The following is a 72,089-nucleotide window of genomic DNA, read 5'->3' on the forward strand; positions in this document are numbered from 1 at the left end:
TTGATTCAGAGAAGACAAACAGCTTTTCTTGGAAGTGAAACTAATAGATTGATCCCAACAGTACTCAAGCAGTTATCTAGAAAAGTGTTAATTATGGTAATTGATTGACTTAGAGGTTAGCTTGATGCATTTTAAGTCTTTCAGAGTTATTTTTAATGACATTAATGTCCATTCTCTTTGGTTCCTTAAGAGCTTTCAGTGCCACAAGAAAGCTACCTACTCCTAGTCATTAGTAGTAGATCTTGGGATAGTAGAGATATCACTCTGGCTGATTTGTTGGTGACAGTGTGGTGCTGTTTCAGAGAGTTAAGTGATTTTGCTGCAATTGAAGCAAGAGTTCAAGAGCACAAATTCAAGCTTGTTGGCTTGAAAAGCCAATACAGAACTGCTGCAGGGTAAAAGCTGGGGAGAGCTGGTGAGAAGGAAAAAGATGTCTTGCAGGATCAGCTCCCCAAAGACAATGGGAAAGGTGGAAGAGTGAAGATTTACATAAATTCAATTTCTTGATACTTTGATGTTTCAAAAAAAGCATGCAAATATGTAGCAAACAGTTAATGAGTGGAAGTGACAGAAATAATTTCTATGTAGCAATTAGGAGAATGCAAGTACCTCAGATGTCTGTCTTATAGGGTGAAGATGATTGCTGGGCAGTTATCAGCATGGACCAGTTTTAATAAACTGTGTGGAGGAAGAATAGAAAGTAGCACGCAATGTTTTTATTATAATTAACTCAGATTCTATATGTAAATAAGAAATATTGCCTATTGGGACAAAATATTTCCATGTATCACTTGATTAGAGAAAGGAAATAGTTTCTTTCCTTGTATTTCCTTCGCTTAGGATGTTGTTAACATCCTAAGGTGGTGTTAGGTAAATACAAGGTAAAACCTGTTTTTTTAGAATCCTATGTGGAAAACTACAAACTGTGCACAGATCAAACTCATAGTCTTATTAGTTCTATATTTAAGCAGGTGATTCTGTTTTGTGCAAAACATACAAATCCCATACATATACAAATTATTTTGTCTTTATTTCCTTTATTTCTACACACCAAAGGGAGATAGGAGTAAATGTAAAAGAGGAAAGGGAAAAGATAGCTGTGTTTCACACTTGCAGAGAGAATACCTAGAAATTAGACTATCCTGGCATTTTATTTGGATGTTATTGGAGCTTCCAAAAAACAAAAAGGTATTTATGGGACATGGTCTATTAGTGTCAATAGAACTGCTATCTGAAAGGAAAAACAAAAAAAGCCACTCAGCACTCTCTGTTCTTCATATTCACATGAGACTCTACAGAATGGAAAAAAGAAGATTTTTTCCAGCTGCATGTGACATCAACTAGAGGCACTTTGAATAAGCTTTTGTGTACAGGTATGAGGTCCCTTCATAGTGACCATATTCCCTTCCTCTGGCTGCCTTTCTAAATCTCTCCCAAATGGCAGAAGTAGGTAAGGCAAAAGATGAACAGTAAACCTTATCTAGCCCTCAGACTGATGGCTTCCCTTCAGTTTGGCATTTAAAAAACGTGGTCCCACTACCCCAGTTTTCCCCAGGGAATAGAATTTTTCTTTCTTTTCAGATCTCTTGTTTTCTCCTTCAAACTTTAAACTGTTTTTTGAGTGCAAGCAAGTGTAAATCAGTATCAAGCTTCTGCTGCCTATTTCAAAGCATGTTGGACCTAGGACACACATGAAAATAGTTCATATATTTTACCTTAGTAACAACTGCTTTCTCCACAGGTTACCATGCAGGCAAATGAAATAATGGATGAGGGTTAGAATGTGGATTAATAACTTTATGTTAGTTTTATCAAGACATAAATTAGTTGAAATTATTACTTTATTTTAAATTATACTAGTCTATATTATACATCAGTTTCTATACCAGAATTTATAATAGGAAATTTTTTAGTCTGAGGGGATTTATCAGTGTATACCACAAAATACATCTATGCTTTGCATTTTGGGAAGCAAAGTGGACACATAAATAGAAGTATATTACTGTATTTCTGGGAAGCACGTTTTATAGTAACTGAGTTGAGTTGGCTCTGGTATTTCATTAATTTCATTAATAGACTGAAATACCATTTATAATAGTGATCTATGGTAAATGGTCGAGAAATCATGTCACATTTTAATTAAGCATTTTGACATTAATTGCTTCATCAGAATCAATTTATACTGATATCACAGTGCACTTATTTTCACTGGCTGTTTTCAAGTGAAGGAGAGTAATAGGAGAAGCAGCAATCCACTACGAAAGACAGAATTTGCAAATTTAACATTTGCATGTGAAAAACTATATGAAAGAAGGTGTCTAAACCACCTTTATCTTTTCTCTGGCTTAATTAAGCCTTTCTGTTTCTTGTGGTGACAGATGTATTGATAAAGCTAAATATTTTTGTCTGAACCTAGTCCTCTAATGCTGATGAAGACCTGAAAATAGTTTGAGATGGTGTAGCATTTTATCAGGGACTGCCAACGTTTGGGTAAGCTGGACTGTATTTTCAGCAGTTCATACCTGCATTTAGCCATGTAAGCATTAAGTCTTAGAACAATCATACATCTGTATGCATATGTGTAGATACCCATACACAATAAGTTAGAATGCATTTTGTATTTGCATACAGTACTTTTGAATTTAAAATATTAGATTCCTGCACTAGGCTGTGAATAGGATTAAAAGTAATGTATCATATTACACTAACATTAAGAAACTACTGAAATTAAACCATTCCAACAAGTACATACTTAACATTTTAATAGAAACCCATTTAGGAAAGAGCCCAAGAAGATTAAAAAGTCCCCCTTCTTCCCCTTCATATACTTCATCCTTTTAGAATGGGCTGTGATGAGCTAATGTCGTAGTTTTTATACAAAACACAAAATCAGTATTAAAAGTCACTAGTACAGAAAAAACCCATGTAATATATCAAAGCAACCCTGTTACTTTTTATTTACCAGGAACAATTGATGCTAATTATCGTTAGACATTTTAAATAACTATTACTTTTTAAGAGAGGAAGATGCAGTATTGTGTGTCTATGCTGGGGTGTACACAGGCATATATTTATAATTAATTGCTTGAATAATTGCCAAAACAATTTCCTAAAAAGAAAACTTAGAAGTTGTATTTAATCCTTATTTGAATTACATAGCAGAGAACTTTTGGCTTACATTCAGTTTATTCATTAGAAAGCAGCATGATACAAAATCACCCTTTATGCATAAGCCATAAACCTTATTCCAGTGCTGTCTGGAATAGACAAGGCAGGAAAACTCCCAAGAGTTTAAATAGACAACATATACCTCCTGTTTGAAATGTGGTGAGATTACTGAGAAGAGATGACTATGCATTGAGGTCAAAATGCACATTGGAAAATATGCTGTAAAACCATAAAGCCAATAATGTTTGGCCTGAAATTAATAATTTAGACCAATTTTTAATAAAGCATTTGCAGTTTGCAGACTTATGCATTGTAGCACCTCTACTATGTTTCCCCATGGTCTAATATAAAGCAAGTAAAATGATAAACCTATTCATTAACAAAACCACAGCATTTAAAAAAAATACTGCTCTCAATTGGTAATGATGTTCTCAATTATTAATATTATCCTCACCACACTTTAAATATTTATTCAGTTTCTCGAACTCTGAGATTGGAATGCCCCTCTGGTTTGCATTATTATACAGTGTCTTCCTTTCAAACTTTAAGATCTAATTCATTAAAAAATAACTAATTAATAGATTATTGTTTTGATCCAATCCACAAACATGGTGACTCGAGCATACACTCCTGGTCTTTGGGGAAATGCACACTTATAGCCAAATGATGTCACACCAACCAAGAACCACTTGTCACCATCTTCAGAGGTCAGAGGGCCACCTGAATCTCCCTGCAATATGAAATTCAAAAGTTAAAAATGAAAATGAAGTGTTAATTCAAAACCAGAGCCTGCTTATGATGTTTTATTTGTGTTAATCCTCGTGGAAAAAGTCCTTTTTTTTTTTTTTTACTGTTTTTGGGGGGGCTTTTGTTTCTTTATTTTTTGTTTTTGTTTTGTTTTGTAAAGAGTGTGATCTTAAGCTCTTCTCACGTCTTTCAATGTAAGACTGAGTGTCAAATGATTTTTTTTCCTTATTTTTATGTTCAACCCTTCATTCTTCACAAAACCTGTGTAAACGTGTAGGAGCCTAGGATTATTTTTTGGTTGAATCGATTAAGTCAAAATGCAGTTCTGTTTTTGTTCACCCTAGGGTTTCTGCAATTTCAAATTTAGAGAAAAAGATGGCAATATTGCCAGAAGAGGAGATGTCCTTTTATCATATCTCCTGCTCCCTAGTTTAGGAGATGTAGCATTGCAGCAGATTGTGGGAGATCGAATTTAATTCATACCACAGCCTGTGTGGGGCATTAAGTCAGCTATGAGTTCTGATGAGAAAGAAAACAGAGAATGAAAAATAGTCACTATTGAGTTAGTTGAATTGGTTTTATTTAACTCTTGTCATGGCCCTGTGATTAGAACTTTACAGGAGAGTTCTGCAAGGACTTATCCATTAAAATATTTCTGCCCATAGCTCTTGGGCATCCACAAAAGTTCAAAGGCTGTGTCAGCAGCCTCAAGGCTGAAGCACTATCAAGGCTCACTTGTTCTTTGCTTATGGTTGAATGGTCATTGATCACAACACTGGTCACTGGTGCTCTCTATCAGCCTACAGTGCTACACTGCTTTTTTTCAGTATGAGGTTTAGAAGGCAAAGAGGAAAGAGGAAAGCCACAGAGGCTGAAGGAATGGTAAGTGAAATTAGTCTTGCACAAGCTCCTCCTAAACCATCCAGAGTCACTGAACCTGATGAAGGCTTATGCTCTGAAGGCAAAGCAAAAGCAAGGATGTGAGACAGCTGCTGATCAGATTTGAGAAGAACCAGCCAGTCTCTATGCCTCATATTCTGTATTGCTGGAAGAAAAAAATTACATGATGGCCAATTCTGATTATGTCCTCAAAGAGAAGCAGTGTGTTATAAGCAAAGCTGGAACTGATAAAATGAGATCCCCAGGAAGCATCATATTAGATTAGTGCAGAAAGGCAAAATGCTGTGGCCAAACACTGACAAAAAGTCATGAAGCACTTCTGAGATTCAATCTATATTGTATTTATTTTTCAGTACTCTGCTTTTCCCTAAGCATGTCCCTTTTGGAATTCCTTATCATGAATTATTCAAAGCTTAGTGCAGAATATTTCCAGTCTTCATATTTATCCCCCCCCCATAGTGCTTTATGTCAAAATTATATGAATTACTTTTTTATTTTTTCAACTTGTATCCTGCTAAAGCATTAATGGGCAAAATAGTGTGAGTAGAAATCACAATCATGGACAGTGATTATCCTGGTTTTAATGACAGGACAATTTTATTAGATGTGGTGTAAACTAGCAGGGGAAATGACTAGCTTGTGTTTACCTGACAGGAGTCTATTCCTCCTGTATCATACCCTGCACAGATCATATTCTCAGTAATTCTATATTCTGGCATCCATCGTTGACATTTTTCATTTGAAATGAGAGGGACCTCTGCTTCTTGCAATATATCAGAAGTGGGACCTGATGAAAATACAAAGTACATTTATCCACTGTAATAAATAGGTACATCCTGCTTGGCATGCTACTGAGCAGCAGGAAGCTCTGTTTCACCACTGTATTATTCAGGCTTGTATCTCTGTAACACAATCACTGATTAAATGGTGCTCATTAGCTGAATCTTGTCTTTCATTTGTGTAATGGGACAAAATTTGGTTATAATTAAATCAAGATTGCTAAAATCAATGACTATGAACTCACTGTGGGGAGATCTGAAGGATAATTAGAGGCTCAGGAGCTTGGATAGTCCAATATTTCCTCACTATTCATTGTATAATTTTGATTGAGTATTTCAGATTTTTGTAAAAATCTCTGTTACTGATTCCTACCCAAAATTTCAAGTCCAACTTTTATTCTGAAAATGTAGAAGCAAGTGTGTACAAGCTACTGTGGAAGTCGAATGATATGCTTAATATTTTGCTGAGAATCCAAATCTGGAGCATGGGATATACAAACACAACATATATTTCACACTACAGTCAGTATTCTTGACTTCTGGGGAAAATAATTTTCACATTCCCCAAAAGACTAATCTTTCTCCTCCCCTGTCCAATATCTGGAAATAAAATGGACATATTTCACACTGAGAGCAATAGTCATCCTAATTTCTAAGGGAATGAAATAAGGTGTTTTTTTCATCATTTAATGATATACAATCTTCAATATGCACATTTTTCTAATAAATATGTTATAACTCTTTTATTTTAGAGAAGAAATAGTGGAGGTGGGTAGTTCCCAAATTTTCATATGGAGGGGTACCTCTCTAAACTACGTGACCATAGCAATGCCTGTGGAATCAGGAGGAAGCTTTCCCTCTGTTTTATGCTTGTTATAATTTTCCAGAGAGAGGACCCACCTTCATTCATGATACTACCCCAGCCAGCAATGGAGCAGTTAATTCCTGGTAAAAACTGCTGATTTTTTTCTGGTAAGCAGATAGGTTGTATATAATCTGTGAATGAGAAAGAAGCAATCAATTTCAGCCTCTTTTCTGTATTCAGGTTTTTATAAAGTCACATCATGTTCATTAATTTAAAACCACTTTTTAGGCAAGATATCGAGTAAGTACTGGACTGACTCCAGAATGATTAAGTTGTAAAAAATGTCACACTACCACTCTCAGATGCTTAGCACAGTTATAGTTTTGCATAACAGTGTAAAAATGGTTTGTGGGAAAATAACTCACCTGTGTATTGCACTTTGTACTGCAGGTGCATCAGAGCAATATCACTGTCTTTTGTATGCTTCATGTAATGAGGATTTGTAACTATTTTATCAATTTTTTGAAATACTGTTGGAAGCTGTGTCATATCTGATTGGTCATACAACCCAAGAACTGCTTTCCATTGAGATGGTTTTAATTGCCTCCTAGAAGATGCAAGGAATGTTCACAATTAGGAATGATTAATGAAAGGTTTGTAAAATGTGTTTGGAAAAATGCTTATCTTTAACCTCATGGTAATACATAGCATTTGCATGTTTTTTGTCAAAAAACCAACCAAACAAACAAAAAAACCAACGAAAAAAAAACCCTGCTGTGAATGTGCTTACTATTTTTGTGATAGTAATATTATCTTAAACAGCCACTCTGAAGAATTATGTGGTTGACTTTTCATGTTGAGCTTATAATAAATTATCAATAAAGAATTAATCAGACTCTAGTGCAGAGGAGGAAAATACATTAACTAAATTACTGTGGCTTTTTAAACACTGTGAGGAATACTGCTGACTGCTCACCAGGCAATTAATATTAGGCCAAGTTAGAAAATTGTTATGGAATGTCTAAAGAATAAGAGGTCTAAAATATCTCTGGGAATACTGCAGCTCATGGATTCAGAAAATTAGTCGTCTTCTAATTTTTAAATCTAAATTAAAAAAAAATATGCAAAGGCAAAATATTATGTAATCTTGTGTTTGCTTTTTTGGTTTTGTTGGGTTTTTTTTCTGAGCTGTGTATGCTGATTTGAGGCTGTAGTTAAGTTAGAGACTAGATCAACAAATTTATAGTTTCAAAAATATGTTTTCAGTCTGATTGTTTTATTGAATTGATTTCTGCTGATATTTTGGCTTGGCATCAAGACATTATCTTGTTCTAAACTAGGAGAATTTAAGGTAAGAGTTGATAATTAAGGTGCAAAACTGCAAAGTCCAACTTAGGAAAATTCCAGCAAAGTCAGGATGCTAACATGAGATTTAAGTGAAAACACAAAGGTGATTTAAATGAGAAAGGAGGACCATGTGTATATATATTGTGTTAGAACGGAGAGAGCTTGATCCTTCTTATTTCACTTTGTGTGGTATAGAGCTCCTGTCATGCAATGAGGCAGCATTAATATATTGGCATTGTCTCCACTGCCTATGTAGCTATTTATAATAAAAGCTCTACTGTGATTTTGGATATTAATGTTCCTTTTTTTTTCCATTCCAGTTTCTATGTGTCTTCTACAACACTTATTTTTGTTACAGTTGTTATATAAGAAAAACCTAGAAAATATTTAATTATGCATCAGTTCTTTGAATGGTACAAATAACACCATCTAGCAGATATCCAATATTGCCGCATCCGAACACATAAATCAAGACTCATTCCAGTGATACACAGTAAATCTTGATCAATCCATGATAATATACAAAAGGAACAGGCAACACTGAGATTACCTTTAGGAAGTATGATGTCATCTTTTATACCACTAGCAGTGATTCAACTAATTAATGGAGGCCCACATTAATTGTGGATTAAGTGCAAATGCTCAGTATTAATACCATGCCTCTGAACAATTCTTCATTGTTCAGAAAATGCTGCTTAATTTCCATGATTCTCTTTTACTAGAATGTAAAGTGATTCAGGACACAGTAATTAAACAGAGAGTTGGTAATTTTTTATATCAGTGTCGCAAATTATTCATAATCTGATGTCTCCTTAATGAACCTGCACGTAAAACAAGTGTTTCATCCGCATTAAAATAAAAAAGAAAATATATGACATGGATGTCTTATGGCCATCTCTGCTAGTTGGAAAGATGTCAGTCAGTGGAGAGAAAGAGGCACTTGTGAATTTATAATAATTTCATTCTAAATTAAACATCTAGAACTATCTAAAAAGTGCCTCTCCCCCACGATTTCAATAGGATCCTTTGAAAGTGTGTTTTGCTCTGTACAGGACTGATTAATGGCTCAGGTCCCACTTCAGCCAAGCTTTATTAATGACTGTCCACCATTTGGATGCTTGAATGTTGTGGGAGTCTCAGAAAGTGTTAGCTTCTGAGTACAGTGAACTTTACCCATATACACAGTGTGCTGCTGTCACCAGCCATTCATCACTGACAAGAGAAGCTCCACAAATAGGTCTGGAATTAAAATGGAGTGAAACTATCCAAGGCCAAGCCTCTCTTCTGGCATCACTTCCACCAACAATCCTTGGTCCATTGTTCTGAGTTACCAGGTGTTGCCCACAAGCTAAAAAAAAAAAAAAAAGTGAAGTGCTACTCAGAAATTCTGTCACCATGGAAAAATGTTTGATGTTTTATAGCTGAAATAAAAATACCACTTTATAGCTTGGATTTAATGTGTCCTTTCCTCACACCTACTTCAGTTTTTATGTTTGTGTTGTCAGTACAGACACATCTCTGGTGTATGGTTAACTGAAAACAAGGGAAGACTGCAGATTTTTCCGTGTTTACATCATTATGCATATAGCTTTTATAGTCTATTCTCTAATTTTTCAATTCAAACTGTAACCATTAGGCTTTATGGACTGAACAGTTTTATTTCTGTGTGAAATATTCCCAGGATATGTGTACTTACGTTTAATGTTACATTGCAGATGAACCACCAGCTTGTTTAAACAGTGTTCTCTAGAATGAAAGTGCAATTAAATCACAATTATCTGCAAACCAAGTTACACTAACAAATGTAAAATATACATACATACACATTCATATGTAAATGAGTATAAGCATATATAGAGACATTAGTTTATCAACATAAACTGTTAAAGATGATATTTTTCCTACATGATTTAATTATATTTTGATTATAAATACACAGCATTATTTTATATAATACTAAATGTACAGATTCCACTTCAATGGACACTTAATTTTTGTATGTTATGGAAATAAAACTAGACTCCCCTAGAGTTTTGGGAAATGAGCCATCTGTTCTGAACAAGATTGCAACTGCATATGATATTTTTTTCTACCTTATGAGATGTTTCAATAACTTACCACTAGAGATCAGTGTGACCAAAGATTTTGAGTTTATTTTGATCTTACTATATCTCTTTACTAAGATGATAATGCACTGTAAAATATATATAGCTGCATATACAGGGTTAGAAATTATCTAGCAGAGATATAAAGCCAGAATGTGAAGAGTGCAAGACCACAGATCAAAACTACCCAAGCATTTCTGATGTCAGAGTTTTTTAGATTATTGTCATAGCTTGTAAAGAATCTGAACACTTGGGACATTGTGTGTGCTAGTAATTTAAATTTGATACACACAGAAATATCAGGGGAAGAAAAAAAAAAAAAAAAGTCTGTTAACAACTAGTTTGCAGTGTGCATTCCACAGATTTTTAAAAAGAAAAAAGGCAAGGATTCTCTAAGCATGAGATGGTATTATGTACCTTCACTATTTTTTCTCTGAAATTTGATATATTTTGTGAAGGAAATAACACAACATGACCCAGCTTTTTTTGCAGCGGCACAGTGGTGCAACAAGGGCAAGTGGGAGCTGTGACTCTCCTCCACCTCCCCAGTTAAATCTTCATTACAGAGGGACTAGGAATGAGAAATGTCTCCAGTTACGAGTAGTCCCACATGGTGATTTTTTTACTTCAAGACAGATCTGTAATTTTAAAGCTGCAATTTAAAAAATGGAAAACAAATTTTGTAATTTGTAGTCAAATCTCTATTGACTTTGTAAGTGAGACAAACATAAATGACAATCAGAAATGCATAAACTCCCTCCATTGTCTTTAAAAGAGTGATCAGTGGTACTGTACAGATAAATTAGCCAAGCTAGCACCCAAAATGTCAGATTTGTTGCTGTTTTTTAACACTGAAGAAAGGAGTTGTGTGTAATTAGGTTTTGTTCCAGCACCAGTACCTATTGATTCTTTAGTAGAATCAGTATCACGTCTCTTTTTTTGGTTTTTTTTTTTTTTTTTTTTTTTTTTTTTTTTTTGTTGTTTTTTTTTTTTTTGGTTTTTTTTTTTTTTTGTTTTGTTTTGTTTTTTAAAATTTCTGAAGCTATCTTTAAAGCTATGAAAAATACTCCCTTGCCTGCACTTCAATTCACCAGTCCTCAGCTGCCTCATGGTCAGCACAGGAGCATCCATCCAGCACATGCTGAATACCCATCCTTGTGTGCCTCTCAGTGTCATCAATGTATCTAAAAATATCGTTTTTATAACATATATATTTTTACTATGAATAAAATGCAGCAGAACAAATTAAGAATTCTATTCTGCTTTTTGACTCCGTGGTATATTTATAATGGAAACCTACAAAAAAAAAAAAATCCTCAACATGTGTTCAGCATTTTAGCAATTAGTCAGTAGTTTTCTGCCTCCGTGCTTTTGGTAGGATTCTAGGAAAATGTGTATAATAAGCCCTCTTGTAAGTGGGAAGACAGTAAATTAAGTAATTTTATACATGTATATACATATATATATATGATAGCAAGCCTTTCTCCTTTTGGAAGCATACTATAAATCCCAGAATATATGAAGAACATAATCCTAATGTTACATTTTCATTTAGTCTGCAAGAAACTCTACCAGTTTGCCAGACCCTTCAGTAACACTTCAGCTGTTATTTGGACTGTGAAAGATTAGAAAATAATCAAATGTATTGCAAGAATAATCTCACCTAATGATTCACTTTTAGACGTGGAGCCAAATCAAGAAGTAATTTTTAAGTGGGACTAATTTGTCTAAATATAGACAAATATAGACCCATCCATGGGCTGTTTACCTTACCAATCCCCTCTTAGTCTTAAATTTGTGTCAATAAAGACAATGGATTGCAAAGTGACTCAACATATTTCCACAGATGCCTTGATGGATCTCAGTTGGGAGTGCTTATTTTTCTCTACTGATTACAGAGAGAACCTGGTGTGATAACTGCTATACAACCATGGGTGTATGCCACTCCCTTTGAGATCTTCTACTGTGTTATCTACTATTAATTTAGAGATTTCTAGATCATAAATGTTTTGTAAAAATAATCGTATTTGCCTCTTCCACAGTAAATGTATAAGGACTCCATTTAAATTTGTACTTAATTATAGCTAAGAAAGTACTGAGCATAATTCTCCTTTTAAATCTACAATAGATGGACAAGGCTGGAAGGGGGAAGACTGAGTTGTCAAATGTTACACATAATTCTACAGTAAACAGAGATTAAAACTTAGATATGGTTATAGCCCAGATGACATATAGAACCATGTTACCTTCTCAGATAAGCTTGAGCTAGAAATTAGGGTATAAATGATCACCACCATCCTTTAAGTTATACTTTGTATGAGGAAAAACCTTACTCTACTCACCTTTTTGTAAATATTAGGCTGTGATTAGATGATTTGGTGATGCTGACAAATGGGCCATCTCCAGTGAATGATACAGTTGATGACATATTTACACCCCTGGAACCAAAAGAGAAACATGCAAATTTTTACATATTTAACCTGTTCCACCACAAGAGCAATTCTTGATAAATGATTGTGCTGGGAGAACAAGCTGCAAAATGTTTTTCCTGGAATAATTACTATTTTCAGGAGATTTTTTAAGCTTAAAACTCACATGGATTAAAATGTGGCTCACCTACTTTCACTCTTACATCTTATTCTAAGATTTCTAATGCTACAATAATACTGAAGGAGAGAGAAATTAATTATTCTAATAGAAGTAAATTATCAGCTTCTCCTTTTCTGTGCCATAATGAAAGGTTTGCAGTACCAGTTCTTAATTGTATGGAGCTAAAACCTACTATGCAAAATGGAACAGTAATAGCTGAACCTTGAAATGTCACAGTTTTTCTTTTTTGAGGTGGTGTAATTACATTGCTACTATGTTTCTGTGCCTAGAGAAGAAATGAATCTACATTTTATATCATGAAGAATCTAATGGAATGAAAGCTGCATCCCTTAGAGTTGTGTCACCTCATAGATGTGTCAAAATCAATATAACTGTAGAGTATGCCAAGAGTGTTATGTTTGCTACTGAAGAGGATAGTTCCTCTGAGGTGAGGATTACTTCTCAACTTGATTTTTTTCTTGCAACAAAAGACGTTTGAACAGCAAGTATTCTGTGTACTACTGGTGAGATAAATCAATTTGATGTTTACATCCCATATTCACATTTACTTTATGGCCCATTCTGCATCGTATACTTTGTGATACTGCATACAGCCAGCTTGAAACATCCACCCAAGAAACTTTTGTTTTCTCTTGAGAAGAGCATGGGGAGAAAAGATTGCTGTGGCCAGACTAAGAAATTCTGGGGAGGTTGGATGCCTACTTGCATCTGACCCTTTATCTTTACATAGTTCAGGGGAAAGAAGAAAACCATTTGTGCAGGTTAATACACAGGGCTCACACATGTATCGAGAAAGTACCATCTCTTCTCATCAAGTGGAATAAACCTCATTCTCCTGGGAAGCATGATGTCTAGAACCTTTCTCCAAATCTGCTTTGTATGGAGCAAAAATAGGCTTAGGAGAATGAAAGTCTTCAATAGCCCTGCTGTTCCACCAGGAGAGCTGTATGACCCATCCTACTGAAAAAGTAACCTCTGCAGCATTTTTTAATCTGAAAATGACAAAGCCCCCTTAAGTCTGTCTCTAGATATATGTACAGCCTAGCTCATACATCTTTTTCTATATAACCAACTGGTATACTAATATGTATTTCAGAGATTCCCCCAGAACCCTGACTTGCCCTTGTAGATGTTATAGAAAAATAGTAAAGTGCCAAGTAGGTAGAGTCAAATTCTGTGATGAGGAACTTCACTGAGATCAGTCTAATCACAGAATTACAATGAGCGCAAATATATGTAAAAGGTACTAAGCTGCTTCTTGGGAAAGTTAGTGAGCAGGAGCTTTTACCAATTTAAAACATGAACATGCTACCAGGAAAAACATAGAGTATGTACATTTATGAACGTTGTTGGCTTGTATTTTCCATGGCACATTACACCAGGAAACTTTGTATGCGTGTTTTACTAGATTATGTAGCAGGCCCCATAATAGGGTAAAAGTTACAAAGCTTCCAAGTCAAAGCTTCTTGAACCTCATAATACTTGTGAAAATCTCTCACCTCACTTCAGCGTGTTTCTTGGTCTTTTACAGCAAACACTGAGCAACCTAATTTTATTTTTATAAATGCTGAATTTCTGAATTACAGTCTGGAACTTCTCTGAGCTTCTCTGTGTCCATAGAAGCTTTATTATGCCTCCCCAGCTTTTGGAAAGAAAATCTAAGTCCTTTTTAAGAAAACTTCCAATAATGACAACTGGAAATCTCTAAGCTTTATGAGTGACAACAAAATTTTTCTGCTACTCTCCTAATTAACTTATTGGTAAGTAAGTAGGGCTAAACATTACTATTAGTATAAGGAATCCTAATTTTCCTTATCCTGCAGTGTTTCTTTTTCATCTGCTGATTTTCTGACAATTATTAAAAACAAACAATGAAGAACAGTAGTAAACACTATCTTTGGTGTAAGAAAAAGCTTTTTTTCAGATGTGGATTAATGAAGAGCTCCTGCTTTCTACGTGCTTCCATGCACACAATTTTTTAATATTTTATATTAAAATTATATATATATATATAGTATATATATATTAAAATTTGCAAACTATTAAAAAAGCAATCTCTCTATAATTTCTAGATTTAAAATGAAGTTTCTTCAGCAATATGCTCAAGCCAAGTTTACTCGTAATGTGTGATCCTAAGTGAAGGTGCATACATGCAAGTTCAAAAAACACCACTGAGATTTCTGTGGATTTTAGGTCAAAGTGCACATTATTACTTGGTTACAACTTACATTACATTCATTTTATCACCACATTATTAGGACTATTCTGGTTCTTAATAATGCAAAACCAGCCTGAACACGCTGAGAACCAGGCTCTTACATCTACCACATGACACTCATTGGCTATACAGCAAAGTAATATCATTCTGTTTAATAACCCAATGGGTTCATCTGAATATAAAAACCTCTGTGCATAAATTTTAGGTGATCACTTCTAGCCCTTCCAGGCTGTATGTTATATTCTTAGCATACTGACATCAGTCAAAGACAGGATTTTCTGAGGTGTCTCAGGGAGCCAGGCATGTACCTACTGCTGATAATTCATAAGATGGGACAAAATAAACCAAAGTGACCTGGAAATCTCAAATAAGACACTGAATTCTGATGAATTCATTTCCTTCTCAAGAATTTTGTGAGTTCATGAAGAAAACAGACTGCAGGGTTGAAGCAGGTCCTAAACTCTCAGTCTTTGTTGGACCTTTGGATATGTCAAAATTGCAAGGTATCCTTCCTGGGTACAATTTAATAAAGACCCAGCTGTCTCTGGTCCCAGAGAAACAAGCATGTTTCACACCAGAGCAGAAGAATGTTGAGAAGATCAATGTATGACTTTGTTGGTTCAAGGAAAAGTGATGCTAAAACCCCTCACATTTTCACAGGGTTGTCAGATGCTGACAGTCTCAAGTGCAAGCTGAGGAAAGGCTCTTGTTCAGGCTTCTTGAAGAGCATCAGTTCAGGCACCTTGCAACCCATACTCACTAAGAATATTTATAAATTATTTGCCTAAGCTAAATTTTGCAGATGAACACAGACATCCCTCCAGATTTTCCTCTGGTTTGGCACATATCAAAAATGTGACAGTCACATATTTGAAAAATGGAGGGGAAAGGATTCACACATGTGATTTCTTAAAATCTGTGTGGAACACTGCACTTTCTAGCCCAGCTACATAAATAATCAGAATGTGCTATATAATTTCAATACTTTCCATATATTAAGTAGTAAATAAGACTAGCAAATGTATAAGCAATCAACATTAGAAGTATATTGTTCTAGAGAAATCTTAGCCTCTTTCTCAAATAAAACGTGATTCTAAAACATAGAGCTATAGCCTACCCATGCCCTGCTATTACAAACATCCATTTAGTAAAAAATGTGAAGCTTATTAGTAAATATGTTGCTCTCAGTGGATTCTTGGAAGGCAGAAATAGTGTGATGCTTACAGTAATTATAAATATGTATATGCATGAGAATTTTATCCTAGTCTTTAGGATCATTGACAGCAGCAGCACCCGGACACGAGAATGTAATGCAGTTTAGGTTTAAAAATACCTTTTATTGACAATGGGAATATGTAATAAACTAAGAAATGGAATTAGAGGAAGTTACCAGGAAACTTAATAGGATATTTTTAAAGAAGTATATCTGACTAGTTCATAGAGACAAATTGAAATATGTTGCTAGAGAATCTTATGGAGACAAAAGCCACTTAATTACTAGTGTCCAAAAGTTATAAAAAGAAAAGAGATGGGGGAAGGAGAGAAAGAATCTGAGGAGAAAGGCTGTTGGCCACTGTAAAGGACAAGGTAAAAAAGAACATCTAGTCATAGTTTGCATGTTTTTATATGCAAGCATAAATGAGATGCCTGCATGCATCAAGTCTGACTGTAGTTTATGTATGTAGGTAATTGGTATTTAAAAAACTTCATTACCTTCCCAAAGTGAAAAAATTAAAAACAAACCCCCAAACCAGCATACATTCATCCAACGATTAAAAATATTCTTAAATAACACTTGGATATTTCCTAAGTCCTCCTAACCCCATGATTTTTCCAATTAATTTATCAGAAAGTCATTTGCAGACATTCTACTTTGGTCAGAGACCAACATAATGAATTGCAAGCTTAGAATTTAATTTGATTATTACTTGGATGAGTGACATTCCCTGAAATGCTAAGCACTGTAGGAAAGCTATTTATTATTCAGTGGATGGCAGTGAAGTTGCAGACACTGTAAGCAAGGCCAGAATTTAGACCATAAATTTTAGCATAGATTGAAAGATACAACACTCCTGCACTCAGCTCTCTCCACCCCTTCCCTGGAAATGCTGTTGCACAGTGAATGAAGCCAAATCTGTTTTTCAGCCTTATAATTCCCTTGTCCCTTCAGCCTCTAAGTATACCTTAAGAGATATACAGTTTCCTCTCTCAGCAGCTCAGATCTAGTGAAAAGGATGAAATGGGAGCCCAAGAGCTTGGTACCCAAGTGACTACCATGAATTTACTTGAAATGAACATTAGTATGATAGCAAAGCAAGCAAGACTGTTGTTTGCTCCAGCTTTACTCTTGAGCTGTTCTTATGAAAGTGAAGACTTAAATGATGACAAAGTGCTAAAAGACTCGTCCCTCCACCTCAGTCTCCCAGTGCTCTCCAATATGTATCCTTATGCCTAATTTACCATCTCAGAGTCATCAATCATGTAACAAATGCCAAGAAGACAGGGTTTGCAACACTTAGAAATTTGTTGGCACACCAAGAACTTCACTTGCCGTAGAAAAATACTTTTGCCCTTTTTTAAATGGTAAAGACACCGGTCAAATGATGAGGAAAACACCATATAAAATATAAAGACTCAACAAACCTGAAACCAAGTCACAATGGATATTTTTCACTCACCCTAACCCCAGCCGCTGGCAAACACTGTCTGAAATCTGTTCATTCCAATCATCTGCACAGGTCGGGTACCACGTCTGCCCAATCCTGGCCTGCAATAGCCCTTCAGTGCTTAGAGACCCATTAAGCAATCTCACTGTAGACCAAAATGGACAGAAGTGTTTTAGATAGGTGGTAAAACACCCTCCCCCCCAGCCCCAAGCAAACAGAACTGTAATATAAACAGATTTATTATTACAAGCAAAGAACAAAAAAAGGTTAAAATACATTACAGAGGTAATAAACCCAGCATCTCCAGGATGTTGTGCTCCCACAAGAAGGAAATGTTATTGTTATCTCCTTCTATATTTCTGCCACAGGAGAATTCCATACCCTGTATTTTGCAAATGTCTCATGAATAGACAATAAACAGTACATTTTCCATCAAGTCTAACTGAAGTTTTTTCTTAGCCAGCATTATGTAATTTCCAGACACTCTGTGAAAACCTAGCTATGTGATGCTCAGTAACACTGATTGGAACTAAGGTTAAAACTAGAGCTGACAGAAAATTGGATTTTCCAGTTCCAATTGATATGAGAATTTTCACTGTTTTCATTGCAGCCTTAAACACATACACACAAAAATAAGAAAAGCTCCCTGAAATTCAATCTTTCTAACAAAACTTCTGCCAAACCAAAATATTCAGAATTAAATTCAGAAACTCATTAAGTATTTTGTGAAAAATCATATACATAGTGAGTAAGGGAGATGGACCATAAGGTTTAGGAAGGTCAACCAAATTCCATGTATGTCTCAGGAGCTACAGCTGCGTTTCAGGCAGATGACAGTTATTGCCAGCATGAAGGAGGGAAAAACATACAATGCATTTGAGACTAACTGGCTGCCAAAATTAAACTACAAAAAATCTTAGTTGTTCAGAACACTTATTCTCACAAAAGTATTTCCACAAAAATCTAAATCATACTCACTACAGTAAAAAGTAAAATAATAATTTTAAAAAATACATTTTTAGGAATGCCTCTTTGACACCCAGAGTGTATGACTGAAAGAAGTGATATATTGTGATTAGGTAATGGCAAACTTCAGTCATGAGAAATTTTCCAGGAGAAAATTTCAGAATTGGTTCCACTCTGAGATTTCTCCAAATTACTTTTGACATTGATCCTCTCTTCTATATAAACTACAATTTCTTTTCCCTTTTTCCTCATCAGATTCATGTTCTTCTCCAAACATATAATTTGTAAGGAATAAGAGAGTAATTGAGCACTCAACAACTGCTTAATTAAAATGTCGTATTTTAGAATTCTGCAAAGGAAGATAATTCCTATGTGTTTTCTTTGCAGTCCCTGGGACATTTTCAGAAGTTGGACTTTTTGAAAATGACAATTTGCCTAGCTCAACCTTTCACTTATCACTTTGGATAAGAATCAGGTTTCAGGAAAATGAGAAAGACTTTTGGATACTGTAAAGACAAAATGTGAGGATGTGTAATTGAATTTTCATTTTATTTTAAGGCTTAGAATGATTCAGTCAACTTTGGGGATTAAATACGTTTTTGGAAACAATTCTTTCAGTCCTTTAATGTGAGGTAATTTTTAATGAAGTAATAGACAATCTATGGTAAAATACATCTTTGGGAAAATGTAGGTGATGGCTGACTTGTTCCAAGCTTCTCTAGTGATGGCTGGAAGAATCCGTTCAAGTCCTCTTTGTTAAAGAAGGAGCTGAAATGAGTTTTACTTTATACATTTTAAGGAAAGAGTATGTTTGCAACAAAGATAGCTAATAGCAATAATCCAAAGAATGAATCTGTGCCTTTGGACACATGCATATAAATTTATGTAGACATATATATATATGTATGTACATTATAAATATGTCTCATATACCACTATGTATATATGCATGTAAAAGATATTGAAATCACTGAGAAATGTCAGTACACATCCAAGGACACATCTGATCCCCAGCATTCTTCTTTAAAACAAAGGAAAATCTTGTTGTACTGAGATTAAAAGCCTGATGTTAACTTTTCCATTAGTGCTCCGTAACTGTCAGAACAGCACTTCATCAGAAAGAGCAATCTAATTTCTGTGCTATGCTCTACATGATTTTGGCATTAGTTTTAGATTTCAATTTGTGTTTAGAGAACTCTATTTCCATGCTATGTGAAATAAAGCATATACTGTACATCTCTGTTTTGGAAAGAAACATTTTACCAGGAGAGTGAACAATAGCAGCTTTCTGGCTCCTTGTTGTAGGAACATGCACTTCCACTTTGAGCAATGGATGCTGCTTTTTCAGATGTGCCATCTCTTCACCCTGTGTCAATGCCTCCTCAAGATAGGGTCCAGGTGGGCTCATACTGTGTGTCTCACACTGCAGTCTGGTTTCACACCCACAAGACTATCTGGGAATTTCCATCAAGGAGACTTTTATGCTCTACCTTGCAGAATTTATACAGATGTGAAAATCAAATTACTTACAGCAAATAGTGAGAGAACTTGGAAATATGAAGTAGATTCAGACAGAGAACATGTAATGATTTTTAATGCAATCTTGAGACCACAGATGAAAGTCCCATCTTTTCCAGGAAGGGCCTTTTTTTTTTTTTCTTCCCTGATAAATTCCATGGGATAAAATTCTGTAAATTAGCATGGCCTGGATGAAGCTTCAGTAGTTTATGCTAGCTGAGGCTTTGTGGCTGGTTTCCTAGGTAATTATTACCTAAATTAAATTAAATTACCTAAATTAAATTAAATTACCTAAATAAATTAAATATGCACGCAATCCTTACAGAAATCTTACCACACTTGGCTTCATCAGAGCCATCTCTACACTGAGGTCGGTTGTCACACAGGTTATGCAATGCTATGCAGTCCCCACTGCCACACTGATGCTCATTGATTGCACAGCCCCCTGAAGGAAAACAGGAAAGGAAAATTAACCTCTAATTCTGAGGAAAGTTTATGTTCACTCCAGATCAGAAGGTTCACCTGAAAGAAAAATTGAGTGGAAAAACTGAGTGGTCAGGAGTGGAAAAAAGAAAAGAAGTGGATGAGGAAAGCATTCAGAAACAAACAAAAAAAAAGCCAAACCAAAACAAAAAAGAGCATAAATACAACAATACAGTTATAACTCTTTGTGGCCGAAGTATATTTTTAGTGGCACACGTCATATAATTACAGGAAATATACAATCATAACATCAAATTAGATTGAAAAATTGTTTATTTACTTTATTTTGCCTTCCTGGACATACTCATTGTAACAATTAATTACCTACAAGTCTGAACCAGATTTCAATATAAGTGTCCAAAAACTGAAGCCAGATTTTCCCTAGTACTCAGTTCTCACTTAGACAATTTTTTCATTATACTGGACACTGCCAAAGACAATTTCTTTTCAAATTATGCTTCCTTTAAAAAAAAAAAAATCAATATTTCATGGGAAAATCAAATACGAAGAAAGATCTGCTTTTCTTGTAAAATTAATTTATTTACTGACAATCCTTTTATCCTTGGGTCAGCATGATAATGTTATTAGTCTCTATGCTTTGGCTGAAAAGATCATGAATAAGCATAGTTCCTTTGCAAATGGAACCTTTTAAACATATTTAACCAGAACTGGCAACAGTCACTTTGAGCACTCTGCCTTGCTAAGCTTCATTTTAATTTTACATCAAAATATGGACAAAGCTGGCTCAGTAAAGATGCTGAACCAGTAAAAAAAAGAAAAAAAGAAAAAAAAAAACAAAACGTATACTTTGATACAAAAGGCAAAACAAGCAACAACGTTGTCATGTATCCATATACAAACCTTCCTCTCAGCCTTGTACAACAGAACTAGAAGTTGATTTTACAGAGGTAAACCTAAGACAAAGATTTTTTTTTTTAAGATTAAGAAAAATAACATTATTATTATTGCTAATCTGCATTAAAGAGCTGCAGCTAGCTAACAGGCTAGGAGACACTTGGCTTTAATGATATTTATAGTGAGAAAAAGAGTATAGATTCTTGCTGACTTTCCCTTCTTGGAAATAGGTGTTTCTTCATGAAAGCCTGAATACATACTGCTTTTTCTTTCTCTCTCTCTCTCTCTCATTTTTTTTTCTTTTAATTTTTTTTATTGCTGTCAGACTTCCACAGAGGTAATACAAAGCCTCTAATTAATTCTGTCAAGATTTGGCCTATTTAGTGTAAGGATTTGTCCTGGTAAGCATATTGCTGTTCCATGTTATTCAGCATGTTTTTGGAATTGGAGAGCTGTTCGCTGAATTATTTATATGAGAAACAGTTCTAATTGTACTTCCCCAAAATACCAAGAGTCTTTCAGAAGGGGACTGGCTGGGACAAAAAACACTGCTGTGCAAATATTTAAAAGACTAACTCTTCCCAGATTCTGCACATACTAAGGAATAATTTTTTAAAGATTCAAGGACTACATTGAAAGCATTAATCAAAGTTACCACATACATTTTTCTGTTCTAGTGGAGTGATCAATAATAAATATTTTACAAATGCAACAAAACACACATTAATGACACCCTAAAATGAGCCACAAAGCCATGTTATTTACTGGAGCTTGTATAAAGAACAGTTCATATTTGCCCTTTAACATTTGAACAGGTTTTGGTCAAAATACTGAGTCAATTTTTCACATAATATCACAAAGAGTTGCAGATCATACAGACATTGGTCCAATTACACAAAAGTAATGAAAGTATCTGTTTTCATGCTAAAAAACATATGGTACATAAAGTACAACTTCTAGGCTTTTATCTTTAAATTTTTCATATTTCTGCTTGTAAAGTGTTGAGAGTCACTTTTCACTCTCCACCTTTTTCTCAAATGTGTCTGACCAGTGGTATAAACTCTGAAATAAAAGGGTTCTTATGCTTACCTAGATGGTAGCCAGTAGTAAAGTTTGCAAGAAATCCCTTCTTTGTTTCAGACTTGTCGGTAAGGAGGATTACTGTCATCTGGTTTGTTGTGGAGAAAACATCTGACAACGAGTCTTTTCCTGTATATACAGCTGTTCTCCAGGAGAGCAGGAATATATAATATATTCAAGCCTTTTTTTTTTTTTTTTGTTCTTGGGCATTTCAAAATATTTTAGGTTTAAAAGCAAACATTGTTATCACAGGAATACAATTATTCCCCCAAGCTGCTATCAGCCTGCAATGATCAAACCCCAGATTTGATTCATATGTATAAAAGATAAGGTTTGACTTTAGAGGTTATGCTTCTGTTTCTCTGCATACATGAGCAGTCTTATTTATTTAGAATTTAACTGCATTTGCATTGAATAGAAACCTGACTGTATGTGAACATTTAAGAAATGTGATGTCAGACAGAGTATGCTTTCTCAAGTTTTCTCCTAATTTCTGAGACCAAAAAATGTGAAGAAATGTAGAATAAAATTAGAGAGAATTAATTTCCTTTTATTATATCCATCATTTGCTCCAGCTACCTAAGTACCTTCATTTTAGTACCCAAAGCTGTTACTTGCCCAAAAGTAAGGAATCTGGTCCTCTGCCATCTCTGACTTCAACTACATCATGAATATTTTCCAGATCAAAAATCTGAAAATGAAGCTGAATGTTTTTTCCCTTTTCAGCATTTAGGTACCACACACCTAGAAAATAATAGCATACATATAAAAACAATCTTTTCAGTTGTTACATTTACTGTGTAATTCCTATGATGAAGGATTTTGGAGGAAGATAAATGTATGTTAAATAATTAAGAAAAACTCTAGACACTTAGGAGTATAAATCTTATTTTTAAAAGCAATTTCTTCTGTCAAGTTCAAAAATTAAATTGTCTCATTTCTAAAACACTCTTGAAAATTGGATTTAGACTCCTAAGACATAAACATATGGTTTTTCCCATTCGTGACAACTGTCAATTTCCCTAAAGTAACAAAGCTAATACTTTAATAACTGTGAAAATGTGACAAATAGTCTTATCACTTAAGTCATATTTGATAGTAAAATGATTACCGTAATCAGTAAGAAAATCTGTCTTTCAAGTTAGATGTCCGGTTAGAGAAGTATTTTCTTCTCTTTAGCCTATGTTTTATCATATTTAATCTATGAAAACACAAATGCTGTGGAAATCTTATAAAGAAGATAAACATTTTTTTAAACTGTTCAGAGAATTAATATATTCTGACTGGTTGGAATCTCATTTCAGAACTTGTGAAATTAATACCTGGAAATGAGAGCTGTGACTCAAGTGGGACAGAAACAAAAATACAGCTCTTGTGATTTTGCAGCCTAACAACTCTTCAGCGAAGTAGTAAATAATTAAAATTTCAGCAAGAAGCAATGAAAAAATTCTCTTCCTAGCTTCATCCATCAACAGTATGCAGTGGACCACCTTGAAACTTTTTCCCTTTTGCTAGCTGTAGCTTAATCTGTATCAAGTAACACCACTAGTAATATGTTGCTTTTTCACTTGTATGTTAAGAAACATTCAATAGAAGAAAGTATCCCTTACAAAATACATACACATGTTCTTTTACCCTGGCAAAATTTGACTATTTAACAGAGGAGATGGCTATGTTAACCTGACAAATACATAGTGAAATGGGGAATTTCAGCTCCTTGTCTGTTCTTGCGTATTTGGCATAAGAGGCATGATGGAATTAGCCCGTCTGAATGCATTTGAAGGGGTTATGCTTGTCTTCATCACTTTTTAATCAACTGGCACCATTCCTTAGCTTCTGCTAAGGGCCATATAGGCTTCAGCTAAAAGATCACACTGTATATAGCTTCAGTCTTTTTCTCTTGACAGCATCTGACTTCAGAAAATAGATTTAGTGTCTCTAATTTTATATGACTCTTCCTGAGGACTTGTAGAAGAATGACTTACAAAATGCTTGATTAGGGTAGTTGTTTGGAAAGTTTTCAGAGCTGAATGTACTGTTTGGCTCCCATAGTTCAACTGGCCCTCCACAGTCAGCTGAAAAAGAAAACATTTCAAAAATATAATTATTGTTTTACTTGTCCAAACAAAGATGATTCAGAACAAGTAATTTTATGGAGAATATTCAAGCTAACTGTAAGGGTTCAGTCAAGGTGTCAGTGTTACAAAGCTTGAACGAGTTGTGAAATGCCAAGACTGCAGTAAGGACACAGCACTGAGAAAACCATGTGTGTAAGCAATTCACTGTCCTTATTGCTACAGTGCCTATGGCAGACCTGCTGACAACCAATAGTTCATATATTGCTGTTTGTAAAGTGACAATATTTGTGATGGTGCTATGAGAAGTCTTCCCCATGCAGTTAGGGGACGGGCACAGTAAATACTTCATCTGGTGATTACTGGTCTGCAAGCTATGCACATGACAGAAAATATGAAGAAAACAATGTGATAACAGTCAGTTGTATAATTTACAAGTACGTTAATACAGAAGCTAGAAAATTTCAAAGAAAAAAAAAAAAAGAGAGAGGGAAGCATCCCTCTCCCTCAAATATAAACTATTTATGCACTTAGCTCGTATGCCTTATCCAGTATCCCACTGACATTGTTGCAGTACTAGCAGAGATAATGAAGTATAATCCCCATTTTGTCATATAGCAAAAAACCCCAAAACCTGATAGCAAATAAAACCTTATACTATTACTTTGATTATGTCAGGACACAAAAACTTTAACAGATAAAACTTGCAAATGCTGAAAGTAGCCATTTGATTTTTCTCTGAAACAACTGTTCCAATAGGGTCTTCATCATAAACATACATATGGACTTACATACAAAACCAAATAAAATGTATTCAAAAGAAAATTGTAGAAATGTATATACACACAAACACCCACTCACACACTTAGACATATCTAGCTGTACTTTATATATTCAATATTATCTTTCAAGATACACTTGAAATGGTGGTTTACATCCAAAATATTTCACCCTTTCCAAAACTTTACTTCATATTGAGAAATATTCTTAAGTTTCATTTCATCTGTACCATCAGAATAACTTTGATATTCTCTATTGTTTGTAATTGCTTTATTAAAAAATCAACATTGATCTTGTGCCTTCTACAGGAAACAGAAGTTAATGCAGAAGAAATTTACTGGTTTTATTTTGTTTTGTTGTTCTATTCTTTGAATTGATCTTTTGCTTTTCAGACTTTGGCTAAACTTGAACATTCCTCCCACCATCTCTTACAGCTCAGATTTTATGTTTCTACTGTCAGGCAGTATTGCACACTCTGAGCCACTTGGCTGGGGACTGCATAAATTAAAAGTCCTACTGAGTTTGCCCATTGAATCCCACTGAGAGGAAGCTCCACGAAACAGAAGAAAGATTGGAACTTTCTCATGGCAGCCATCCTATAAAATTTTCTATTTCACCAAATCACTCCTGGCAATAAACATCAAAGTCTCTGAAAGGAAAAGGAAATCTAACAATGACACGTTGATTAACAGATATATTATGTTTCAGCCATATGGCTCACAATGAGAACAGATTTCTGTAAATACCATTAACAAGCAATAAAGGCACCTTTTTTTTTTTTTTTTTTTTTTTTTTTGTCGAACATTACTGCTTGTATAAACAGACACACAACTATTGTAAAACTGCTTGAAGAATATATGATTCTTAGCCAGTATCATCCCATGATATAAGCAGAGAAAAAACAACTTTCTTAATAACAGAACAGGGGCAACTTATGATGAAATGTGATCTGGTGTTGACTACATGGAAGGCACATTAGTAACAATCTTTCTCCTGGATGGAAAAACAATAGAAGTAATTGATTTAATCCATGTGTGGAAAAGATATTTTAAAATCTTCCAGTAATCTTTAACCACATATTTATATGGAATTACACATATAGCTGTCTCTGTTTAGAGAATACAGTAGTAGTCAGCACCAATAATTTTGGTCATTCAGCATAATAGAAGATTTTCTCAACATTTTAGAAATGTCATTATACATGACCTATTCATAAAAAATAATCTCTGTGCTTCGGCCAAAACTTTAATTTATACTGACAAACACATCACAAGTGTGGAATCAGCACTGTAATTTCCACATTGTTTGGGTTAAGAGACAATTTATAAATGAATACGAAGATGAAAGCAATCTATTTTTTTTATACTGAAGTATGAGCTGACACTCATGCAAAAGACAAAAGGAAATCCAGCTAACCTATGCCAAACCCAAAATTTTTTTAACTTTTCTATGAACTTCTGTGGCTGTGTAAATGATGCCAATGCGTCTAACTGAAGCACTTAGTCTAGCAAAAGAAATTGGTTCATCTTAAATTCTTTCATCTCTTGTTTGTGGGCATGACATTTGTAGTGAAACCATTAGCATTAGTAAGCTTGCACCACATCCATCAAAGTAATTTCATACTCCTTTGAAGATGACTGATAACAATTTTTTTTTTTTTCAAGAGGCTACAGATAAAGTATACATAGTGTGCCTCAAAAAAATTATGCAAAAAAGTTTTTACCCATCAACACCTTAGGCTGTGCTTTTTTATCGTATTGAAGGACAGTATGGATCCTTTGCAATATTTCACAAGGAGCTATACACCACATGGCCACTTCCTTTTTTTGAATAGTTAAAATTTATCACCATATTTTGTGTAGAGATCTACAATTTGACAGCAACACTGAGCTACAATTAACCACAGGGTTGTTCTACCACGAAAACACTAGACTGATGCTGACTTGGGAAGAGTGGTTACCCACAGCACCTGAAAGATGGCTGGCGGTGGAAGACATCAGCATCTCTCCACAGTATTATTTTAATAAAAACTGCAATCAATTCCAACTGTAAAATTCACTTTGGTAAATTATGACTGACATTACTAGGATTATTTAAATTTAGTTTTGATGACAGAGATATATTACTGAACTTTGCCTCTCTATGTCTCAGGATGCAAGTCTAAAATGGAATTTTGCTCTTATTATTTGCTCTCAGGTTTTGTTCTCTTACAGGTTCTGATTTAGTAGACTTAGAGATGATAGATTTGACTGAATGACAATATTAATACACTGTATTTCAATATGAATACAAGGCAAATAGTCTTTTTCTATTATTTTAATTTGAGACCATTTTATTTACTATATGCTGTCAAGAGAGCAACTAGCTGTGCTATGCAAATGAAGGTAAATTTAGTAAGTAGCATTTCTGGAACATACTGTTTTAATGATTTGAAGTAATCTGTAAGTGTTCTGGAGAGGCCCCTTTTTTTCATAGAAGGTTGTTTCTCCTCACTATAAATTACAATACTTTATTTTAATTTTATTGATCATTTGATTAAAAAGGATCATAATGACAAAAAAAATAATCCAAATGATTTTTTCCATAAGCTCTATTCAGATTTGTACCACTGTTGCATTGAATATATACACTCTTTCTTCATTATTTTGTATGCATTTTCAAGATTTATAATGATGGCTACAGCTCTTTTCTCATGTATCTTTCAGAGATTCTTCTAACTAGCCCTGTGAAACTAGAATGTAGTTAGAAAGCTTAAATCTCTGTGCTTTCCTCTATAAAATTTTGCAGTATAATGGTTCTGGATCAAGCTGTACAGTGTCTGGAAAAGAAAATATGTACGACAGGTAGAAAATTTTCATATTTCATTAATTTCCACTGGACTTTCAAAAGGTGGCAAAAACGTGCAAACAAATCCAACTCTTCTCCAGTTTCCCACTCCTTGGGGTTTCAAAAAAATGTGCTAAGAAGATACTGAGATGAAATGAGAGGAGGCCACATCAAGCAGGAAGAAAGCCCCATCCATTCTAACTGTAACAAACACCTCTTTGTTACTCCTGCCTTATCACAAGAAGTAGAGTTAGCAAAAATTGAAGAAATCAGGCCTAGGTTTTGACACATTCCATAATTTATGCAAATAGTGAAACTTCTTGTAAGATTAGGGAGTGAAAAGTGTACTTTAATTGTTCTGCTGGTTTTTATTTTTGTCAATTCACTTCCTCTGAAACTGGAACTGCTAACTGTCCTTCTGTACATCTTATATCCCTGTTTAAGCTAGTTTTAGAGGAAATATTGGGTTTTTTCCCCCTTTTTAATGCAATCACATATAGTAGGAATAACAATGAAGCCAAATGCATTTTGTAAAGAACTCAGTAATTTTGAGCCTTATTCCAGATAATACGTCCATTTTGGGAATTAGACACTGACATAGATTGTGCTCTATTCTGGCACTATTCTAGATTTTTTCCTGTAAACATTGGATTTTTCACTGTGCATGTGTTCTCAAAGCTTGGTGAATTTTTACTATTGAGGCCTCTACTAAAGTTACTATGTTCCTTTGCTCATTCTCTCATTACCCTGCTACATCACATATAACTTTAATTGTAGAGGTTATAATTATTTAGTTATCTTACATTCTAAAAGTTTTGGAACATATTGTAGTGATAGTTTAAGCTGTGAATCTACCAGTTCTGTTGCCATCAATGGAGCCCTGTGCAGGGAACCTAATCCCTACTATGTTAACCTGGAGATAATTTATAATGCTGAAGAGAGATTTTTATAAAATTGTAGGCTGAAAAATCTGAATCACTCATAAACCAATATAGTAATAGGAAATGGCAATCAATTGTAATTTAGTTATTGACTTACTGGGAACTGAAGGGACAGTAGTGACATCTGGAATCACAGTTGGGTCTACGTAATTACTTTCATTACACTTTCCCTTTGTCAGACCAATGTCATCCAAAGCAATATCACTGGGACCACGTTTTTTGAAAGCATCAAAAATAACCTGTTAAGGAAAATAAATTAGATTTTTTTTCAGTTTAATTAAACATTTATCAGCTTCCTATACTGAAACATTCTGTCTTCTATCTTGAATGCTTTTATTGCCACTGTAATCTACACAGATGCTACAGTCAGAGGTGGGCATCAGGAATGAGTCAGGACTACAAACTACAAACTAAACAGCACTATGCAATCCAAATAGATCATTCTAAGGAATGCAGGAATTTCTTTGTATAAATTATGAACATTGCTTCTAACAACTTAGTAACTTTTTATATATAAATAAATGTAACTTTAAAATACAATTTCATATCACTCATTAGTCCAAACTTGTGATCTTATGTCATATCTCCTTGAAAAATTTAAATGGATCTTATTTGTTTGTTATTTTGCTCTAATATCCTCATACTTAACTAAATCCTTCTACTAAGGAATTTCTGCTGGTGAAACACAGTTAGGTATAGCTCTCTGCCTGAGATTATAAACCACACATTTACTGGAAGTCTCGTGCAGCCAGGTCACAGATGCATTTACTTAGTCAGATGGTAAATGCATCTCTCTGTTAGCGATTTTGCATCTATCAAAACTACTATAGCAGAACAAGCTATCTCAAATACCTACAAAAAGCAACAATTTTTAACAGAGGGTTGTTGAAGGAACTGTTTTGCCTCAGTTGCTTTCTTTTGTTTATAGATAAGTCAGGTCAATTGTTAACTGTATGGTGCCAAATACATTTCTGTCTGGAACACTCCTGCAGTGAATTATTCTGTAATTAGTGTCAGAATCTGAAAGTATTTAATTTAAATCTTTTCATGGTGAAGTGCTTCATGTCACACTCACTTCAGGTATTTTGAAATCGACATTAGATTTTGGTAGGCTTTGACCACCCTTGTTTTGTGGAAAGCTCTCTTTAATGATAACCTTGATTGTCCCATTATTTTAAGGTTATCTGTTTTCCACAATAAGAATATATTAAATTCCAGAATAGGCAAGTGTAAGGGAAGGGGAAGATAAAATTTCAAATGGACACTCTAGTCTTCTGCATGGCAACGTTTATTTAATGGTATGAATTAGTAAGAAGTACTAGGTAGTACATTTGGAGCTGTGGATAATTGGGTTCATTTAGCAGACAACTGATATTGGTGTAGCTAAAATAAATTTTTGAAAGAACTAGAAGTTTAACAAACCTTGAAATCAGATGTTTCATTTAAAGTTACTTGTCCATAATTCCACTTGTTTCCATAGTTTCCTTCTTTCTGGAAAATGATCCTCTCCAAACTATGCTCATTCCTTATGCTAACTCTTAAACGGTAAACATTAGTACTGTACATGAAATACCTGGTGGAGGAAGAATAATTTTGGTATTTGTTAAACAGACTGAAAAATAATTTTATTTTATACATTTTTAATGGAATTAGGACTATTTTGCAGTAAGCATGAAAATAAAATGAATCATATATATTTAGATTACACCTGGAAGATTTGCTTGATACTTTTTTATAGTTTCCTCAGAGGCCTAGTGAAGCTTCATGACAAAACAGCATTTGAAGGATTCTTCATATCACCTCTGTATGCAAATGAATTTGGATGCAGAATGCAAAAGAATATATATGAAAGGTGACTGCAAGACTCAAAACTATAAAGGAGTGTGAGTTTCAGGTCTGAAGTTGAGACTGATCATGGAAATCCAAACAGAAGGAGGCTTGCACTGCTGGCACCCTGGCTTGGATTAATAGTCTGCATGATAGAAAGATATTTGGTTTTATCCTTTAACAAAGCATATGTTTAGAAATTACATAAGAATACCAAAAGCTTAGACAAACTGGATCTGAAGAGGCCAAAGGCAGACTCAGAATCCGGACTCTCTCTTCTCCAAATGCAAGTCCTATGGGTGTTGAAATATAAAATCCTGAAAGATAATGAGCACATTTTAATCACTACAGAATTACTATATATTTTTTTCCAAAGTGAGTTTTTATGTTAAAAATAATATTGATAATATCAAGCACAGATAGTGCTACATGACTTGGAATACCTGACACAAAAAATGTGAATGATTATCTCCAGTTATATCTATCAGTCAATGACATATTAAAAAGAGCATTAGACCTCATTGGAAACTCCTCAGAACTAGAGATGAAAAGGTCATATCTAGTTCACTTTTGAAGTCAGTGGGAGATCTGCCTTTTATTCAGTGAAGGCAGCAATTCACCTGAGTGATTTCTACTTAGCTTGTCAAAATGTCTTTCACTTGACATTACTTGTGATTTTGCAGAAGAATTTCTTGAGGTTTTTAAAATTTTAATCAACATCATAATGGGAAATACAGTTTGTCCGCTGAGGTGTATATGTGTGTGTGGGAGGGGATGACTGCAGGAATGTTTTATAGCAAAGGGAAGCATTACAATTCATACTTTCTTTGTTTCTTTGTTTGTTTCTTTCTTTCTGTCTTTCTTTCTGTCCTTCTGTCTTTATGTCTTTCTGTCTTTTCTGTCTTTCTGTCTGACTTTCTGTCTTTCTGTCTTTGCTGTCTTTCTGTCTGTCTTTCTTTGGTTCTATCTGTCTATCAAATAAATAGGTAAATCTCATAGTCACAGAATCTAACAAGAAGAAATATCTAACTTAAACTACATATATTATATTCTGTTATATCTAGAATAGATAGCTTTTTCATGTGGGAGGCTAACGTAGGCAAAAATCAGGCTGAAATCTGACTCAGGCTTTTTGCTTCCTTTGTTCTCTTGGAATGCATGCATTAAAATATATACAGTGCCTTGCTTTAAGAAAATTATCATAACGTTCTTTTTCAGGAAATTTCTTCATATACTCTAAGTGACAGTTCTCTTTGTTTCATTAATTCCCTGAGCATTCAGAACCAACTATTGAGTATGTGTCAAGTCCTTTGCTTTCCAAAAGCAACACAACAAAAAATACAGTCTCTTACTTGATGCATGTAATAGCTAGATATAAATGATGCAGCTCACATTTCCTTCAAATGGAGGTTGTAGAAATTTGAATATTCAGTATAATAGCAATATTGCATATAGCAACATCACATTTATCAGCTTATATCTAACACAGTAAAACACAGCACCTAAAATAAATTAGGATTTTCAAGACAGGTAGGATTCATTGCCAAATGTTTATTAAACAAATTTTACATTTTTTAGTCTGATATTTATTCTAGGAATCAAATGGGATTTTTTTTTTTTTATAGAGGGTGCATTTACTCCTTTCCTGGGAGTAACTCCTGCCAGAATAATTTGTGATTTTTCCAGTTATTTATTCCTGAATAAGTTCTCTGTAAGTCTTACACAGAATGCAGATAAAATATTGAAAAGGACAAATTGTGTTAATTAATTTTAGCTGGACAGTAAAATCAGCTGAGATTGGTTTTCTTATTGAAGTAAAAAAAAATTTGGAGTCTAATTCTGGGATAAGCACTCATGATAGACATTCAAAATCTGATTCTTATCAGTATTGTCTCTTTAACTAAATCCCATATTTTATATGATCACTTTTCTAAATACATTGTTTTGCTAAAGTACTTTTCAGAGAGTTTGTGTACTTTAGACATATGTGGGATATTAGTGCGTTTGGTGTGTGATTCTAACTGTAAACACAGGTGCCTTATGTTACCTTCATTTCAACATTACATTAAATACAAATTAAACTGTGACATCCATGAGGATGTCATCAGCAGATAGGGATGCAATAGAAGTGATAACATGCAGTTATTTGTAATGCAATGCTGTTGCATAATAGGAATTCCTTTCTCCTATAAGGAATTTTGGTATATTAACAATGAAATTTTCAGTACCTCACAGTTTTATAACTTTATATATTCCTTTATTTATGTTTTTAGTTTGGGATTATTTCCACAAAATATCAATCAGTAGCATAAAACATTTTGTCTGGTAGCCTGGAGTCCTTTTTACGGCAGAGTAAAATTAATGATTCTTCACTATGAAGAATCCATTGTACATTCATATAACATAATATTACTCAACCTTTTCCTTTAACCTGAAATTAATTTTTATGTGATCTTACCTGATATGTTGCCAAATGTATGATCAAAATCAGGACCACTCATAAGAGGAAAGGTAGGGCCCTGAACTCTCTCCCAGTCTGAATCATCATCTAAATCTTGTATCCAGTAACAAAAGTCATCTTCAAAAGTGCAATTGACTTTCTCATAATCTGTGAATAAGAACTTCTAGTAAGTAAAAATAACAGAGATATTAAGTATTTTAGAGAAGAATGAGTGATGAAAAATGTAAATTTTTAAATATGTTTGAAAACTGGCCCATGGTATTCAATTTTCTTTTCAATGTAATGCAACATAATTACTGAAATGACTGTGATTCGTACTTGCTGTGAGTGAAGGTAGCCCTATTTAATCTTACACTCATTCAGCCATCTTTTTTTTTAATTTTTGTTTTAACAGATTTACTTTGCAAGACATCACCCTGCTGCTAGAGAAAGGCCTGTAGGCCTGTGGATAGTCTTACTGAAATCAATTATTTGATCTTTAAAGTGGTATGACTATGCTCAAAGTGGATTTGGCTACTTAGCTAAGGCCAGGAATTACTGTTTCACTTTTCAACTCCATTTTGTCCAACTGAAAATATAGTCCCACCAAAAATTTCTATGTAAAAAACCCACACAAAAATAACACTTACTGTTTAATTCACTTGCATTAAATGTAGTGTATGTTGCATTAAAGCCATTGTAATTTTCAGAATAATCAGTTGTAAATTGTGCTGTAGCCTCATGAGAAAAAATGTAAATTGTCCCAGGATTAGTCCCTGACAGAGAAGCTGAAAACAAATAGAGAATAATATAGTCAGAGAGAAGACAATCCCATGCTCATTAAAATTCCCAGTGCTGTCACAAAAATAAAGTGGATTAGGTTTTTGAGTCTTAAAGAATGGTTTTGCACTTGCACTGTGATCCTGCCTGCAATAGCCTCAAAACCCTGAAGGCATTTAGCTGGTTAGCTGAATATATAAATATTCTGCAAATTCCATCTCTCATATCTATCAATGTGGATATAAGCTAGTGGAGAAACATCTCTTACAGTACTCATATTCAACACTGTAATCTCCCTCTCCATGCTTATGATATTGTACATGTTCTCAGAATTTACAAATATGCACTCTGAAACTCTAGAAGCACAGAACTTTTACTTAGAAATAATAAAAATATATATTTTTATTATATATATTTACTCTGAAATTACAAAGCAATTTCATTTTGTGATGTATGCAGGAAGGCCTGTACCAGAGGAACAAGAGCAATGTTCCAAGAAGCATGTGGACAGGGTGCTAAAAACTCTCACCTAAGATCCCTTTTCATGAAAGGCTGATCCAGAAGATCTTTTGAAGTCCCTTTTTCCCTGGGAATGTTCCCTGAATCTGCAATAAAATTCTAACTTAATTTAAATTCTCTTAAATAAATGCCCTATATATGAAGGGATTGATAGAGGTCATCATACAGTGAAATAGTTGATCCTTCATCTAAATCTGGTATGATGCCAGGCAACAACAGTTAAATTGGTGACTGTATTCAGGATGAAGAAAATCCTGAATTCCTCTCTATTCTGTTTTTGCCCCCACTCTTTCTGTTCTGAAATCCTTGCCCAGTTTTGCACAGATAGAGAGACTTTGCTTTTCTGAGGAAGAATTATTTACCGACTTTTAATATGTCTTTGAAACAGTCCCAAATTATTAAGGAAAGATAATGGGTATTGTGTTTCACACTTTTCATTCTACTTATGTTATTTTCCTTCTTCAGGTTTGTTTACTCCTTCTAGTGTAGAGTCCTGATCTGGAAATACCTTGTCATTTCCTCTCCTTTGGTATTTCCAATAACTGGAAATCTACCCCTCAAACTTAGGCAGTCCACCTAAGGAGTCTTTAACACTGTCATTATGTCTTTATCATATCACTCGTCATCCGCAAATCAGTCCTCAAAATCATGCAAGTAAATTGTTGCCAAGAGAATTTTATTGAAGAAAACTCACACATAAAATAAAAGCAGATTGAAATTCAAAGCAGTACTGAAAGGATAGAATTTCTCAGTTCTTTATTTTATGTCTTTTACTATTCTGATTCCCATTCTCTTCTTGCTTCCAGAAAGAAGGATAAATAATACTGCATCTTTCAGATTTATATTTATCTAAAAGAATATAGGTTCTACCTCTGATAAAATTCAGCTGGACAGACTGAGTGAAATGGGATGATTCTGAATTTTCCAGAATAGAATATAGAGACAGGGATAAGGTATCATCAATATTTGAAGCTATAAGGAAAGCAATGCTACACTTGTAACAAATTTCAGGGAGCATCATAGTAATACTACCAACAGCTTCAGTTTAGATGCTTTCATTTTATGTCACTGTGCATGATGCCATGAGATCTTCTGAAAACATATTTTCAGTGAAACATGGATTCCAGAAGACTGTGGCTTATTAATTAATTATTAAGATTGTTCAAACAAGCAAGCAAACAAAAGTTTAGAAAAATTTTCTGAACATGTTAGGGAAACATTTATCTGGCCACTTAGTAAGAGTAGGTAAGTACATAAAGATCAATTGTCTAATGGGAAACTTCACACAGATGCATTCTTCCACTTAAATGTATAAACATAATTTTTTAACTTTTAACAGTTTACTTTACCACATATATTTTATTTATGGAAAAGTAAGATTAGCTGAAAAATAGACTTACCTCTTAAAATCTTTTTTTGTCCTATACCTTCAAAAATATTTAAATCGTCCGCATACTGTTGTGTATCAAAAGAAGTGAAGTTCAGTTTAATGGATAAGCCTTGAGGCACTCTAAAATAACAGGAGTAAAATAAACCTCAAAAGAAAGTCATGTTCTAGTAATTTGGTTTTGACTTAGTAAATTCATTGCGTGCTTGAGTGATCTTAAGGTCAGAAACAAAATGAAATAACATTAATAAAGACTATTAATCAGAATTACCTATTTGGTTAACTTCTCATTTTTCAAATTACCAAAAGAAAAGTGCACAAACCTTTTGTAACAGTAGAAGTATTCCTTTATTCACTGGAATTAGTTATATATTAGGAATTGAATCTTCTATGATGAAGATTTTGATATTAAGCTGAATAGTTTTTTATGGGTTTGTTGTTGTTTTTTCTTTTTTTTTTTTTTTCTTTTATTGTCTCTGCAGCTCATTAATTTCCAATTACTTTAAAACGCATTTTGCTAACAGATATAATCTCATTTCTCAGGTAGACTTCCCAAAAAACATCCCAAACTGAGAAGAATGATATTATAGTTTCAACATAAATAATAAGATATCATAATATGTCTCCTAAGGGTCCAAAAGAATGCCTCTTATGACAAAACCAGGATTTGCAGAAAAATTGGAGGATTTCCAACCCACTGTTTGGGAACATGTTATCATACCTAACAGTCATCCAATAAGTTTAATTTAAAAAGTCACTTCAACATGTAAAAAAACGCTGCGTTTTCTTTTGCTGCAATTGTCTTCTTTCAGTAATCTGAGTAGTTCTCGCGCTGCCTTTCCACTAAATATATATATTCCACTAATACATATATATATATATATATATTCCACTAAATATATCCACTAAATATAGTGGATTCCACTAAATATTCCACTAAATATAGATAGAAATTCTAAAACTCTATAATAATAAGCAGCTTAGCTTCCTATACCACAATTGCCCAAGAACTGGTTTTGAACAGCAATATTCTGGTGCTTATGAGTTTCATCTTACATCTCCATTTGGGAAGGAGTTAAATCAGGTGAAAACAAAAATGCTTTTCCCAGATATAATGGGGAAAGCTTACTAGACAAGGAAAGGCAGAAAGGAAATTAAATCTTGGATGTATTATAGGGTGACTTTTAACACATTGTTATAGGGATAATAAAAATAATAGGACAAAATGTCTCTCACTGGTTACTGAAAGACACAAAAGAAGTGATTCTGTTCAAAATTTGAGTACCACATCGAATTTTTCAGGCCTTTGTTGTCAGTGGTGCCAGATGTTTTTAAAGCAAATCCCTGGAAAATGAAACCAGGTGGTTGTTTTTGTTACTGATAAATGTGTAATTATACTGATCTGCAGCACCTATATTATAGACTTGCAATTGCTCTTTCCAAAATGAAGCTTTTGCTGGCTACATATCTGATGCAGATACCTACCTAATACAATGCTTGCAGCTATTGCACCATTTGAAGCAAAATTAACAGCTTTGAAGGAAGTAGTGCAAGTAAGACAGGATTATTTATTGTGCTCAAATTCTGTAACACCATGAACTGAGAAACAAGTCAGGAATATATACTGAAGGATATAATCTTGTGCTTTTCCTGTGACACACCTATAATTTAAAACCCAGTGTAGCCAGGAATTATTGGTGAACAGTATTGTTGAAGCTGAGAAGAAACAGATGTGCTAAACAGAAAGAAAACTACGATTTTTTTCTGAAAAAAAGTCCTGAATAAACTCAAGGGCTAGTATTTTCAAAGGAGCCTTGGGAATAAGAAGGACAAATCTTACGCAGTTTTAAAAGCTCTTCTTTAATCTTTGAAACTCTTCTATGAAATTAATACTTCTCAGAAACAAAAGAACAGACATTATTACAAAGCCATAATAATAACTACTGCCTATCAAAACAGTGACTTCTGAATTGTCGGCCCTTATGGGGATTTTTAGGAAATTCCAACTTGCAGTCATGTGATTTATTTTATAAGTGTACTTTAGGATGAGATTTATTAGATACTATACCTATCTTTTTTTCTCCCTGGCCTATGAAGTGGCTTAGAGTGTCAAAGTCAAATAACTGTCCCTCCTTGGAGGTATGTATCTTAATTAAAGCATTCTACTTCTTATGTTTATAGCTTAAAAGGTGCTTGGTGTTATTATGTCAAATGATACTCATACACTCTTGAAATATACACCTAATTGAGATAGGAGCACAGATTCTGTTAATTTCCAGATGGAATGTATACCTTGTAAGTGACAAGGGAATTCTTGACAATTCTATATGTTCGTAACAGTTATGTCCCATAAAAATATTACTCAAAGATTGTAATATTGCTGTAATATTTTGAAACAAATATCTTGCACATATTTTTAGTTATATGATTATTTTGAGCTTACAAATATTTTCCTGTGCATGTATATAATACAAAATATTTTGCAACATCATACTTAGGAATATTTGTAAGTGGTAAAATTATTGATATAGTTACTAGTTTTAAGCATGCAAGTTTTTAAAGTGAAGTTACATGAATAGAAAGGAGAAAATGCTATTGTATATTTTCCATGCTAGGGTATCTGAGAATAGAAACAAAGGGCATAAGGTTGATGTGCAGGAAACAGTATCACATCATAATAATAAAGAAATATTAGGTAGAATATTATTGGAGAATGACTTACTGTATAATCCATTGGCAAAAAATATTTGCATTATATGGTTTTGGATAATTCATAGAGTGAAAAAACCCAGAGGAATCAGTCAGCATAAATTTTCCATCACAAACTGCAGCTGTAAAGATACAATAAAGAATGTCTGTCAAAATGCTATTTGAAAAACAGAGTCAGAGCCAAAATGAGAGATACCTTACCTATCGATTTACATGAATTACCTTGGAAATTCTTTGTAAGTAAAAAGGAGAAGAAAAAATAAATGTACCAACTTACTACCAACTTACATTTCTAATTCCTATGACTATTTGATTGCAAAGTTCTATATGAGAAGAAAAGCAGTACAGGTAAGTAACTTTTAAACTAGAGGCAATCAAACTAATCCAAACAATTAAAATCCAGAAGTTGGATGCAACTAATCAAACTTTCTTTCTTTCATTTTTTTTATATATTCGTAAGAAAACAGGATATTGCCCTAACAATTTTGATCCACGGTGACTTTATATCAGGAAACTGTGTTTGCACTACCAGAAACAATTTGATATTCTGTGAATAAAAACAAGAATGTGTAGAGCTGACTGTTGCTATCTACATTTTCATGAGCTTCTTTGTCCCTTGCTTTATATATTACTAAGTAATCCAAGGTATAAGTGGATATCCCAAGTTTTCCGTCAGCTATCAAATTAATTTATCTGAGGTAAATGTTATCCATCATGATGCATTTTTTTCAAAAAGCTTTTATTAGTTCTATTTCTTTGGTGCTATTGTTCCATTCTATGCATATTATTTATTTTTAAAATCAGTAATTAAAAAAATATGTTTTTAAGCCTCAGCAGGACTGGAAACATTAATTCATGTAGAGTTATTTTATTTTGGCAGACACTGAAACACTGCTAAGGTTTTTACTGCATCTTTTGAACACTATATTAGAAATCTGATGATGGTTTTTCTTCAGTTTTTAAAGAAAGCATCATAGAACTTTCAAATAAGGATAATATCAGCACCATCCATTATTATCTGGAGAAGTAAGGACAAGTTCATCAATTTAAGGCTAATAATCTTAGAAATTAGACAGAGTTTTTCCTTAGCATCAGAAAAGAAATAATATCTATAATGACTATTCAAATTATGCATAATCAATCATATTGAAAAATAGATGGAAATTTTACTGAGTATAGTACTCCTCTGAGGAATGATATATTAAATGATAAATCAACACTCCCCGTCTGCTCATTTTGTAAGTGTAAAATTCTTTCTGACTATCACTGTATCAAACACAACATAAAAATTAAGCTTTGATTCAGTCAGATTCAGGCATCCACTAGTAAAGACTGAAGAATGAGCTTCACTAATGATGATATGTCCAATGAATGAGATGGAATAGAAACATACTTCCTTTTGTAATCTTCATGGTCTTTGAGATGAAAACAGAACACATATGATTTAAAATAGAGGAAAAAGGTCCATGAAAAAGTGAGTTACTGTTCTATATGTACTTTTGAAACAAGTAGTCTACAGCTTTAGAGATGTGCATTGCAATAGAAGTACATTTTCTGTCCATTTTAATTCTTGTGTTTCCTGTCCTCATCAATGGGATAATATTTACAACCATTTCCCATTTAGAAGAATAAAATCAATATGTGAAGAATAAAATCAGTATGAAAAGGAAAGTGCCCAGCTTGTTACTAACGAAGTGTGACAAAAGGTGATAGTTGACAAGTGTTTAGCAAGACACATCCCGATCTTAAAAAGATTTAATAATACTGGCATTAATAATAAGAGATATAACATACGGTTCTAATAAAATTGATGACAAAATTAGCTCTTGTAGGCACATAGTATCTGTTCTTCTTGTTTCATTTTGTCTGCTTTTTTCTTATCTCTTAAGAGACAGTGAATAACCAAGCAGAATGGAAAGATTCAGGCAAAATTCCTTAGGCTGCTCATCAGTAGCCTAACAGTATTCAGTGCTTTGTATCTCAGGAATGAGGAGCAAGATACCCAGGACAGATTCTAATTGCCTGAAGAACCTCTCAGTGCTTCCAGGTTGCAGGGAGGAGGCAGCTGTGGTCAAGATGGAGTGACAGAAGTCATTACATACCTGCCTTCTGGAGCCCTCAGAAAAGCCTCATTTGCCTCTCAGTTACACAGTAGGCATCTTTTGTATGAACCACTATCACTGCTTGCCCAACATGCATCTTACTGTCTATTTCTGTTTACTTATGTTGCATACAGGGTATATTAAGAGTACTTAAACTGTTTTCTTGAATTGCAGCTAGAAGCTCCCCAAACTGGTTGCTTCAAGCCTACATATTTCACTTGACAGGCCCTGTCTCTGCCAAGGGCAGTACATTATGTCCTGCCTTAGATATGATTAATATCTCTCTGTACTGTACTGATGCTGTGAGGGAGGTAACTACAAAATGTTATCCTAGACATATAATAACTGCAAAGAGCCTGCAGAGAGAAACACCACCTGGGATCTGCCTCCAGTCTCCCTTTCCTTACATGTATGTTCTACATGGCTGCTTTTCAGCAATGCCAGCCACTATTAATAAGTGCTGCTCTGATTTTCACATTTCTGTAGAGGCCCTTTCATTGAAATTGCTAACTTCACTTCTGCACTGCATTGCAGATCCAGAAAGAAACCCTTCAAGATAGTTTTAATCAATAAAACAAACAAACAGAAAAAGGTTTTCAGTTGCCCGATTCTCTGCTGATAACCTGAGATTTTACTGAATTCTGTCTAACACACAAAGAGAACACTAAAATTCACACTTGTATCTACACAAGTAGTAGAGGGAATAATAAGATGATAAAGTTTAAAGGGCAGTGACCCCAATGTGCACTTGAACACTTGTAGAACAAATTATGATTTGGCTGTAGATCTCCCTGGGAAATTCTGAACTGCTTCCAAAAATCCAGACAACTCTAGCTTCTACATGACTGTATTAAGCTACTCTAGGGATAGGACATAAGTGAAAAGTCAAAGACAAGGAAAAATTGCCAGGTATCCCAAACGTGCATATGGCTTATTGCCACTTATTTCACTGTGGGGTTTTTTTTTGCAAAGTTTGCTAAAAAACCCCAAATACACAAATTTAGAAAAGCTCTGGGGGGTTTTATGCAAGATTTTAAGACTGAAAATGTAACATAAGAGTCATGAGGTAATGATTTGTCCTCCAGTGAGAATTATATTTCTGTAAGCTTATGAGCTGAAACTGCTAAACTAATGGTAACTGAATGAATTGCTTGGAATCACCAGGCATTGGTGAAGATAAACATGGGCAAATCATTCAGTTCCCTGAAGCAGAGTGTAAATGTTTCCTTATGACACTCTGTCTATTTTGGCTTGCATACACATTCCTGAAATTTTCAGTTCAGTTGTGCATATTCCTTACTGACTGTTAAAATGCTCATTAAGAAAGCATATCTACATTTGCAAAGGAGCTGGGCATTCAGTTTATGGATAGTAGAGATTCAGGGACAGATGCAAATCAGATCCTAAAGCCATGTGTATGAGAAGACAATTTATTTCGAAAGAACACTACTTGATATTATTTGTACACAACTTCTATATAATTTTGTAATGTATATCACATTTATTTATACTACAACTATTTTTATAGCAAACAATAAGTTCTATGATATTTTAAATTACCATAGCAAAATTGTAATATTTCTTCACAAATGAGAATTTTAAAGAAAATTGTTTCCATTTACAAGATAAAGACTATGATAATCATTCTTGGTATTATTTTTAGTAGAACTGATTTTGACTTAGCCATACAGTTTGTTGCCTATTTACAAACTACTGACAGACTTAAATACATTTAAAAAGACTGATTTACAGGAATTTATATTCTTACCACATCTTTTCTCAGATTCATCTGAACTATCTGGGCAGTCCAATACTCCATCACAAAATAAATCTTTTCTAATGCAGGTTATGCCATCATCACAAAGTTCAGCAGGTGGCAAACACTCAGCTGAAATAATAAGGACAAGAGCAATAACAGCACAGAAGTAATGCAGTTTCACTACAAAGGAAAATTGATTTACCTCTGGTTACTCTAGCACAAATAAAATCAAACACTCTGTTGTGTTTTACAAAACTGCATTTTTAGAAGCCTGGAATGAAATACCACATACTATAAAGATAAATTTGAAATAGAATGGAGGAAGCTCTCAGAAGTGTCATATATTTTGAAACTGATGTTATAGTAGGACTGCAAGGAAATTCCTATGATTTCCCATTTCCATCCTCTACCAATATAAACTACTTCATGCAATATAAAAAATGACATTTTCCAATTTCTCATGCTTTGATAACATGATAAAACTTTACTTTGGTTTAAATAAAAGACTGGATTTTGAAATATCAGTAATTTCAGAAATGGTGTTTTTTTCAGATTTACAAATTAAATTTATAAGCTAAGAAAAAAATTTTGCAAAAGGGAATGCATAGACAGATCCTTAAAACTGTGGAATCTCATTAATAGTATTTTCCTGGAGCATAATTTTTCATCCACTGCAAACATGCCCCTTTATTTTCTAGGTGGTTTTGATCTCAGACATTTGTAGAATTCATGCCAGTTCTATTAAAATGAACAAAACCACACAGCTAAAATAAGCTTTGGATAACTGCTACTTTTAAAATTATTGAAAAGTGCCTAAAATTCTGTGGAAACTATTCATATAGTTCCTTCATTTCAGTAAATGCTTACTGGAAAAGGTGAAAATTTCTTATGTAAGATGGAAAAATATTAATTTGTAACAGTGATCTTGCAGCCTCAAACCATTATTGATTGTTTTTTCATATAACTGTTCTGTAACCAGATTAAGTAAATGCTTGTCTAATACCACATTGGTTGATATCAATAAAAGTGACAAAGTTTGGATGTATTGCAGCATTCCAGGCACTTTACAAAACTCTCAGTATTAGCAAGGCAGACAGTGTAAAGCAAAAGAGCTGCCTTTTTTCATCCTATTTGTAATTGAAGCAAACTACATATATGTTAGTCACATGTTGGAGGTGGTACAGGGCCAAATGAATTAATTGCCTGAGATAAAACTGCATTTTAAACTCAGAACAAAAATCTGGCCAATAATCTAATAATATGTTTTGAGTAAGACCAATATAGAAGAAAACATTGTTTATACGCAACATGATAAATTCCGGTTTAATCTTCAACTCTGAAAACTAAACAGCACTGCCACCTACTGGAGGTAAAAACAATTAACAATTATAAAGTAAATTATAAATTGTATAAGTAAAACATTCTGACATTTTTTGCACAACAAATTATCCTAAGTTGTGATGTAACTGCTATACTCAACTGGAAAATGGCAGTAAATAGAGTAGGTACATTTGAAAATGCTTATAAATGTAATATACTTCAGCATTAAGTGAGGCTACAGGAGGATTTCAAAGATTCAGACAGCATTGGCTGTCATGGTAGTCATGGTAGAGTTTGCTAACACTTTTTGTTTGGTTTTAGGTTTTTCGGGGGTTTTTTTCGTTGTTTTTTTTAAGCCACAGGAAATAATAATAAAAAAAGAGCTGTTTGTATGATTTAGAATAAATACATCAATGTCTTCAACATATATTCCATTTTTGTAGAATCTATAGTTTTAGAAGTCCATAATCTTTGAAGTGGTCTCCTCAGTCAAATCATAGGTAAAACCACGTTGTATATAGGAGTGAGATGTTAAAACTGAATGATACAAGAAATTGTACACTAACAGTGTAGAATCTAAGTTCACAGCCTTTTTCATACAGCCTCCCTGCTTCTCCCCACACATTCTTTTATCTCTTTTAGCTTCTTTTCAACCACTTCAAAAGACTTTTTTGTTTGTTTGTTTGTTTTTTTTTTTTTCACTAGTTCTTCCCCTGGTATGCAAAATTTCTGACCTGAAGTTGGTGTCAGAGAGCTTGTAGTTGGAACCATGGGATCTGTTAAAACAAGACAAGTTACGACAACTTTAGCACTAGTACTAAAATGTATATGTACATTTTCAGATAAGTAACACTGATCAAGAATTCAGCTATTGCAGTGTAAGGAGAGGAACCTCAAACCTATCTAGCACGTGTATGTTTATATACAGTCACACCTACATACCTGTAGGTATACATATGTACACATTACCAAATACCTAGGAATATAAGTAGATTTGTATCAGTGACAGTAAAATGCCCCTGGCATTTCCATCTCCCAAATAAACTTTTTCAACTCTCTGAACTTGCATTAGTCTCCTTGTGTACTAATTTTACTGTCTACACTAAAACAATATGGGAGTAGGATGATGATGGCCTCAGCTGAAAAAGATCCCTATGTCACTACAGTTAATAGATCGTGTCCCTTAATTTATAAGATGAAGAGCAAGAAGGAATGAAGTGAGATATGTAGTCAGGCCTTTTCTGTAGTTTGTCATCTATTAGTTTTTTGGGCAGAAGTTACTGACCATCACAGATTTACTTTTTTAGATGTTCTTGTTCTCCCAGACCTGCCAACAAACTAACTTGCAAGAGGACTTCCTAATGACTTTCTATTAAAACGTTTTCTACTACTATTTCTATTTTCTATTAAAACATGTTCTTTCTATTGAAACATTAAGACAATAGCTCACACTATGAAACTAAGCTAAGTCATTTTGCATTACATTACAAGGCTTTCAGTTAGTAAAGTTAAGGACATAGTTCCTTTGGAAAAAAGAGAGGAGAAACTAGCAAAAGGTGCAGGAAAGGTGCAGGAAAGGTGCAGTTGGATAAGCTTCACAAACAGCTATGTTCAGAGAAGGAAGCTTCATTCATAGCTTCACAGTAGTTTGCCAAGTGTTGTGTACATGTATAGCTACCTACATATCTGCCCATGTATTTTTTTAAAGCATCACTATTTTGGAAGAAATAAAATATTCAGAAGCTTAAAACATGGAGGCATGCACGAATAAGCAGTTCTAATTTAGCAATTACCAGAGAGCTACATCTGGAAGACTGTTGAAAAAAACTGGGATTGTTACAAGCACTTAGAGAAGTGCCTGCACAAGTTGATAGTGAAAGCACAGGACAGTGACAGAGGCATCAGTGGAACAAGCACAAACCACAAATGGCCAGTTACTGTGTGATCTAACTAAAGTAACACATGAGGTGGATAAGGATGGTTTTAGGGTTAACAGAGTCAAAATCCAAGCATTCAGCAGATGTAAACATGACACAAATGGTAAAACTTGTGTATATGATGGGATTTGTACCAAAGCACGTAGAAAGAGTAAGGAAGCAGACAGTGTTACCAAACATGCAAAAATTGACCCCAAGCAGACCCAACACAAAGGGGGAAGAAATCCACTCCTGGAAAGTTATTCCCATTCCATCCCTGTGTGCTGAAAATACTCTCTTTCCCCATTCCACTGGCACCTCCCCTGCACCTCCAGTTTCTTCTTAAGGCTGATTAGTAACACTGAACTTGGAACTCACAGAAACATTAAGATAGCACACCAGAGGAAGGGATAGATAGGAGAAAATTTTTATGCTAACAGTTGATATTGTATCATTGGGAATAAGCTGTAGCAATTGTCGACTTTGGACTGCACATTTCAGTAGGCCTGTGGTGCCTAATAGTAACCCTTTCATAGTTATGACTGTAATTAGACTACCAATAAATACTTGGATCTTACATTCGTAGGTACGTTTCTTTAGATCACATAAACTGCACAAAGGTCCTAGTCTGGTAACCTTCTCTGGAGAACTTGTGTGTGACAATTTGTATGCGGACTTTATGTGACAACTCTACCTGCATTCAGTGCCTCAAAGCACCTTCTGTATTTATTCAGCTGTCTGGGTAACTTTTGGCAGGTTTGTTTTCCAGTGATTGTGGATGGGAAGTCTATCAAACAACACTGCTCAGTGTGTGGATAACCTGCATGAGAGTAGGACTCCCCAGCCCCATCTCCCTGAGTAAGCCTGTGACACCTTCTGTTTGCAGCTCAGCAGATTAATGGAGACACAAATTTTGTTTTGATCCACTGATTAAACTCTTAGAGTTTTTTTTTTTATATAGACTTCAGATCATGTCTTTCTCAAATAGTCAGAAATGATGAAAGGTGGCTAAATGTCACTGAATGGACCCTAGCAGTCAAGTCTTAACTACAGAGAAGGCAGCTTTACTAAGTTATACCAGCTGAAAAGAAGGTTTATTTTTTTTCATGTTGTATTGGTAACAAGAAACAGTTTCTGTTTTATGAAAGATACTGACCTGATGAAGTTAATGGCATCACTGTAGTAAAATTTTCATCGGGTACTGGAATAAAGCAAGTCCATTGTAAACTCCTTTTATCACACAGTGTCTAGTTTTATACAACTCAAAGAAAGATGTTAAAACAAAACAAAACAAATCAAAAACCAACCAACCAAACAAAATAACAACAACAAAAAATCCACAAAGCAAAAAAATGCTGTTTTTCCTATTTCTACTATTTCTCTTTGAATCACTAGCAGTGTCCCACTTCTTTCCTGTTGACCATTTCACCCTGTTCTCAGCCTTTTCTCAATCTCTATGATCTTTCTAAGGAGGAAAGGTCTATATCCCTTTCAGTCCTCAATCCTGTTCATTGTCTTGCATATATCTTCTGGAATATTGATACTTTTTATACTATGCAGATTTTCAGAGCACCTGTATCTTATACAACAGTATTTAGATCATATCAACAAGTTAAAAATCACCTGGGATAATTTGCAAGAAATAAATTTACTTCTAATTACTGTGAAAACTATGATTAAAACAAGTCACTCACACCTGTGTTGTAGTTCCCCCCCCTGTTTGAAATAAGTTCTTTTGCAAAGCATACTGAGATATAGGATGTAAAAGTGCTATGTATTACAAGGACTGTTAATTGGTTACAGTTGTTATTTTATTGAAGCACTCCAGATGGAATGGACAGATGATATCTTAGGTGAAGAGAGGCATTTTAATGATCCACAGCATGAAAAGTTTGACTACTTTAAAGTTCATCAAAGGATATACAACCTTTTAAAAAGCTCTTCATAATTTTCTTTGGTGGCATTTTTAAAGTATAATTAGCAATCACTTTCCATATTGATGTGCAGTCATTGAGAACAACTTATACATGGTGCAAGAAGTAAAGAGAAATAAAGGTGTCAAAACTCTGAATTTAGCCTTTGAATCTCTAAAATACTTAGCAAAAAATACACCTTTAAGAATAAGGTAAGAGACATTGCACACCAGATGTCCCACTCATCTTAAAGCAATCATTTGCTACTTAATACTATATCCAGGAGGTCTTAAAATGTCAGCTAATCAACTTGCACTTCAAAGGACTGAAATTACATTTTATCTTCCTTCTCAGTGAAGGTTTATTTTGAAGCTTATTGAGGTATAAGCATGGATTCCCATCAATGCTTTTGGGCATCCACTTAGGCTTTGATAAAGTTTCTAGTACTTCAATAAAATCACTGTTTTCATATTTGCAGAATTTATAGCTACCTAGTCTTTAAAGCCACACGCTTTTTTATTTTAATTTTCCATTTTCACTTCACCTAAGCGTTAGAGGATTATGAAACCATTGTCTTGGGCACACTTCTCCAGGAGCCACACTCTATATTCAGTTTGTTGCTTCAACAAGTGGGTCTTCACTCACTGTGAGGCTAAGCTCCTTTCCTTATTCTTTAGCAAAACAAAATGATAATTGGCATTCACTTATGAAACAACACAGCTGGAGGTTAATTCCTTTAATCTGAGGGACAGCAAAATTACAAATCACTGGCAAATCATTAATTTGTCCTTTATATCTTCCTCAGTGGACATCCACAATTCTGACTCATACTCTCCAGCTGACAAGGTTGTAAAAGGTTCTTACAGCTGCTGCTGGAAGTGCTGCACTAGGGAAGGAGAGCAGCCATCAGAATAAGTAACCATCTCTTTCATGCTTGGGAGCCAAATGCTGCATGTAGTTCTTAAGGATTTATATAAAGAAAAAAAAGTGTTTAGAGTCATTACCTGTGATTTGTATGCTGGTCACATCAATTTTAAAAGTCTGTGTAAGATAAGTTTTATTTGCATTGATACCCAAAACCAGCTCGTTTTTTACTTTTTCAACTGATACCATGCGGGTAAAATAAAGGTTGAAGATCACAACAACACTAGCAATACAAAACAGAGAAGGTGATAAGTTATGCAAGCTTGTGAAGTAAATCTATATATGACTTATCGTGTAGACAATATTTCATTTAAATGAAGGTTCCATTTATAAATCAGAGTATCTTTAAGTGTTGATGACACATGAAGAAAAACTTCTTAATTATCAGGTAAACCTTGGAGAAACAAGTTTTTTTTTTTCCTTTGTCTACTCTCATATTTGCTGTGGAAAAAGACAAAACAACATTCATATCAGTTGCTGCAATAGAATTATATTTGAATAAACTAAAGAAGTAGGTATATCATTATTCAAAAAGGCCTTCTAGGTTAAGCCTTAAAAATTGATGGTGAACCTTGAAGTAATAATCATAAAATATATTCCTTTTACAAAACTGTAATGCAAACTAAATACTTCTATAAAGCAAACATTATCTGTGGATTTTGCATTCATGAGGATTTACTTTGTAACTGCCTCAATACTCCAAAGGAAACATTAATGTCTGACAGCAAAGATATTTGAAATTAGTGGTTAAACTACATTTAACTAGTATGGGGCCTGAATTTTATCCAGTGTTGTCTGTTTGCTCTCTTCTGTTCCTTCTATATACTATTAAGTTTTATATTTGTAGCTAGAGTAAGATAGTGTTAAAGTGTGATGGTTGCTAAAGATGCAGTTTTTCTCGTTTTACTTAAATTTATGTGCAAACTTTTTTATTCTTAAACATTTACCCTACTCAGTTGCAACTGACTCAGCAGTGCTTTTTTATAAGGGGTGACTAATCCTGCCATTTTGCTGAGTATAGCTTGCAGTTTGCAATATACAGAAAAACTCTCCTCTTATGTTTCTGATAACCTCTAGGCCATGCTGAGCAAACAAAAGTTTTTATTACTATCCTTGTGACTCAATACAGTTTCAAGGGTGAAATAACAAGGAGATTGCCCTAAGGGGCAAACAATTTTAAATGAAAAGAGACAACTAGAAGAAAATTTCTGACACAAAATAATATTTCAAATATTTTTTCAAAGCAGAAATGAAGACAGATGGTTACTGATGTATTAAAAGTCAGAGCCAGCATTTACTGTTGTCAGATTTTCTGCGATTTCTGTGGTATTTGTGTCAAAATACAGGAGTGAAATTGGTTTTACCCAATATTCATGTTTACAGCATGGATACTTAAATTTACATAGTAGTTGAGGGAAAGAATTAAGCTGGCATAATTGATCTCCTCCTAAAAAAAAGCATCTAAAGTGACCAGATGATAAAACACTAAAACCTCATCACTTAGAAAGAGATTATTGAGGAACTAGCTCAGAGATGGGCTTCAAGTTAGGAGCCCAAATTTTATGAGAATAGCCCCATTCTGCATGCAGAAACCAAACTCTGCTAATTGCATCTACCTTAAGGACAGAAACCTTAAAGTCACCTGCTCCTACCACAGTGTATTCTATTCTCTTGATGTTATAAAAGCTTCATATAGCAATCATATTCCACCTTTCTGAGTAATTATGTTTATCGCCTCATTATTCCAATGAAAATATTGCTCTAATTCAAATCTGCTTCCCATTTTCAATATACATGTTTTCACAGATGGCTGATACCCACTTTTCTTTTGCAAACAGTCATTCAACTGAACTATCTCTTCAGAATATTTATCCACTTTATGTATTAACAGAAAATATCCATATCACAAGAAAAATTAGTGTTGCAGAATCACAGATTTGTTTAATTTGTTGTCATATAATGTTCTTCTTTTTTTTTTTAATTTTTGTGGCCTCACTTACAGGATGATTAATTATATCATTCATTTCTCAAGGTCTTCCAGTTATTGTAGAATCTTAGCTTTTTGTCCTCTTTTTTTTTTTTTTTTTTTCTTGGCTACCATAGTGTGTCATCAACCCTTTCTTTAAACTTAAGACACTATGATTATGTGAGATCTGCTCACCAGCCTAAGCAGCTTTCCTCAAGCAGGCTCAGCACACACTGATATCTTTTCCTTCCTAACTAGTGTCCTACCTACTTCATTGTCTTTACCTTTCCCATTTTCCTTTCTAAATTGACAGTCACAAAGACTATTCAATTTCTTTTTCTTTGAATCCTAACGAATGGTTTTGGAAAGAAGATCTGTCACAAAACTTCAAATACATTTTAGGGGGCCTTATACAATCTCTAAAGTGATATTTTTCCATCCAGACACTGTCCACAGAACTTTCTAAATTAATCTAATAGTCTCTTGCTGATATTTTAAGTAAACCTATATATATTTATAAACTTATATTACCCAGTCTCTGACATCTTGAATCTTTCACAGCTGTCTTTGGGTTTCCTGCAGAAAAAAACCCAACAATAAAAGAAACCACAATACAAAAGTGTATGATTTCCCTTGCTTTTATAATGATACGGATAGGATGGAAGGGTGTTCTGAAAATGCTTAATAATGGGAGACAGTGTCACGTGTTTTGTGGGCTGATTCTGTGGAGCGATGCAGACAGAGCTCACTGCACATACAGACCTCTGGCAGTGGCCCTTCAGTAGGAAAAAAACCCATAATAGGATGTTGAAAAGCTGAGGTCAAACAAGCTTTAATAAACAAAGCAGGTCTTACTGTACCTCTTTCATAGAGTCTTTAGGAGACACAGGATGCAACTCTTGCTTTTGTCAAATGACAGCCTAGCTTGCTAACACACCAGACTGAGTTAAATAGATCCATGTCCATAGGGACAAATGAACCTATTTCTAATCATACCAGTTCATGCCAGCACATCTCTAACTGAGCTGTCTTCTAGATGGCAAGGGCCAGCAACTCTGCAAACACAGAACAACTAATAAGCCTTCATGGGAGTGTTGGGGTGGTAAGTAAAAAAAAGCCACATTATAGTAGTCCTTTAAAATACAGACATTTTGTGAGTTGGTCTTATGACTGAGCCTTATTGGTTTGGTGAAGGCATGGATGTATAGGAGTCTGAGAAGGAAGTTTTTCCAAGGAAACACATTGGTGGGAGACTTCCTACAGCAGCTCTTGGAAGATGCAAAGTGTGAAAGGAATATTACAGGATGTTCCCAAAGCTCTCTTGAAAATCAAAGTATTGGCAAGCACTCTTGAGAGAAATAGTTAAGTGAGGACTTTTGACATGCATTTCCAAAGTTTAGTTTAATTGTACCTACTTGAAATGGGAAATTTCGCATCTCTTAAATTCATTTTTCAGCTCGCTTTCTTGAAAGACATTCTGTATCTATATGGAAGAGAGAAATCTTGAACAAATAAAGTGATTAAAAATGCCCCCAGTGGCACACTGCATTCATAGTTTAATTTAATAATTTTTCTTTCCCAAATCTCAACTAAAGAACCAAACTTTTTGTTTGATACTATACTGACTTTCACAAATAAAGAATATATTGAGCCTAACAGGGCTTGGGACCTGAAATATCTCATTTTGATTGAAAGTCATCAACTGCAGGCCACTTTAGGAAATAAATGTACCTACCATATGCTCTTGAATTAGCCAGAGACCAATAGGTACTTACCAATTTTTCAACATCAAAGGCAAGGACTTTAAAATCAGTTGCTGATCTATTTCTCAAAGCAGGAGAGAATGATGGTCCAGAGAGTATTTTAAATATTCCCAGGTAGCTATGAGTATTCCCATCTGCTTCAGCTAGACAATTAAAAATAAAATGCAATATTTTGAATTATACAACATAAATGAAAAATATCACATTATATTTTATTGCACACTCATTATAAATGCAATAATATCTAGCCTTTTGTTTTCTTCCTAATCAGAGATGTTTTGCCTAGCACTGGTCTAAAAAAATAATACACACTATTGAATGTTTAAAATTGTTACAATTGTAAACATATTTTTCTGAATAATATTTGTCCTATGTTGTCATTGCTTTTGTCTTTTAAATGCTGTTTTTTCAGCAATTCATTGTGCACTTAAAAATATTTCCTCACTGTGTAGCCCACTGCATATTTTAAGATAAGACCTTCATTAATGTGGTTGATCGATAGAAAATGCCTTTTGCCTTCCAGTTACAGTATCAGTGGAATGTTTAGGTTGAGTTTGAAGGCATTAACATCCAAAACAATTTTTAACACAAAAGCAGCTAACTAATAAATCCTGCAATAAACAGCTTATGTAGGAAAGTGCCAGCCTAGTGACAACAATTTGCTACTATCAACTGGTAACAGACCATTTTGAGCTTCTTTCAAGGACATTTTTACTTACAACCAATGCAAACCTGTTTAAACAAGTGCTCTCAAATTGCAAAACAGGTTTTTGCTATCAGCTCTGAGGAGCTCCAAAGACCTAATTATATTTCCTTCCAAACAAAAATCTAGATCAGTGAAGAGCTGATGTTCGAAAAGATCTCTAGAGATCATTTGTTTCACCTCTTCTTCTCAAGCAGGGTCACCTACAGCCAGTTAGTTAGAAGCTAAAGCTCCAGAAAGTTTTTGAATATCTCCAAGGATGGAAATTCCACAATATTATGAGCATGTGGAATATCAACGAGATATTCCACAACATCTCTCCGGTAGCTTCGAATGTCTCATACTGGGAAACCCAAAACGGGACACAATATTCCAGCTGTGGTCTTACCAGAGCAAAGTTAGAACTTTTCCACTAAAATTTCAGTTCAATTTGAAACCCATCCTATTTGTTTTTGAATTTAGTTTACTTTTGGTATCAGTAGCTTGATTCTATCATATTCTGATCATTGTTTTAGTATTAAGGATTACTTCACCTTAAGTTTACATAGGGCTGGCAGCTGACTGTCTAATGTATGCTGTCTCTCACACCAAAAAATTACTTTAAAATGAATTTTTTTAAAAGTGGAAACATTCCAAAAGATGTATCCTAAAGATGTATTCCTAAAGATCCCCAAAGAGTTTGCTTGATTATCAGTGTCTTTCTGAGTAAAACCTCATAAATAGAGAAAAAAATGCAGAAATTAATAATTTTTTCCACATTACCTTCTCTAGTTGATTAGTACAATTGAGTAACCAAAACTCTATAACTTAGACTGAACTGCAGGGACCTCTACCAAAGTCTAAACCATGAAAATTCTTTTTTGTGGCTTCAAGATATGCATCAAGTGCTTGTGGTATTGCCTGTTTTGTTCAGATAAATTTCCAGGAGAGTAGGGGAGGAAAACATTTTTAAAATCCCCACTCACCATACTTCCCCTCTAGTATTAAAAATATAGCATGAAATATAAAATATAATTACAGCAGCAGAAACACTGGCTTCAAACTTTGAATGCCTACTGAAGAACTCCTGAAAAGATTAAAGGTACTTACCCCGTTCTAGCTCCTGGACTGATAACCATGAAAGTATAATCAGTCCAACAGAAATACACACAGAAACAGCAAACAGAGAAGTAAACAAAATTTCATAGGAACTAAGAGGAACATATTTCTTATCAGATGGTTTTTTCAACTTCATTTCTGTGTTGAAAGCTTGTATGAATTAAGGACTGACAAAAGACACGACCTGAATAGGAGGTTAATTATCCACATGAACAGATATTTATAGGACATGCTTGTAAATTAATTATACCATAAAACTTCATTGACATAGGTTTTTACAAGCTTCCTGAACAGTCATATTCATGCCCAAGATATGCAAATATGAAGAAAGGAAATCTCTTCAGAAGCAAACTATGAGCTTTCCTTCTCCTATTTTTCTCTCCCTTTCCCACTGAGGGGAGGAAGTGAGGAAGTAGCTGGGTGGGCATCTGGCAGCCAGCTAAGGTTAACCCACTGCAATTGGCCATGCTGCATGAAACAATACTACTTTATTCCTATCCTAGTCCTAATCAGGCATTTTCTATTAGAAATCTGAGGAGTTTTGTGCAGATGGACTTTGTATTACTCTCTCTTTTTTGTAATTTAACTATTTGTATCATTGATGTTTTATATCACTGGCAAAAGCAGCCAATTTCTCTAGAAGAATAATGCAGGAAACTCTATCAAATGTCTTGACTATCTTACTAAAGTCAAGATAGATAATATCCACAATATCCTTTCTTTCATCCAATAAGCACAGTACCTTGCCATAAAAGTGATCAGGTTTTTGAAACAGGACCTGTCATTCATAAACCATAAATTGAAACCAAGCTGACAGGCCTGTAATTTCCCAGAACTTGTTCAGTGCCCAGTCCAGGGAAGATGTCAATACCTCAGATTCAGGACTTTGCATTTGTTGAACTTAAGCTGAACTTTGTGAGGTTTATGTCAGGTCATTTCTATGTCTTTTAATGACAAGTACATTCTGCAACAGTTTCCTCTAGCTTTTGATTTTACTGGCTTCTCTTTTAGTCCCCACTTATTTACTTGCCTTCCTGTTTGTTCTCCTTCTTTAGCCTTAGCTATAGATCTTCTCTTCTGATTATAATTCCAATGCTTATTTTTCTGTTCCATTTTCTCTGCAGACTGATAGGAAGCTTGAAAGTTGGATTTCTCTGGTTTCCTACATGCCTAAACTTGAAATGGCATACTCCATCCTGAAAAAGGGTAAGCATTAACTAATGTAACTCGAATTAGAAGACTGTCTCTTACAAGCTGTGAGTATTCACAGGTCATGAGTAGCCTGCAGCACAGAAATTATTCACTGGGGAAAGTAATACAAAATTAAAAAAAATAAACCAGATTATTCCATTCCATTGGCAAGAAATTTGCAAATATTAAACTAATGAAATCAGTTTTGTGTTATTTTATATGCTCTAGTTTTATAATACCACTTGTGAACTGTGTGAGAAAAAGATTATACCATGACTTAAAAATCATTAAAGTAGTACAAAGGCAAATACTCTAATATGTTCAAAATCAGAGAAATATAGCAACTTACTTAAGTTCTGGTATTTTTTTTAATTATTACTATACTCATAATAGTGAAATATGAGATTATATACTTTTCAAAGAAACGGGTCTTCGCCATGGTAGAAACATAACAGCTACACAGTTTAGTTCATTTATGGTGCATCCACATCTGCAGCTCTACTGTTTTTAAAGCCTTAATGGTCTGCTTTTATTTTCTTGTTCAATCAATCTTCAGCTCTGGATGAGAAGGCTGCTGACATAGAAAGGAGGTGACATTGTGCTCAGAAAATTCCTCTTGTACGCCGTCCATCACAATCATAACTAAAGTCTGACAATCCATTATTAGCTAGCTGGATGTGGGAAAATGTTTTGTTTACCCACACAGACATGCCTTCCCTATAAAAATGAAATGAAAATCAGCTTTTTTATGTCAGCTGCTTTCAGATGTCTGATTTTTCTCTTTTGCTATGCAAACTTCCATAGAGGGAGGCAGAAAACCAATCAATGGTTCTGCAGTAAAAGTACAGAAACAGACTAGGAGGTTTTTTTTTACTATTACATCATAATGAGAATCTTAAAAGGGAGCTCATAGAGAAGACCAACTTCTTAGTAATCATATTTTTTAAAAAACAAGACCTGCATATGGGTTAACTTTCACTATTCCAACTGTATGTATTAACTGTATATAACTGTATATATAGAGGGGTGAGGATGAGATCTGATGGGGATCAACCAGTTGTCAAGTGTTGTATGTAATGAAAAATGTGGAGCTTGTTTACTAAATGGTATCAGAATTTTAGTAATTAAAAATATATGACACTATGTTATCCATTATTTGATATTGCTTGAATCAGAGTGGCACAATATACAGTGCTATTGTGCTATTCTCTCTTCAAACATATTCTCACACATGATTCAGCAAGACAATTTATTATAAAAACTGTCATTAAAATGCATCCTCTTCTTTTTGTGTAGTCTCCATCAACCTTTCCCAAGGTTTTCCATGCTAGTTAGGAAACTTTTACTATTGATGATAATTCAAATTGCAGTGTTTTAAAAGTGCCAGTCAACAGGTAATCTTGCTAAATCTGTGTCTCTTTCAGGAAAACTCTGATCTCTTTTCTTACAACCTTGGAAAATCCTACTGGTAAGTATCTCCATAGCAGGAAGAGTAAGAAACTATATTGTCTCCATTTCAAAACTGTGTAATTGGTACTACAAACCAAGATTGTTTGCTCATAAGCCTTTGGAATAATTTTGGAATTCTGTATGTGAAATTTAATTCAGTTTGATGAAGGCTTTATACTCTCATGTAGCTATATAATGGAGGTCATAGTACTTGCAACAAGCTGAGATTTTGAAAGGCAGACCATAAGAAAAAAACCTCCAAAGCATCTCCATGATTATGTCATTTATTACCACCTCGCAGAAGTTATTTCTGGTTGACCACATCAGTCATAACAAAGGAAAATCATTTACACAGGTCAGAGAGGGTATACTCAATTTAAAGAAGAAGAAATGAAGAAGTAATTCTGAAATTCTTGGCGTTCACTCATATAAATAGTGCACAAAATGAGGAGAAAAGTGGGGCATAAAAGTTGCAGAACACTGAGAAGCATTTGCCAAGTACTCAATGTGAAAAATGTAAGCCTAAGATTGGTCTCTAAGTACACATACTACACATTTGACAGTGTGAAATTTTCTGAGAATTCCTAAGAAATTCTTGACCTCAGTCTTGCTCCTACCCTTTTGAAAGTTTGTGGTAAAACTTTCATCAGAAGCTGAGCATGACTTGCAGAAGAAGAACTATATCAGTGCAGAACCCTTTGAAAAATCCCACTGCAGTGGTACAGACCCCCCTTGTTCACTGAGCCACGTTGCAACATCATTAGCCAACATTGTTATTGCTTTTAGCTGCAGTACAAGAACAGTGGGCCTAATATTGGACATGCCTAATATTGTTCTTGTTTCAGTACCAAATGGAGTAGGGTGACATCATCTAGGACTTTTGCATCTTACCTACTGGAGCAGTGAGCCTGGATTATTTGGTACCTTTTCATTCTAGTGCAAACACAGCAATTTGGGGTGAATAGGTATTTCCTAGCTGTACCTGGGATCCCTTTTTCTACTCAGAACAAAGGCCGCTCTGAAAATTGCTAAAAAATTCCTTAACCCAAACTGGGGCTATCATGGAAAAATACTGACCCAAGTCAATGATCTTAGGCCCTATAAATACTGGTTTCAAGAGGAAGACTCTTTGGGGCTCTTCGGGATCACACCAAGCTGTGTGATCACACGCCTTATGATGGAAGTTTGTTCATCTGATTGATACACTGTGTTGCCAGCCACTTCTCTTAAATATGGGAAAAATCAAAATTATAACAGGAAGTTATAATTTGACTCTTTCAGTAAATAGGTTGGAGAAGAAAGCAACTTCTTTCATGATATTAGGGACTGAAATTTAACATCTTAACAGGTTAACCTCTGTAATTGTGTATGTGAGAGATTTTGTGCACAACATAATTTAGAGACTCTTAGAATTTTACTTGAACCTCTGAAGCAATTATAATTGATTCTTGATTATTGGTTAAGCTATTAGAAAATTGTATAATATAATTTAAAATATAATATAATACTGTTAAACAATCTTAATTTACTGTTATTCTAAATTACACCAGATCCATAAGCAACACAATGAAATCCCTTAATCATGAACCATTGACCAAGACTGGGACTAGGAGTGAAAGCAAGGGGATCCACTCTGAACCTCATGACTCAATGGGAGGGTCTTCCTCAGTCTTTTATCTAATTCCAAATTATTTCAGCCCATCCCTGACACAGTCTCCTCTATCCCTGTAGGACAACAATTATGTTTTGCTTTGGAGGAAAGGGATGATAACTAAACTATTGTATTTCAACTTTCAAGATCCCCAAAGAAGGCAATATAGATCAAATGGTAAATCACTAAATATTTTGATGACACTTTTTCTCTTGTCTTCTGTAGCTACCCAAAAATAACTACTGAGCTAAAGATATTTTAAATTCCTTTAAACACATGTGGAAAAACATCCAGGTTAGACCTCTGTTTAAATCCATTTTATTATCTTGCATCAAGTTAACTTTTCCCATTGGATATTTGAAAAGACGTTGGAGAAATAAAGAATGTGCAATGGGTTTCTTATTTTTAATTTATTCATTATAATAATATTAAAAGTAGCTGACAGATAGCACAAAAGGATAAGAAAAATGCTCTTAGATTCTGGAAATTAAGTCAACTAAGCATGTAATTACTTTTTCAAATGTTCACATAATTGAACTTGTATATTTAAATAGCAGTTCAAATTTTGGTCATTGTGTTCATACTGTTCCATATTAACCATTGTGAATGCTACAAAAATAAGACACACTCTTTCAAAACAATTTAAATGTTCCCAAGATGCTGAATGGTTGAATATCTTATAACTTTCTGTTTTGAAAACTGTTGATGACTTTGTTATTTTAATGTCTATACAAATGGAAAAAAAATAACTGATATAAAACATAACAGGACATTTGAAATACCAACAATGGTATTAAAATGGTATACCATTTTTCCTGTGGCAACCTTTCATCTTCTATTTATTTTAACTTAAAAATCAGAATTTCCACTCAAAGAACAATGAAAAATGGACAACTGAGGCACACAATTACTCTGCATGGGAGGACTTATACAGAAACACAAATCAACTTTGAGAGATTTAATATGGTGTGGGGAAAAAAAAAGAAGAAAAATACAAAAAGAGAAAAACATTTGCTTCTCGAAGTCAGTCTGAAATGTGGAAAAAAAAAAAAAAATCAGAAACTGACCAAATGGCAATGTTGCCATAAACAAGGTCTTAAAAAATTACCCATAGATGAAAACATTATTTCAGTTTTCATATGATATTTTTGCTTTGTGGGAAGGAAGTGACAGATAATGGGAAAGTGGTACTTCAGTATACGTATACAAGAGAGAATTCTAAAATTTGCAAATATATCAACATTATAGCTTGCATTTATTTATCTTAATTTTCTTATACAAGTATATCAGAGTTCAGCATTTCCAGCTAATGGATAAGTTCATTATTTCAATACAAATGTCAAATCCCTGTAAAAATATACTGCCTACGAACCCCTTATTTTTTCCCAACTGTGCATTTTGAATCAATTTACCTTTAAAAATTTGTCTTATTAAATACTAGCCAAGAAAGTAGATTTGAGATCTCTTACTGAAGTATAAAATATTTTATTACTGAAGTGATAAAATATTACAGAGGAGTTGCACATGTATTCTAAGGCATCGTTGTTAAGGTAAAAGTATATTGCAAGATTTTCTTGTTATTACCAATTAAAAAAATATATAAATCCATGTATATTTAGAGTTATTAGATATATCATCTTGGGAACAAAAAGTTTTTGGCACAGTGTGCCAGAAACTGGCCTCCAGGACTTTGCTCTGGAGAAAAAGATGCAACATTCAGAATCTATAAATGCTGAAAGAGTGCAATCCCACATCTTTTATAACAAATATTAGGCCTGATTTTCTATCTTTTTCCCTAAATAAAAAAGAATAGTAATGACAGATGACCCTTCTAAAAGAACAAGCATGAAAAATAAACCTAGCTTATTTAAATTTGACAGATTTTTTTTTCTTATTTCTTAAATTCTTTTCCTACACTGTAGCAAACATCTGACTGTCTTTCATAATCTTAATTTCATTTAGAGCAGGTTCATTTAGAGCTTGTACCAGTATACACATTTCTTGCTCCTCTCCCCCCCTCTCCAGCCCTCTATAATACTTGTTCTTGCTGGTTGTCTTTGAGACTTTATCTTTGAAATCAAGTTTATTATCAGAAATAAATGAGGTAATCAATTATAATTTTTTTCACCATTTTAACAGTGGATTTTTTTCTTTTTTTTTTAAGCATATGTGAAAGGTGAAAACAGCATAATCTCCCAGAACAATGACTTTCACTGTAGTCACACATGATGACATGAACAGTTGAATACAATGAAAACCAGCAATCTTTCAGGGTGAAGCAGTCTAGTAAAATGCTTGTTAAATGGTGTAACAATAGAGCTATACAAACAATAATATTTAAACAAGCAAAAAAATAAATGGCATCTACTGAATAATTTCAGTGTTGGTTTTTTTGATACAAATTATGTGAAACAAATAAAAACAAATAGAGATGTTTTTGTTTGAAAAGTATTTCTATAAATATAAATATTTTTTTTCTAAAAAAAAAAACAACATGAAAAACATGACATTTTTGAAACAGGGAAAATGGGGTAGTTATTAGCACTTATACTGTCCCTAGAAAAGTCAACTGAATACACCTGCTTATTCAAAGTAACAAAGATGCAGGCAAAGAATCTGCTAAATAAAATACAAAAGTGGAGTTTTCATCACATTTTATAATAAATATCAGTAATTATCAGGTTCACTAATCACAAGGAACTCTAGACAGATCTCTCCTACCTGAGTCAATAGGTAGAAAAGGTGGAACATGACCTTCAGAATAGATAAAGATCATACATCCAGGAGAAAAACCATGTAAAAACAACTACATGAATCTAAAGCTGGGAGTAGCAGTTATAACTCAGGAAAAAAGATCCTAGGAGAACTGTTAGCAGTCATCTGAAATCTTCAATTCAGTGCATGGCAACCAGAAGAGAAAAAAAAGTATTGAGGGCACCATTAGGAGGGTCAGTGGCAACTATAAAGAGAGCAGCATTAAAATTTACTAAAAACTGCTCCTTAAAACCCTTGGGGTACTCAAGTGTAGCTTCTGCTAAATGGGCAGGTTCCACTTTCTGTATCTGAAGAGTAACAGTGGACTTAGGAAGGGTACAGAGGAGAGTAACTAAAGCTATTAGGTTTGTCAGTAACCAGGTTTCTATATGCTTTCTAAGTTGTATTTCCCACTGAGAGACAAAGGATTCTATTGAGATTCCCTGGAGAGATGGACCATTTGCCTCATAAAGTTGTTCATGCCTTGAGTTGTTCATGCCCACTTTATATATGTGTTGCTTTATTTTTTTAAATAGAAGTCCAGCAGTGATCCCAAGTTTACATGTTTACTGAGCCTTCAACAGAGCTTTATTTATCCTGAATTGGTGAAGACTGAGAGATGAAAACATGTTCACCTCTAAACTTTTGTATGGAAAGCCTGATAAAACTACAAAACCTGTCATAACAGCACATTTGTGTGTGATCCTTATGCCTGGTTCCAGTGTTCTGGTTCTCAGCTCAGAACTGATCTGCTTAGGAAAAGGTGCTCAAAATGTCCTTTCCTGAATGTGATTTTCTTGAAATGAATGTCATCTCTGAAATCCATGCAGCACAGCTGGGTAGCAACAAGCACATTCACACCCAGTGAGGCATCCTGACAGTTGCAGGTGCCATCACTTTTTTGTTAATATCCCCACTTCCAAACAGTAGCAAAGAATTCCAAAGGTTCAAAGATATCTCCCAGGTAAGATCAGTTATGAGTATTTACAGCATTTTTTTATTGCTGAGCATGATGTTATATGGCCTGGAATATTCTTCTTGTCAATTTTTATCAGCTGACTTGGCTCTGACCAAGTCAGAGCCTTAGTCTTAGTGGTGGGTTGGTCCTGGCTGGGTGCCAGGTGTGTACCAAAGATGTTCTATCCCTCCCCTCCTAAGATAGACAGGGGAAAGAAAATATGATGAAAGGCTCATGGGTTGAGAAAGAAAAGTGCTGTAGGGAAAGAGCTTGCCTTACCGTGGTCTTCACCATGGGCTGCAGGGAAGTCCCTGTTCCATTAGCTGGAGCACCTCTTCTCCCTCTTCACAAGAGGTGGATGCAATAGTTCCTCTCACATATTCTCACTTCTCTCTCTGGCTACTCTTCTCGCTCCACTTTCCAGCCCCCTGGAAAGTTTATTATCACAGAGGCGCTGCCACCATTGCTGATGGTCTCTGCCTAGGCCAGCAGCAGATCTGTCTTGGAGTCCGCTGGCTTTGGCTCTGTCTGACATAGCAGAAGCTTCTAGGTGTTTCTCATAGAAGCCACTTCTTTGGTAAGGACCAAAAAGCACTTGGATTTTCTGTTAACATGCTGGAAGCAGCAGTCGGCATCTGAGCACAGTGGCGGTAGAGGCCAACAGAGGCTAAAACCCTGTCTGGTGGATGAGGGGAAGGCTGTGGATGTGGTCTAACTGGACGTCAGCAAGGCCTTTGACACTGTCTCCCACAACATTCTCCTGAAAAAGCTGTCAGTCCACAGCTTGGACAGGAGCACCCTGTGCTGGGTTAGGAACTGGCTGGAGGCCCCCAGAGAGTGGTGCTGAATGGGGCTGCATCCAGTTGGTGGCTGGTCACTAGTGGTGTCCCCCAGGGATCAGTGTTGGGCCCGGTTCTATTTAATATATTCATTGGTGATTTAGATGAGGGGATTGAGTCCATAATCAGCAAATTTGCAGATGACACTAAGTTGGGGAAAGGAAGCTGAACATGAGCCAGCAGTGGGCCCAGGTGGCCAAGAAGGCCAACGGCCTCCTGGCCTGTATCAGGAACAGTGTGGCCAGCAGGTCCAGGGAAGGGATTCTGCCCCTGTACTCAGTGCTGGTGAGGCCACAGCTTAAGTCCAGTGTCCAGTTCTGGGCCCCTCAGTTCAGGAAGGAGATTGAGGTCCTGGAGCATGTCCAAAGGAGGGCAACCAGGCTGGTGAAGGGACTCCAGCACAAGTTGTGTGAGGTGAGGCTGAGGGAGCTGGGGGTGTTCAGCCTGGAGAAGAGGAGGCTCAGGGGAGACCTCATCGCTCTCTACAACTCCCTGAAAGGAGGATGTAACCAGTGGGGGGCGGTCTCTTCTCCCAGGCAACTCTCAGCAAGACAAGAGGGCACGGTCTCAAGTTGTGCTAGGAGAGGTTTAGGTTGGATATTAGAAAGAATTTCTTTACTGAGTGGGTGATCAGATATTGGAATGGGCTGCCCAGGGAAGTAGTGGATTCTCGGTCCCTGGAGATATTTAAAAAGAGACTGGATGTGGCACCCAGTGCCATGGTCTGGAAACCGCCGCGGTAGTGGATGAAGGGTTGGACTTGATGATCTCTGAGGTCCCTTCCAACCCAGCCAGTTCTATTATTCTATGATCCTATGAGAAGCAAGTTAACAGCATTGGTATAGATGTAGTTCTTATGATCAGGGACTTCTGTTCATCATGCTATTTAGAAAGCCCTTTGTTTGGAATGGGCGTTGGAGAGAGCAGGATACTATGCAAAGTAACTGCTACAAGATCCTCGGCCTGAGATGGAGTGGAGAATAGCAAGCCAGGTGGAAGAAATAATCCTCTGGGAGTTACGATCCCAAGAGACAATGCTGCTCCTGTAGATGAGCTCTTCTTATTTAGAATTCCTTCCCAAGTCTGTAGCTTTCAACACTCTTTCTTTCATCAAGGGGCTGTGAGAGTTCTTATTCCATCTGAAAATAAAAAGCAGGGCTATTACAATCTCTGAATTTAGGGTTGTATTCCCACTACTGAAGGAAGATTCATATTCCCTCTCTTAATAAACCAAAACTAAAAGTTGCAAGAAATTGCTGTACTATATGAAAGCTTGCAGTTATGGCATATTCTGTCACTGGAGCCACTTTCTTGAATAGAAAGGAGATTTTTTTTTTTTATTTTACTGCATAGTTTTCACAGGCAAATGAGAAAATTTCAGCTTGTGTAGTAGGGTAGAGAGAACAGACTGGATTTCTTTTTTTTTCTTAGGTTTTTTTCATGGTGTTATTTTTTTTACAAAATATAAATTACTTGAATATTTTTCCATTTGCCTTTATGCATCTCATAACAGGCAGGAACTTGATTAAGTCATTGTCTGTCATAATGGGAAGAGCAATGCTAAGATCAGTTTTAGCAATCTTCTTCTTAAAGCTTGTTTCGTTCAACCCATTGACTCTCTTTTTAGATACCTAGTTTGTTTCACTCCTTCCCTAGGCAATAATCAGCTTCCATCAGCTGCAATAAGAACTTCTATTTATTAAAGTGAATTTCATTGAATCTGGGTTAAGAAAATTTTTAAACTATCTTCTGTACCCTCAGATCCTCTTAATATAAACCTGTAATATGAAGTATTCGTAACCTGAAGATGTGATATTTGATGTTAGCTTTAGGTCACTAACCAAAACTAAGAAAATTACTCAATTAACAACAAATTAAAAACAGAGACAATTTTCTGACTGAGTACATGATGGAGTAAAATATCAGAGAAGGTCACATCTCCCTGTTTTCTGAAAAAATCACTATGCCACCCATTGTGGGATAGGACTCAATTTTTATTAATGATTAACTCCTTAACAGTTGTACTGTTGGGTACTTTCCTAAGGTTGTGTGGGAATATTTTTGTACAAGTACATAACATGCAAGTAAAAATAATTAAATTCTATATACTCAAAGTAATGAAAAACATGTATATATAAATATTATTATTTTAAAGTATATTTTTACATATTAATCAGTATCAAGTCAAACATTATTCACTATTAATTGGGGCTGCAAAGACATATGTCTCTTTTTTGAGTGCACAGATGCCATTTTCTAATGAATCAAGAACAACCGTTATCTGACTACTGATGTGCACATTCTACTTTTTCAGCAAAGATTTCAACATTTAATCACATTTGCTGTGAACAGACAACTGCATGGCCCTGGTAATTATACTATACACCAACATAGATCTGATTGTCTGCTGAAGCAGAGCCTGAAACCTTAATTTAGAAGAGCACATAAGCTCCCACGTATTTGCAAATATGTCCTTAAGCCTCACTGACAATGAAGCAGAAAGGTTAAAGAGAAGTAATTTTGTGACGTTGGACAATGACAGACACATCATGTCACAGGGTAGTGCCTCACTCATAAGACCTCAAGAAATTTCCACTATAAAAGTAAACAACATGGATTTCTAACAGTGGCTAGCAACTGCTTAGCTACAATCTAAGTTTCTTTTTTAGAATGTATTTGCCATTCAAAAAAAAAAAAAAAAGCCTTCTGCACCTCAAGGAGTGACCTATCTTGATCCTGAATATTTGTTATTCTGGGTATGTTTCCAGGTTTGCAGGTTTTACAGGCACTTCTGACTCCAAATGGTAATAGTTTCAAGTGAGAAAGATGGGAATGAAAACATAGCTCTCTGAGAAAAAAAAACAAACCAACAAAATTTACTGGTAAAATCATCTGAAACAGGAAAAAGAAAAATCTAGGGAAAAGGGTTCAGGTCTTCATGGGCAAAATTGCATGGTTCAGAGCTTGCACTGTAAGATGTATCATTATCTACAGAAGGAACAGAAATAATTGACAAAGATGACTGAACAGTGAAAAACACTCAATGTTGCATGAGTAAAATCTACCCAGTTATATACTAGAGGTCATCAGTTCAGCTCTGAGTGCCTGCTTGGGGAGGCAGATAGAGTCCCCCTGAAAAACTTAAACATTATAGGTGGTTCTCTTATACATGTTCTCAGTATAATGTAGATGCGTGGAAGCTCCTGCACTGAGTAGGATGATGCAAGCCATTTTTCCCTTGTCCCATTTAAAAAATTTCCTCAGCCCTTCAAAACCAGGAGGAAAATGTACTTTTCCCATAAACAGATAACATTTAGAATAGATAACAAATTTAGAATTTGGATTAAAATATCTTGATTAGAGCACAGCCAACTACACCAACCATGTGTTTGTGGCTTTACAGGACTAAACAGAAAAAGAAAAAAAAAAAGAGGAAGAAGAAGAAGAGTCAGAGAGCACTCCACATCACTGAACTGCCTACAGAATACAGCACATGGACTCCTCATACTTCCTGACAATATCAAAGGGAGTCCAGGCAGATGATCCAGGGCATTCTGGTGCAGTTAAAGAGACACATATACTAAGAAGGATGAGTAGAGGAGACAAATTTAGGATCTATATTCAGAATCATCAATCAGTCAGGAAATACAGGCAACCAGGGTCTGGTGGCTCTGGAAGGACCCTGAATCATCCACTGCTCCCTGGAATTTAGACATCACAGTAGGCAAAGTGATTAAACTAGTTACAGAGTGTGTCCCCTACCCAACACAAAGGAGGACTTTAGTTTTCAGCTGTTAAAACAAAGTGTTTTTAGTGAGAATCTGTCTTTCCTACTTTATAGTGTCAATATGAAATTCTACCTAAAAAACCCCAGTGTTATTCAATTTTTTTCCTCTTTGTTTATGTCATTCAGATTTGTTTTTTTGCCTCGTCAGTTTCTGGTGCCCAATGAGAAACATCAAGGAGCTTTCACTATCTGCAAACTAAGGAAAAAAAACCCCACCATCTGACACAAAAAGTCTAAAATGATAGTAAAGGCAGAAGCTTCCAAATACTGTTACCTGCTGTCAGAAATGGATCCTTAAGAGCAGATAAAAGCTGATCATGTCCCTAAAGTAAAATAAACCAGGGGATGACAAGAAAAGATTTTTATAGGGAATGAAAGGAAAGAGCTTTGCTTTGGAATTGGGCCATAAGGGAAAGTGCAACTAAGGATAATTCATTTTACAATCTTCCCCAGGCTGTATCAGTCCTCTCACAATTTTGCAGAATAATAGAACTAAAATGTTCTTTCCTGCAGCTGTGGGTTCAGCTTCGTTAGGTCTTTTTTTGTATACTGGCATTTAGCTAGCAATTAGATATGTCTGTTTTATCACTCAAAATGCACAGTTACAGATAATTATGTTAGTTGTTCTGATATCTGGAAGGACCAGCTAAGCTTTGCTGTGTACTGTGTTTGTTTCTTTAGGAATAAACAATGGCTTATTTTTCTAGGAATTGTGTCAACCAACTCTTATAAATTCAGTTGGTCAGAGTTGGAAATTGTTCTTAATAGGACTGATCCAAAACCAACTCAAACAGGAAGACACTCACTGACATCACCGTTGCTGCCATCACTGACGTCAGCTGGCAGTGAAGCAAGCCCTAAGGAATCAAAAAATAGTGATTAAGTTTTTTAAAAAATACCAAAAAAATCGCGTTTCTATTTGAATCTTGCTCCATTTTTGCATATTTATATAGGTTAATTAAAATCTAAATCCCAGATTTCAGTGGTATTTTAAATATCTAACTATACACACCTTCTTAAATATATATTTAGCTAAGAAAATGTGTTTGGAAGTAATTTTCTAACAAACTGTAATGCATATTATCCACTTTTTGTAATTATGTGTCAGTTGATTTTTGAACTCCTGTCAATAGTTAAAAAAGAAGCCAAGATGCATTAAAAGTCTCTACCTTACTTTAACTAATCAGTTTAAATAAGAACCAGTGAAGTTCAGCCCAATATATTAAAAAGTGTTTATGTGGGATGAGCTGATGATCAATTTGAGACTAGTTTTAGAATACCTAGAATGTCCATGAATACTGAAGAAATTAGTTGTTGAGAGAAAGATATGAAAAAAACATAGGAAAAGGGATGCTGCAGCATAAGATCTCAAGTATAAGTTTACATATTTTGAGAAGATGGGCAGAGGGAAGTGGGATCTGTCAAGAAAACTCAAGTATTACATGATGGTGACATCGTAATAGCAAACATAGATCTCTGTGAAAATGCAAGTCATATATGATATGTTTATTTGTTGTTTTTTTTTTCTTAATGTGAAACACATGGTATCTGGATGGGCAAGAAACAGAAATTTCTGTCACAGGCAGGAACACCATCCATCTTAGTACAGGTGTAGGCCTTGTAAAGTCAAGTCAGTCTCTAGGTGAAGTATTAAAAAATCCTCCTTCACAGGAATTTCTGTTGAGCCAGGGAGATAAAAACAAGGATAAAAATTACATTAGGGCATGAAAAACACACTTGTAAAGGAAGATATGCCAATAAGAAGCACAAAGCAGTAAATATTACTCTTTTATTAGAGATTTCAGCCATTTTTACGTTACTAAATAATTTAATATTAGCAAGAAAGGCTCAAGGCCTCATCTTGAAGTATGAGGGGGAAAAAAAAGTGTTAGAGAATATTTTGGATTAATTAGATGTTTTCAGCTAACTGGACTTGAAGAACTTTTTCTTAAGGCACTTAAAAACGCCGATACACTGCCCTAAAGGAACATTAAAATACAAATGTTAAAGGACTACCAAAAGGACTACCATATAATATATTTGCACAAAGGAAAAAGAACTGGCTGAAAACCACAAACCTGTTAGTGCAGGTTAAATTCCCAGGACAAACATAAAAAAAGAATGGAAAAAATATTCCAACTTGTTATTAGCTTCCTAAATGAAACTGATATATTAGTGAAACAGGGAATTCAGAGCATGAGCAATTCAGGAACAATTAAATCAGAATGATCTTGTTTTATATTTTTTCACTAGGATAACAAAGGTTGTAGATTAGTCAGTCAGATGTTTTTGACTTCAGTAGACTTCTGATTCTATCCTATATGAAAACATCTCATAAATAGTTTTGTAAGGTGACTGCAAAGCTTTTGAAAATTCATCCTCAGAAGGCTGCTATCAGTGGTCTGGAAACTGGAAGAATGCTAGTGCAAGGGTTTCATAAGGATTACTTTTGAGAAGAAAAAAAATGCTTAACATTATTTCTATATAAACATCATTGTATTTACATAAAGTTAAAATATAAATATTTATTATCCTGCTTCTTTCTAATTAACTCCAACTATTTTTCTGACATAGCACCCACTGTGTTTCATTCAGCAATTAAAATATTAAGATCTCAAAAAGCTGAATATTTTATTCTAAATAGAATAATGGTAATTCCTCCATAAATATTTCATCTCAGAATTGAAAACTCATGAGACAGGGAATAAAACTCATGAGGCAGTGAGTGAGACACAAGTGAATGCATCCTTATAGATGCTGCAGTGATTATAGGCTACCAAAGACAAATTTACTTCCCCTTCTATTTTGCAGTGATTTCTAATATTGCAGAGAAATATTTTACAGTCTTCTGTAAAAACAACGACAAAAAGGGTTTCGAATATTCATCTTAAAACTCCAACTAGAAAGTTTCAATCCCACTGACATGTATTTTTCTGGCATCACAGCTTTAAGCGTTGTTTTTCAAATAAAAGTCTTCTAGTGCAGAAGGAAACCTAAGCCTTTATCTCCCTGAAGGACTAGAATGGCCACCGGAGGGCAGTGCTGCTCTTCACCAATCTCTTTTCTCCCCCTCTCTTTGGAAGGAGAAACAGAGAACTGTAACAAACCTCGGTTTCAGGGTGAAACTGTAAAAAGACCGCCTTTACTGCTCTTTCTAGAATTGCACCAACAGCTTAGAATATGGAAAACGCAGAGACATAGTCCCTCGTCAAGCTGTGCTCTGGATGTAATCAACCAGTTCAGAGGCAGCTATAAATCGCACACATTGGCTTTTTGGTTCAATCATTTACTTTTGCCCTGGTTTTGACTATATTTCGTCTATGCAACATTGATACAAATAATATATCTCATCTTGAGCTACATAGAAATGGAAGAATTTACCAATAAAGTGTATTACTGGAAGTCAAAACCTTTATTTCCTGTTCTGCTATTGCTACACATATGAAATTTTAAGAAACTGCTGAAAACATTTGTTTCAAAGAAAAGTTGCATTTAGTAGAAATTGTTCCACTATGCTTTGAACATTATATTTTACTATAATTTCCAACATTACTTGGTTCTTTCGTTCACATGGAACCCAATGAACATATATGCTCTGTGAGAATAATTCTGCTTCTTAATAAAATTATTGTATTTTCATAAAGAGATCAAGAAAAGCAATTGATTTCAGATGGATGCATTGACACCTTGGGTATGAATCTTTCAATGATGCATGTGCCTAGGTATCTCCAAGATTCACTATTCAAATTCTTGAAAATAAAGTAACATCTTAACAAAAATTAATTCAGATTATTTGTATTGTATCTTGCAATTTAAGAAATACAAAAAAAAATATAAAAGCTAGTGTGTTTTTTCTATTCACAGAAACACAGTCTCTTTTTTTTCAGCATTAAATCTCACCTTCAGTACTGCACATTAAGATGAGACAAGCATTTCTTAGGTTCTCCTTTACCACCACCATACTGCTGTTTTATCAACTTCAAATGTGCAAAGGACTATGATCACTCAGGCTTTCCAGCACTGAAAAATAAAGCTTCGAAATTTTTTCTTCATGGAAAACCTGTTTATGAAAAGCAGTAACATTCCAAAAGATTTTCAATGATAGTAACATCTCCAGCATGGTGGTGATTTTAAGCACAATTTAATGTAGTCTTCTCCACAGGATTTGTAAAAAAGTGCAACAGTGGTAGATGAGAAACCAGGTTGAATATGGGAGAGGAGATTTGTATGCGGATCACTGTTTCTGGGCAGAACAGAATGAGTGCTGCCCTAAGAGAGTTATCATCCTGAAACTCCTATCCAGTCACACAGGTTTCAAAAAAGGGTATTAATTACAAGAGTAAGGATGACCTGCTTGTGAACTGGCTGCTCCAGTTTGTACATTTATTTTAATTTCCAAGTTAAATTGCTGCTTGACAAAAACGTTTATAAGGAAAAGTTATTAAATAAATATACATTCTTCCACTTGTAATCTGACTGTATCTTTCTAATTTTCTTGCTCATATCACCATTTTCTAAAAGCTTTGGATATTGAAACTATAACTCCCTTTTGGATAACTGCAAGGGTCACTCTAGATTTGTTTTCTCTCTGTTGGCACCACCTGAGCTGCTCACAGCTGCAGCGACAAGATCTGATATTAAATTAGGACAAGTTTTGCATGGTAATGAGAAGACTGAAAATTCGACTTGGTGAATCTTCCAGTGCTTTTGTATAGTCATCTTCCAACCTGCTCCCCCTTCCCAGTTCAGTACTAGTAAGATCAGTGTGTATTCCATATCTACTGGGTTTTTTTTTGTTTTCTTTTTGTTTGTTTTGTTTTAATTGTTTGGTTTTGTTTTGTTTTGGGGTTTTGTTTGGTTTCTTTTTATCTCCACAAGTTCTACTACTTTTCTGTGTTTTTCCATTTACATGTTTTTCTAATATTGGAGCACATTCAGAAGCCATAAGAAGATAGACACTCATAAAGGATTATTCTATTTAATTTTTTTATTGCCAAGATGTTTTAAGATGACAGGCTGCAATTAATTAGTATATAAAAACATCTAATCTCACTTTTCTTAACCTTTGAAGACCAAGCATGGAGAGCTAAAGAGCCTCAAAATGTCGTGCCACCTGCAGGACAATAGCATCCTGCAGGCAATAGCTGCCTGCAAAATATTCATTGTATCTCAGATGTTGTTGATTTCAGCAACAGCAAGGGATTTGATTTGAAGTAAAATAAGAATAAAAATAGCTGTGAGTTTAGAAACAGCATCTCGGTACTCATATCTACTTATGTCTTTTTCTTACTCTTCTATTGTTTCAGCTTTATTTTAAATTAAGGCTCATTTTTTCTTTCAATGAAGTAATTTGGAATCTGTTGATATAGCTGTAGGTTCCATTAGCACATGTAAACTCCTCTAAATTTTTGTATGCATTCATCTATCTTAATCTCATTGTCTATGTCGTGCTACGCTTTGATTTT

General features: G+C 34.6%; 1 protein-coding gene across 1 annotated transcript; it reads right to left on the reverse strand.

Moving 5' to 3' along the window:
- Window positions 1–3,742: 3,742 nt before the first annotated feature.
- Window positions 3,743–54,131, reverse strand: TMPRSS15 (transmembrane serine protease 15). Its single transcript, XM_030454971.1, has 26 exons — window positions 53,987–54,131; window positions 52,207–52,337; window positions 51,847–51,914; window positions 50,963–51,007; window positions 48,546–48,688; window positions 46,785–46,829; window positions 42,402–42,521; window positions 38,545–38,653; window positions 35,836–35,945; window positions 33,787–33,924; window positions 33,155–33,304; window positions 30,911–31,013; window positions 30,292–30,442; window positions 28,967–29,108; window positions 24,233–24,322; window positions 22,866–22,991; window positions 22,257–22,388; window positions 20,164–20,274; window positions 17,358–17,490; window positions 12,194–12,289; window positions 9,443–9,492; window positions 8,920–9,094; window positions 6,825–7,006; window positions 6,495–6,590; window positions 5,463–5,602; window positions 3,743–3,898 (listed from the first exon to the last, which is right to left on the reverse strand). The coding sequence occupies exons 1-26, from the start codon at window positions 54,129–54,131 to the stop codon at window positions 3,743–3,745; spliced, it is 3,087 nt and encodes a 1,028-aa protein (XP_030310831.1).
- Between the last annotated feature and the right edge of the window lie 17,958 nt (window positions 54,132–72,089).

This window comes from Calypte anna, chromosome 1 (assembly GCF_003957555.1).
Source record: "Calypte anna isolate BGI_N300 chromosome 1, bCalAnn1_v1.p, whole genome shotgun sequence".
Taxonomy (NCBI): Eukaryota; Metazoa; Chordata; class Aves; order Apodiformes; family Trochilidae; genus Calypte; species Calypte anna.

What these genes read in the sequence shown, in the direction of transcription:
- TMPRSS15 (XM_030454971.1), bottom strand. Translation starts at nt 54,131, where the DNA reads ATGAAGTTGAAAAAACCATCTGATAAGAAATATGTTCCTCTTAGTTCC. An exon ending in TGCCAGCGGCTGGGGTTAGG is followed by an intron (nt 12,290 to 17,357) that starts GTGAGTGAAAAA and finishes TTTTGGTTCCAG; the next exon opens with GGGTGTAAATATGTCATCAA. An exon ending in GGGTAGTATCATGAATGAAG is followed by an intron (nt 5,603 to 6,494) that starts GTGGGTCCTCTC and finishes TATTTTCATCAG; the next exon opens with GTCCCACTTCTGATATATTG.